We start from the raw sequence: 61,297 nt of genomic DNA, 5'->3' as shown, positions 1-61,297 counted from the left end.
TCATAGCTCTCACAGCTATCTGACAGTTCTCAGAATACTAAGGAAGAAGTGTGTGATATTGGATTTGGTATCCTTCCCACTCCTAAGTGATTGGGAGTCCCATATTGTGCCGCATAATTGGCCCAGCGTCGTCCAGGTTTGGCCATCATTGTAAATAAGAATTTGTTCTTAACTGACTTGTCTAGTGAAATAAAGGTTAAATAAAAATAAACTATTTAAGCTGTCTGCTATATTGCTGTGTAAATCCACACACTGCAGGGGAATGATGACACATGCTGTGCTAACACATCGTCACAGTAGTTGTCAGTTTTGTAACGTAAATAAAGAGTTTGTCAAATACTCTGTGAAATACAGTATGTATTATTTTCACACTGCACAGACTCATATGAGCAATAATGATCCACATCTTAATAAAATAGTTTTAAGGCAGGGGGTTGGAGCCTCAATTAGACCCATGTCAAACACTTACAATTACGTACAGTACAACCACATTCAGTACAATCACATACAGCACAACCACATAGTCACATTCAGTACAATCACATACAGCACAACCACATAGTCACATTCAGTACAATCACATAGTCACATTCAGTACAACCCCATTCAGTACAACCACATAGTCACATTCAGTACAATCACATAGTCACATTCAGTACAACCCCATTCAGCACAACCACATAGTCACATTCAGTACAGTCACATACAGCACAACCACATAGTCACATTCAGTACAATCACATACAGCACAACCACATAGTCACATTCAGTACAATCACATACAGCACAACCACATAGTCACATTCAGTACAATCACATACAGCACAACCACATAGTCACATTCAGTACAGTCACATACAGCACAACCACATAGTCACATTCAGTCAACTGAATGATTCTAGAATAATAATAATTCCATTCACATTTGGCTACTACAAATAGCCAGTGAAATATGATACATTTTTTGTTACTTGAGAGGAATGACTGAGAATCCACTGCCTGCCGTTGTAAACTTTCTGCACACAAATCAAACACAGTACTGACTATATCTATAAGCCTCATCCAAAGGAACGAAATTCTAAGTCGTCCGCATTGTTTCAGGCATCATCCGTTCCAAAGTCTCATCTTGTTCACTGTTAAAAAATAAAAACTCAAATAAGAGTTCCTTTTTGGACAATTCCAGGTTGTCCCTCCTTGTTTCAGTGTGTTTAATCTGCCTAATGACCAGGATCCTGGTGTCTACCCAATGTGCTGAGCACTCCTCCTGGACAGAGTCCGCGCTACATTCAGCTGCTGCAACCATGGTCTCTGTGTGAAGGCACTGTTAGAGAGTCAATCAACCAGAACAAGGTTAGGAGACCAAATCTGTGTCCTAGCATTGTGAAATACTGTATATGTAATGGCTTCAATACATTAATGAAGCGCCCTTACATTCTATCCTCTCCCCATACTGAAACAACTTGTTAGGGTGAACCAATAAGACTGACACTATATACCTTCTAAGCATGATGGTTGGCTCATGATTTGTTTCAGGACTTGTTAGGGTAAACCTATAACAGCTTCTAACCCCAAGTCATAAGACTGCTGAACAATTAATCAAATGGCCACTGGACAAGTTCAACTGTTTTATTATTTGTTACTTTAGTTTATTGGGTAAATATTCTCTTAACTCTTCTTGAACTGCACTGTTTGTTAAGGGCTTGTAAAGTAAACATTTCACGGAAAGATCTACACTTGTTGTATTCAGTGCATGTGACAAATAAAGTTTGATTTGATTTGACTATGTACCTTCTAAGCATGATGGTTGGCTCATGATTTGTTTGTACTGAAATCTATTCAGGGAGGATAAGGGTATATCATAGGCAGTGATGTAGTGGTAAAACCATTGACTGGTAAATGCTGATTGCCGTTCAGGATTAAAGAAGTAACGCTCCCTCTACTTTCAATGCATCTTCCACAAAAGGTGGGTAAATGCTTGAACAAAATAAAATAAAAAGTGTGTAAACAGCTTTTACATGTGTCCCCCCCCCCCACCACCACTGATTATAGGAGGCTTCTTCTGACAGTATTCACACCTTTCATAAGAAACCTCCAGAGAAATATTCATATTCACCGTAGCTGTCATTTAAACTTTGACTAACCTGGCCAAGGCCAAACAGTATATGGCGTTTTCTCTGGGTGTGAGGTCGCAGTGGAGAGAAAAGGCCTCCAGTGAGGTGGTGAGGATCTGGGCGGAGTTTGGTGAGGCAAACACAGGTCTGAGATTGGTGTCTCTGGAAATGGGCGGGAGCGGGACTCTGCTCCTCCATTGGTTGCTGTTCTGATCCCCACTCTCATCCTCCTCACATCCCTTCCCTCCACATCCCCTCTTCTTCTCTCTTTCATCCCTCGTGGCCACAGGGTGTTGCTTCGGTAGTTGAAGAGGTTTATCCTGGGATGCCAGGGCGCGGAGCGGGCAGGTTACATGAGATGGGCAGTTGATGGAGGTCAAACGTCGAGAGGCTGTGGACATCACCCTGATACCTGCCTTGGCCTCACTCCTCCTGGGCTTGGAGGACATCTTGGGGAGGGTGAAGCCGTCCACCAGGACCGTGTCGCCCACCCTGGTCCTGAACGGAGCCCTGTTGAGGCCCATGCAGTGCCTGGATGCTGCCCTCCTCTGCTCCAGCCTCACCCAGCCCTTTATCTGGAGGTATGTCCGCATGGGCAGGGCCATACCTGGGAGGACCACCACAGAGCACAGCTTGGTGGCCAGGTGACTCACACGCTCCCTGTGGCCGTACTGAAGGGCGATCCTCAGGGGGTCATGACCCTGGGGATCCTGACAGGCAAGGGTCAGAACGCTGCTGGCGATACAGAGTTTGAGGATGGTGAGCTGGCCTCGCTCGATGGAGGCGACAGCGGGACACTTGGCGACGTCGGGGTGGGCCGTCTGGTGGCACCACTCACGGTAAGGGTGAACCCCCACCGGCTCAATGACACGGACCCCCCTCTCCAGCAGCCAGCCGGCCAGGTCCAGGTGGCCCAGAGAAGCAGCGATGTAGAGTGCCACCCGGAGCTGGAACCTGGAATAATACAGAATCAATGTATTTATAACACGTTTCAAGTTTTTTTTGTCAAGTTCACAAGATACAGTGGGTTATAAAACAGTACAGTAAAATGCTTACTTGCAAGCTCTTTCCCACAATGCAGTATTAAATATCAGGGTAAGAGAACAAACATATGAAGGAAAAAAACAAGAGAATATAAGCTATATACTGGGTCAGTACTATCATTATAAGCTATATACAGGGTCAGTACTATCATTGTAAGCTATCATACTATCATTGTAAGCTAAATACAGGGTCAGTACCATTATTGTAAGCTATATACAGGGTCAGTACTATCATTATAAGCTATCATACTATCATTGTAAGCTAAATACAGGGTCAGTACCATTATTGTAAGCTATATACAGGGTCAGTACTATCATTGTAAGCTATATACAGGGTCAGTACTATCATTGTAAGCTATATACAGGGTCAGTACTATCATTGTAAGCTATATAAAGGTTCAGTACCATCACTGTTGATAGTAAGTCTATCATACAGTTCAGTGTGTAGATGTGTATTCTGACCTCATCACAGGTCTCTCCCTAGACAGGTGTCGTTGGACGGTCAGTCTGTGTCCCAGGAAGCAGCCTCTGAGGAACTCCGCCACCCATCCCAGGTGTCCAACCGTAGAGTAGCCCCTGGGAGACAGAGACACATGCAGGTTGTCCTCCTGGTTTCCATGAACCAAGAATGTGTTCCATACAGTCCATTTGTCTCTATGTTACATCCATAAGGTGTTGAGCCAGAGGACCATTGATCTACTGCACAAGGAAGGCCATACCCAGGTGAATGGCGTAGTCGTGCAGCCGGTTGCAGTCGTAGAGTTGCAGGCCGGTGGGAGAGCTCAGTCTGAAGGAGCTGACGGGAAGCCCACACTGCTGGGACACCAGGGTCATGAGCCTGGCCACAGACGTACTCAGGAGAAACACAGTGCCCAAGACTGAGAGGGTCTCCCCCGTCACGGCACTGAACACACGCACCACCAGCTCCCGCTGAAGTATAAGACCATGGACATACAGTAAATTCACTTGTTTTACATAAATACTTATGTTGTGTTTATACACCGAGTAAACAAAACATTATGAACACCTGTTCTTTCCATGACAAAGACTGACCAGGTGAATCCAGGTGAAAGCTATGATCCCTTAATGATGTCACTTGTTAAATCCACTTCAGTGTAGATGAAGGGGAGCAGACAGGTTAAAGAAGGATTTTTAAGCCTTGAGACAATTGAGGCATAGATTGTGTATGTGTGCCATTCAGAGGGTGAATGGGCAAGACAAAATATTTAAGTGCCTTTGAACGGGGTAGTAGTTGCCAGGTGCACCGGTTTGTGTCAAGACCTGCAATGCTGCTGGGGTTTTTCACACTCAACAGTTTCCTGTGTGTATCATGAATGGTCCACCACCCAAAGAACATCCAGCCAACTTGGCACAACTGTTGGAAGCATTGGAGTCAACATGGGCCAGCATCCCTGGGGAACGCTTTCAAACACCTTGTAGAGTCCATGCCCCAACAAATTGAGGCTGTTCTGATGGCAAAAGGTGGGGTGCAACTCAATATTAGGAAGGTGTTTCTAATGTTTGGTACACTCAGTATATATAAGTTAGGAGTCATATAATTACAGGGGTAAGATGAAGTGGCTCCTTTGCACTAATCTTAGGTCTGGTTTGTGTTTTTACTGCTAATGGTAAAGGTTAGGATTTGGTGAGAGTAAACTGATCCTAGATCTGTGCCCAAGGGCAATTTCTATCCAGAGACAAATCAAAGGTCCATGCTATTTAAACTTATAATATACCACCATCTCGTGGCACAAATTTGTAACAACATTTTCTAATTCATGTGCTGTACTGAGTTTTGTTCTATCACATTGAACACTAATCTGGGTGCAGATTAAATTGAACACTAATCTGGGTGAAAATTAAATTGAAGACTAATCTGGGTGCAGATTAAATTGAAGACTAATCTGGGTGCAGATTAAATTGAAGACTAATCTGGGTGCAGATTAAATTGTTAACTGAAATATTATGAATATCAAATCAAATCAAATCAAATGTATTTATATAGCCCTTCGTACATCAGCTGATATCTCAAAGTGCTGTACAGAAACCCAGCCTAAAACCCCAAACAGCAAGCAATGCAGGTGTAGAAGCACGGTGGCTAGGAAAAACTCCCTAGAAAGGCCAAAACCTAGGAAGAAACCTAGAGAGGAACCAGGCTATGTGGGGTGGCCAGTCCTCTTCTGGCTGTGCCGGGTGGAGATTATAACAAAACATGGTCAAGATGTTCAAATGTTCATAAATGACCAGCATGGTCGAATAATAATAAGGCAGAATAGTTGAAACTGGAGCAGCAGCACAGTCAGGTGGACTGGGGACAGCAAGGAGTCATCATGTCAGGTATTCCTGGGGCATGGTCCTAGGGCTCAGGTCCTCCGAGAGAGAGAAAGAAAGAGAGAATTAGAGAGAGCATATGTGGGATGGCCAGTCCTCTTCTGGCTGTGCCGGGTGGAGATTATAACAGAACATGGCCAAGATGTTCAAATGTTCATAAATGACCAGCATGGTCGAATAATAATAAGGCAGAATAGTTGAAACTGGAGCAGCAGCACAGCCAGGTGGACTGGGGACAGCAAGGAGTCATCATGTCAGGTAGTCCTGGGGCATGGTCCTAGGGCTCAGGTCCTCCGAGAGAGAGAAAGAGAGAAGGAGAGAATTAGAGAACGCACACTTAGATTCACACAGGACACCGAATAGGACAGGAGAAGTACTCCAGATATAACAAACTGACCCTAGCCCCCCGACACATAAACTACTGCAGCATAAATACTGGAGGCTGAGACAGGAGGGGTCAGGAGACACTGTGGCCCATTCCGAGGACACCCCCGGACAGGGCCAAACAGGAAGGATATAACCCCACCCACTTTGCCAAAGCACAGCCCCCACACCACTAGAGGGATATCTTCAACCACCAACTTACCATCCTGAGACAAGGCTGAGTATAGCCCACAAAGACCTCCGCCACGGCACAACCCAAGGGGTCAGTGACTCAACCCACTCAGGTGACGCACCCCCTCCAGGGACGGCATGAGAGAGCCCCAGTTAAGCCAGTGACTCAGCCCCTGTAATAGGGTTAGAGGCAGAGAATCCCAGTGGAAAGAGGGGAACCGGCCAGGCAGAGACAGCAAGGGCGGTTCGTTGCTCCAGAGCCTTTCCGTTCACCCTCCCACTCCTGGGCCAGACTACACTCAATCATATGACCCACTGAAGAGATGAGTCTTCAGTAGAGACTTAAAGGTTGAGACCGAGTTTGCGTCTCTGACATGGGTAGGCAGACCGTTCCATAAAAATGGAGCTCTATAGGAGAAAGCCCTGCCTCCAGCTGTTTGCTTAAAAATTCTAGGGACAATTAGGAGGCCTGCGTCTTGTGACCGTAGCGTACGTGTAGGTATGTACGGCAGGACCAAATCAGAGAGATAGGTAGGAGCAAGCCCATGTAATGCTTTGTAGGTTAGCAGTAAAACCTTGAAATCAGCCCTTGCTTTGACAGGAAGCCAGTGTAGAGAGGCTAGCACTGGAGTAATATGATCACATTTTTATTTTTTTTTGGTTCTAGTCAGGATTCTAGCAGCCGTATTTAGCACTAACTGAAGTTTATTTAGTGCTTTATCCGGGTAGCCGGAAAGTAGAGCATTGCAGTAGTCTAACCTAGAAGTGACAAAAGCATGGATTAATTTTTCTGCATCATTTTTGGACAGAAAGTTTCTGATTTTTGCAATGTTACGTAGATGGAAAAAAGCTGTCCTTGAAATGGTCTTGATATGTTCTTCAAAAGAGAGATCAGGGTCCAGAGTAACGCCGAGGTCCTTCACAGTTTTATTTGAGACGACTGTACAACCATTAAGATTAATTGTCAGATTCAACAGAAGATCTCTTTGTCTCTTGGGACCTAGAACAAGCATCTCTGTTTTGTCCGAGTTTAAAAGTAGAAAGTTTGCAGCCATCCACTTCCTTATGTCTGAAACACATTCTTCTAGCAAGGGCAATTTTGGGGCTTCACCATGTTTAATTGAAATGTACAGCTGTGTGTCATCTGCATAGCAGTGAAAGTTAACATTATGTTTTCGAATAACATCCCCAAGAGGTAAAATATATAGTGAAAACAATAGTGGTCCTAAAACGGAACCTTGATGAACACCGAAATGTACAGTTGATTTGTCAGAGGACAAACCATTCACAGAGACAAACTGATATCTTTCCAACAGATAAGATCTAAACCAGGCCAGAACTTGTCCGTGTAGACCAATTTGGGTTTCCAATCTCTCCAAAAGAATGTGGTGATCGATGGTATCAAAAGCAGCACTAAGGTCTAGGAGCACGAGGACAGATGCAGAGCCTCGGTCCGATGCCATTAAAATGTCATTTACCACCTTCACAAGTGCCGTCTCAGTGCTATGATGGGGTCTAAAACCAGACTGAAGCATTTCGTATACATTGTTTGTCTTCAGGAAGGCAGTGAGTTGTTGCGCAACAGACTTTTCTAAAATGTTTGAGAGGAATGGAAGATTCGATATAGGCCGATAGTTTTTTATATTTTCTGGGTCAAGAATATATAAATATATGAATATGTATTTCAATGAACCCAAAGGGCCTCTTCTTCTCCTACTATACGGCCTGCTGTGCTCTACTGTACTCTGCTGTACTCTGCTGTACTCTACTGTACTCTGCTGTGCTCTGTCTGCTGAACTCTGCTGTGCTCTACTCTACTCTACTGCACTCTGTCTGCTGTACTCTGCTGTGCTCTACTGTACTCTACTGTACTCTGTCTGCTGTACTCTGCTGTGCTCTACTGTACTCTGCTGTACTCTGTCTGCTGTACTCTGCTGTACTCTGCTGTGCTCTACTGTACTCTACTGTACTCTGCTGTGCTCTACTGTACTTTACTGTAGTCTGCTGTGCTCTACTGTACTATACACCACTGGGTATACAGACTCTTCAGATACTGTTAGCGAACACCAGACTGAGGTCGAGGCGATTACATGGGGAAAAGGTTTATGACTGTAAGGGTGTTTGGTACAAAGGCAACACTACATCGGGCCACATTTCAGCTCTATCCCAGGTCAACCATACAATACTATAGATTTCCACTCTAGTCAACCAGCAAGAAGGAGAGACAGACAGAAGGTCTGGCTTTGACTATGTCAATGATGGGATGTGTAAGTAAGGAGTAAGGAACACAAATAAACATTATTCTGATGGTTAAATTTGTACTTAGATACATAACCACTCTCCTCTGTTAGCAAATCTTCCACAGAACTTTGTGGAACAGAGTGAGTTCTGTCCCTGTCTGGCTCTGGACATGTACCCAGGGACCTCTGTACAACAACACTTCACACTCACGAAGCAGTGTTCTTACTAATCAATCACTCTACCATAACCATGGTCTCGGTATAAAGCAGTGTCCTTACTAACCAAATACTCTACCATAACCATGGTCTTGGTTGAGCAAGGGCAATATTACTTTAAGTCTCAAGCAGGGTGACCTCAACATACTATATATCGCCATACTATATACCACCACACTATACAGTGGGGCAAAAAAGTATTTAGTCAGCCACCAATTGTGCAAGTTCTCCCACTTAAAAAGATGAGAGAGGCCTGTAATTTTCATCATAGGTACACTTCAACTATGACAGACAAAATGAGAAAGAAAAAAAATCCAGAAAAATCACATTGTAGGATTTTTAATGAATTTATTTGCAAATTATGGTGGAAAATAAGTATTTGGTCACCTACAAACAAGCAACATTTCTGGCTCTCACAGACCTGTAACTTCTTCTTTAAGAGGCTCCTCTGTCCTCCACTCGTTACCTGTATTAATGGCACCTGTTTGAATGAACTAAATCACCTAATCATACCTAATCATACTATATAATCATACTATATAATCATACTATATAACCATACTATATATTACCACACTCTATATCACCATAATATATATAATCATACTATATAACCATACTATTTAACCATACTATATAACCAATACTATATATTACCACACTATATCTGAAACACTTTATGCTAATGATAGTATGAAGCTGTTTCAAGCAATAGCCAGCTCACTTTGATATGCATTTTCAAGATCGGGTAGAAACAGCTAGGTGTTCGGCTGGTACCTTCAGCAGGCAGCAGATGGCACTGCTAGGGGTGATGCCAACGTCTGTCAGGACCCAGCTGTCCCGAAGGATGGCACCAGCATAGCTCAGCTCCAGGAAGTACCTCACCTGCTTGTCGTCTGACAGTTGCACGTGGAAGTAATCCTGCCAGAGGAAGAAGATTGGAAACACAAGGAGCCGTAATTGAGTGTCCCATACAATCAGAGTGAGAGGGCTCAGCACTGATGGAGCCGTAATGGAGGGTGTCCCACACAGACACCCATTATGGAGGGTGTTCCACCCAGGCAGATGTCAATGTTTACCATACAATAATTGTAAAAGTGTCCAAATGTGTACAATTAAGAAATAAGGCCCAAGGAGGTGTGGTATATGGCCAATATACCACGGCCAAGGGCTGTTCTTAGGCACAACGCAACGTGGAGGTATATTGGCCATACCACAAACCCCCAAGGTGACTTCTTTTTTTTTCTTCTCCAATTTAGTGGTATCCAATTGGTAGTTACAGTCTTGGGAGAGGCGAGAGCCAAGAGCCGTGCGTCCTCCGAAACACAACCCAGCCAAGCCACACTGCTTCATGACACCATGCCCGCTTAACCTGGAAGCCAGCCGTGTCGACCGTGTCAGCGTGCACTGCTGCGTGCACTGCGCCTGGCCCGCCACAGGAGTCACTAGTGCGTGATGGGACAATGTTGACAAAGCACTGCTGGCGTGGCTGTCTCCTACTGTAAGTACTATCGCCCTATCACATGTCTCCTACTGTAAGTACTATCGCCCCATCACATGTCTCCTACTGTAAGTACTATCGCCCCATCACATAACCATGTCTCCTACTGTAAGTACTATCACCCCATCACATGTCTCCTACTGTAAGTACTATCGCCCCATCACATGTCTCCTACTGTAAGTACTATCGCCCCATCACATGTCTCCTACTGTAAGTACTATCGCCCCATCACATGTCTCCTACTGTAAGTACTATCGCCCCATCACATGTCTCCTACTGTAAGTACTATCGCCCCATCACATAACCATATCTCCTACTGTAGGTACTATCACCCCATCACATAACCATGTCTCCTACTGTAAGTACTATCGCCCCATCACATGTCTCCTACTGTAAGTACCATCGCCCCATCACGTCTCCTACTGTAAGTACGATCGCCCCATCACATGTCTCCTACTGTAAGTACTATCACCCCATCACATAACCATGTCTCCTATTGTAAGTACTATCACCCCATCACATAACCATGTCTCCTATTGTAAGTACTAGTCACATACTTTACTTGACACCAGCCAAATGAACAAATTGCTTCTTAGAATCATCTTCCTTTCCCATGGAGCTGTTGGCCGAGGTTGGAGAAGCCAGGAGGAAGGCATGGCCAGCCGTTGAGAAATGCTTGTTGAAGTTTTTGGTTATCATGGATTTATCTGTGGTGACTGTGTTACCTAGCCTCAATGCAGTGGGCAGCTGGGAGGGATGCAAACAGGCTCACATGAAACCCTTCATGAAGACAAGTAGCCTAGTGGTTAGAGTGTTGGACTGGTAACCGAAAGGTTGCAAGTTCAAATCCCTGAACTGAGAAGGTACAAATCTGTCATTCTGCCCCTGAACAGGCAGTTAACCCACTGTTCCTAGGCCTTTAATGAAAATAAGAATTTGTTTTTAACTGACTTGCCTTGTAAAATAAAAATTTGAAGCAGAGCTTAATTTGTAAGTTGGGAGGTGCCAGAGGGGGGCTCTGTGGTACCAGAACTCATGAGAAAAAAGATCACCTATTATAATAGAGCATTGAACGCATATCATCACATTTGGGTAGAGCAGTAGAGTAGAGCCATTTACAGTAGGTGAACACATGGGGAACATTTTTAGTAGCCTAGGGTCCGGGAAAGTGTTGGCCTTTTTAAAACCGCATTTCGTGCAATTCTACATCCTTTTACATGACTGGAGACTTTGGCATTATCTTTTTTTAATCCGCACAAATGATCGAAATGGCAGGCTACTTTGACACTGACAAACTTAGTATCTGAGATCAATAAAAACGACCTTGTCTTGAATCCATCAATAGCCTATAGGCCTAGGTTTGTGGAGAAACATATAGTAGGCTACAATATGAGGAGGAAATTAGTCCTAAAAATGCTTTCCAGTTTCACTGACTCACCCAATGATGCGCAGCTCACTCGCTGGAGATTGTCGATGCGCTCGTGTCAAAAGCCTATCTCTCCCTCTCTCTGTTTTGTAAAACAATGTTTGGGAGTTGATCAAATATTTTGGTAGTCTACAGCATAGTCTTATCTTTTCAGCAAGAGTCATTGCTTTTCAATCTGTGTTTTCCCTCGATTGTATTTGAAATATTGCAAAAGGCCTGTTTTGTCTGCCTGCTGTTTTTTCACTGACAGATTTGCCTCGCGTTCCCGACTGTAGGCTATTCTTTGTTATTGGGCTACAATCCGCAGCTAGGCTATTTAAAAAAATAAGAAGCTATTGGTCCTATGTAGCTAAATTATAGGGTTTATCATTACGTATTAGGCTATTCTGAATGATTTCATTTATTTCTGAACAGACATCAGTAATTCCGTAACTTTAGAAAATTCCTCCAGAACCCTTCATGCAGCTATGATTCTATAAGGAAACAAATGATGAAGTGCAACTCTGGAGAGATGAGGGGGCAGGATAATTGACGAAGAGGTGTAACAGTACTCTTCTTGCGTTGTGTACAATCAGTCATCGACACGGAACTCCAACATGTAGCACCAGTCATGTAGATTTATTCTGATAGGAACTGCACAAAATTGCACGTCATGCAATGCACGTCTCACCATCCAACTCTGCACTCACGCACGCTGGTTTGGTTGTTCACTGGGGGTAGTTACCAAAATAATACAATTACAATATACAATATAATATATTTAACAATGTACCTGATAGGAACGGCACAAAATTGCACGTCATGCAATGCACGTCTCACCATCCAACTCTGCACTCACGCACTGTACAAAATATATGACCCCCCCACCAGACACAGTAAGTTGCTAGCTAGTACTGGCGGGAATTCTCTACAACAAAATGTACAACAAATATTCTCCAAAAACCACTGCATCTTATGTGTGATTTTCGAATAACATTTACAAACTATTTTATATAAATTGAACATTTAAAACATCACTTGAGAGTATAAAAATCACTTTTGATGTACAGTGCTTTGCAACCAATAATTTACCGCTGGTTTGGTGCTTGTTCACTGAGACAATTTTAACTGGAACATCCCCCCTCGTAAGCAGCTACGCAACCCAGCCAATAGATTCAGTGGGCTTGTCATTCACAGTACTGATGAAAAATCAAGTACAGTTGATCTAAATGTGGATATACGAGGCCATCTAGTGGTCACCGGATTTATTTAAAAATTCATGCAAGCTATCTTTTCACTAGCATGCGATGCCATATATTTGACGAAGGTATTTATTATTCAACATGTATTGTCATTGACTGGAACAAAATATAATTGTATGAGCTATGCCTCTGTGTCCCGGCGTTGTTGTACCCCTCTACTATCTGGCTTGGTGGGGCGATCTCGTTCTGCATGCCTGCTTCACTGAGATACAATGTGTCGTCATGCATTTGTGCATGCACGCTGTTAACGGTCATATCCGTCTTGCTAGCTAATTTAGCTAGCTCATCAACCAGTATTTTATTCGCGTTTTCTGCACGATAGCACTTATTAAAGCCTTGAAACTCATGGGGACCTCACTGTTACCACGGGTCATCGAGCTAGCCCTTATTTGGCTGCAGGGTTGCATCGGTTTCCATTGGATTTGACAGCTTGTTAGGCTGGCTAGCTAGGTAGCTAATTCGCTAACGCAAACTGTTTATCACGTAGCAGCCTATGCTGACTAGCATCGCTAGCAACTAGCTAACATGGATAAAGTCTAGTCGTGGGTCCACAAAATCAAACAAATGGTACTGAACTGATGACAAAATCATGTTTCGAAATTGTTGTAGCTATTTATGTTTTTTTTGTTGTTATCGTTGCTTAATGACATTGCGAAATCATATTTTTTGTCATTTAACTACCGGGATGTATTTAATGCGGTTTCGGCATGAGAAAGGTATTAATCGCAAATTCCAGCACAAAACGGATACCGGGAAATAGAAATAAGAGAACCGGTCACGAATGCGGAGCCACGCCCTAAAATAACATGTGACCACAAGGCGTTTGTGACGCATTCATGCGTTCCAATTTTGTCATAATTGTCTGTAGGTTCTAAATTGCTTATGAGCTTGGCTGCCCTTCAGAAAGTAGCTGATTATTGTACTCTACAGCTGTATTTTCCTACAGTTACTAATAATACTAGCAACAAAACAGATTTCATTCCTTAAAATGATATTGCCAGATGGAAGAAAATTATAAGGTAGGCCTAAACTGTAATAAGATATACCTTAAAGACTGCTTGTGTTTAATCCTGAATCCAGTTGCCCCTCTTGTACTGGGATAAAACAATAGGCAAGCCATGAACCTTATGGAGGAGTGCATGTGTTTTGTAGACACACCTGGGTTCTAGACTGGCTGAGGTAAACATTTTAGGAAAGCCTGGGTTTTTAATATCGAAGTCATTCTAAGGGGTAGGTTTGACAAAGCAAATGAGTGAGTGAGTGTTTGACATGAAGACAGTGGTTAGGTTCTGCCATTGGGACTGCTCTGATGTTTCCATTCTCTCCTGGTTATGACCATAGAGCCTTGTCCCAGTCTCTAGACCTGCCTGTCTGTGTGATGGATGACCACCTGACCTCTGAAGCTGTCAATGAGATGGTAAGTTGACCTTGTCATTTCATTTTACAACATTAATCCAATAAAATGTTATAGTGATGCTATCATTGGCAATGTTGACGTACCACAACCATCTCTGTTGTGTTGCAGTTGTTTAATTGGCCCAACGTTGCCAATGCTCCTCCACTCTTTAACAGTTAATAATTATTTCAGTATGATATTTGTTGTTTATTAAGTTTGATTATTTGCAATATAATTACATTTCTACCAGGAGCAGAGCAATTCTACCAGGAGCAGAGCAACCTCAGTGATGGAAACCACAGAAGAGGGGAAGCTCAACAATGTGGAACATCTGACACTTATGGACTTCCTTCAAAACCTAACTGAGAAGTATGTTCTGTTTTCTTTGGTACTATCACACCTTCAAGGAAATAGGATCAAATTAGAAACTGATCAATCTGAAAAAAATGTTCAGTGCTAGAAAAATTGTCACATTGCAATTTTGCCAAAACAACTGACACAAAGCAAGTATAACTTCACGATCAGGCAAATAATTAAATAAAAACAATTCTGTCACGCATCCTGATATGACAACATTTATAACAATATTGTTTTCAGGCAATGGAAGGGGATTCGTGAGGGCATGTTTGACCCGGTAAGATCATGTTACTGACAATTTAATCAGATTACCATGAAAACTCTGCCTAATGTTTAACCTTGTTCATAAGCTTTTGAAAGACGCACTATGCAACATTTTAAAACACTTCTTCCGTTTCTGTAATACAGCTGACAAAACAACAGCTTGCCGGCTTGTGTCTGAGAATTGTCCAGTTTTTATCGGACAAGCTGATGCAGATCATCATCCCAGGTCTTTACGAACTACTGGGCATCCAAGATACTGCCTCCTCTCCATTGTCACAGAGATCTCTCACAGCGTCACTCACCAGTCTGTTAGACGATAAGGTTAACACCAAGTCCCGCGTGAGATTTACTGAGGCTGGTGTACCTAAGAGGCCAGGCAGTCGAAAGTCTTACAATAGCTTTCGCATCCCGACTCCCTACCCTTCCTCCAACTGTATGGAGCAGGAAGAGGAAGAAGAACAGGAATCACAACTTAAGTTCAAGGAGATTTACCTGACTAAGGGCAGTCTGGGCAGTGGAAGCTACCTGCCCAAGGGGGCCATGAGGTATGTTCTTAAAGGGAAATTTAACAACTTCATATTCATCTCCAGCATCACCATATGTGAAAATTACACATTTCCATGCTTTGTAGTAAAAAAAATATAGAGGGACGTAACTGTTTCCAATAGTGCTGAGAAATTAGTGCTTTTTGAGGTTGGTTTGGTTTCCATTCAAATATTTAAAAAATAATCACGGTTTTGGATTTCAATACTTTTTTTAGACATTGAATGCACTATGGATTATGTGTGTTGAATGCTGTAACAACACATAATAAAACAATGAATAAAAGTCCCATGATGGTAGTGACTGTCCATTACTGTTTATGACTTATCAGCCATCATTTACTTTCTCATATAAAATATTTATTTGATGACTTTATTATTTCATTCCAAGTCATCAACTCATCTCTATAGAGCTGCTGCTTATCCTGTCTGACAAAATCACAATTTTAGTAGTTCTTCTAAGTAAATAAGACCTACTTTTATGACCGCTGAACACCAACTGTCAATCACTTAGATCATGTATTTCCAGGTAGAGGATCCTCGCAACGCAACTGCTTTTTATCTCTCTCATGCATTCTCTCGTCTCTCCGTCTCAGTCAATGAGGTTTCCGTATCTGCTCCACACAGAGTGGACAAGCAAGTGGGCGTGCAATGGATTATGGGAATTAATTGCCGTATTTTCTGTGCTAAACTATGTAGAATATTGGCCTGTTGGAAACTACAACTCCCTACTACATTGCATAGTTCGTGCTTGATCTGATTTATCTCTACAGAAACTGAGCATCGAGCTCACAGAAGAAGAAAAAAATTAACTATATGGAATTCAAATAATTGAGCCGACGTCGGTCAATTAGTTGTTTAAAAAACGAAAAATAACAAAAATGTTGGTTAAATGCTCAGCTCTAGATTCTAATGACATCATCAGTGTGCATCATGTGATTTTAACCAATTATGAGTAGGCATTGCCTGCTAATTGGTTGATGATGTCATAGAAAACACTTATCTTCCTCTTTCTTTTTTACTACAAAACATAGAAATGACCGTTTTTCACATATGCTGATGTTGGGGTGGTGCTGGAGATGATGAATATGAAGTTGAAACATTTAGAAATTTCCCTTTAACATTCTTCAAACTGCCTTGTATTTATGATTGTCCTTGAAGTTATTAGAAGTTACAGTATTTGAAGTTTATAGCAATTTGGATTTTTGTAGAGGATAGATATTGCCAGGATAGATAGATATCTACAGGCCAGTTTCAATACAAATGACTTGTACAAAATACATTTTATTGGGCTTTAGAAATTAAGCAGTTAGGCTGACATCACACTAAGGTTTTTTCTCAGAGAAACAGCAGCGTTTTCCTCATTGTTTTCAATGGTGCAGATGTATTTGACACACTGAATGTGCATCACAGCCTTACATATTATTTGTTTGACTTTGATGATTTCTGCGTTTTTTTTCCCAAGGACTCTAACCTCTCTGTCTGATGTGCAGAAGAAAACAACCAACTCTGAGACGCTACAAGTCCTCTTAGGTGTCTCAGAGGACACCCTTGTCACCTGTGTGCAGGACAGCCTGCAAGGTTCTCTATCCAAACTTGCATGCATGTCCAATTCTCCATCTGGAAGTGCAGGCTCTATGATGCTAACCCCTGCTGTAATGTCAGAGTTGGCTAAAGATGTCAAGTCGGCCTTATCAGTGGTCGTTAAGAGTGCCTCCGCTAGCCAAACCTCTGTAGTGACACCGGTAAGGGGAGACTCACAGACCAAGGTGACTGAGAGCATGGTGAGCGAGCTGGCTGCTAAACTTGAAAAAGTTGACCAAGAGAGCAAGAGTCTAACAGGGCAAGTCATGACCATGATCTCTGACACAATGGTGGCTTTTGTTGACGAGAACGAACAGAATTTGCTGGAAGATCTGAAGGACAAGATCACGTTTTTGGCATCGCATGTTGGCTTCATTGACGATCTTGATGCCCTGATAAGGAAATACGAGAGCAGCTACAATATTGGTGAATCTGGTTCCTCCTGCACGCTCACATCTAAGAGCATCCAAAAACTCTCCAGCCGGGAGTTTCAAACATCAGCAATACAAGCAGTGAGTGGAGTTCTTGCCAAAAAAGTCAGTAGTTTGAGATTTCCTAGTTCAGTCGTTCAGTCTGAGTTAACAGGTGCTGTATCAGGTCAAACATTGTCTGGCATTGTAAAGACGGAGTCAATTCACCCAGTGGGCTCAGCAGCGTCAGTAGTTGTTAAGACTTTCGTGTCAGATATGAAGTCCTTGGCTGAATCTGAAGAGAGTCCCCAACAGAAGAGTGCCTGGTCTGCTGCTGTTCACATTTACCACAGCATCCAAAACAACTTGAAAGATTATTTCGGCAAGCTTCAGAGATTTGCCCTAAAGAGCATTGTCACATCTGATGACAACATCACAAATGCTGAGTTTAAGGAGGCAGTTCCACTTCCTTGCTTAGACATGAAATATAGGCCCAGTAAGAGTGAGCCTCAGTTGCCAGAGTCCACTGGTGAAGTTACTTTACAAAGAGGCCTAAGTGAGAGCTCAAAACTTCTTTGGGCACAAACTGAGTCAGAAGAAAGCAAGCTCCTTCTGACAACTTGCACCAAAGAAGTCATCTCAGAGCTTCTGGTCTTGTACAAGACTGAGATGTCAAAGGAGGACCCCCCTGTACACTGTTGGAGAAAAAGGATCAGACTTCTCTATTGAGAGACAACAATTTGTAGAGGGCGTTCTGGCTCAGCTTGGGGATATCTCCCATTCCAGGGCCTCATCACCAATAGTATATGAGTTCCCCTGTCAAATTGAGGACAGCAGAAGTAAGGCCACAGCTTCTTTGACCAGTCTGTTAGATTGCATGAAACAACTCTCAAGTGAGGAATTCAAGAGAGACACCACTCAAGCAGTGAGTGAGTTCCTAGTTAAAAAGTCCAACAGTAGCTTACCGAGTGCACAGCCTGCTTATTCTGTAGCATCCAGGTCTTGTTCCATTCAAAACCAGAGAACCTTGTCAAAGGATATTTGTGCGGATTCTGCTGCCTTTGGCATCATTGACACATTTGTGGAAGACCTGCAGAGCTCGGCGCAACCTGCAGAAGTAGAGGAGAGAGAACCTGACCTCCAGGAAAATGCACAAAAGCGAAAGAGCAGGATCTGGTCTGCTACTACTAGTTTATGTAACAATATTAAGAAGACATTAAAGGACTTCATCATTCACCAGCGGAGGTCAGACGTGCAGAGAAGAATGTCTAGCCATACACCCACAGAGGACTCTGGACATCTTGGGACTAAGGAGTACCTTGGTTTGGCAAGCCAGAACTTGACGCAAGCTAGTAAGAGTGTGCCTCACTTGCCCAGTTTGAACCAGGAAGTGACTCTACACATGGGTGTCAGCGAGAGTTCAAAACTTCTCTGGACTGAAACAGACGAGGGTCTAATGAACAATAGTACCAAACAGGTCATTTCAACAATCTTGACCTCATGCGAGGATCAGACATCAAATGCACCTTGCTTCTCCACAGTAGGAAAGAAAATATCTGATATGTCCCTTGAGGTCAACATATTGGTAGGTGGTGTTCTGTCTCAGCTGAATGACATCTCCTTGTCAAGGTCCCCAACACCATGTGAAGACATGTTTGAACGTCTCCAAGGTTCTCCTGAGCGAACCTCTCCAGTAAGTCTAGATTGCAGCACGGCTGCCTCCAAAGGCATTGCATCTTCCCACAGTCTTTCAACAAAGAGCCTCCAAAAACTTTCTAGTCATGAGTTCCAAACCAAAGCTGAGAAAGGAGTGAGTGAGGTCCTCTCTAGATCATTTAACATTGTGGAGGAAGGTACAACAGATAAGTACCTCCAGTCTGTATCTACATCCACCACATCTACTGATATTATACAAACCATAGTGAAAGATCTGCAGGAGCTCACCCAGACCACCCAGTCATCTGACATGGTATCTGGAACCTCCCTGCTCACCACTGGACAGGTTTCTGAGAAAAGGATCTGGTCTGTTGCTCGTAACATCTACTACAGTCTGCAAAGTAAGATTACGGAGTTTCTCAGAAAAGATCTTCAAATGTCAGACACAACACTTGGTTCAATCCCAATATTTACATATCAAAGCAGTCCTGCTTCACAAAGAGCAAGTCTCTGCCATCTTGAGGTCAACCAGAGCAGTGTTACACCTTGTGGAAACGATGCCTGTGTGGACATTCCGCACAAATTACTACCTAAAACCACTGAGCTCTCAGGATCCATGCTGGAGGATATTGGCACGATCCGTTGTAGGAGTGCTGACAGCCAAAATACAAGAAATACCTCTTCTTCATGCTCCTCCATCTCTCTAACACCTACTTCAAAATTAAAGCAGTCAGAATGGGACTTCACCTTGCCCGGTACTCCCATCCCCACTGAATTATCTGCTCAGAGTGACTTTCCCATTGTAAGAAACATGATCATTCAGGACTTGTTTCACACAGAGAACTTACTTCCCCCATCCTTTGTGGACAAAGTAAGGCAAGCTGCTGGGGTGGTAGTGGACGAAATGGTGGAAAGTGTTGAGAACACACAGGAAGATGGACAGGGTGCTTTTCATCCTGACAACCTCCGATCTGCTGTTAGGAAATTGAGAAAAATAATTTCCACTGGGACCATCCACATGTTCAGTCATGAATTTGTGGATAAAGTGATAGCCCTTCAGGACAGCCACAGCACTCCACAGGTCTTAACATTGGCAGCAGCCAGAAGTGCTTCAGACTCCATTCTTTCAAGGCTGAAATGGGGAAAGGAACAATGTGCCATATCCAGGAAGCTCTCCTCTCAGCTTCTCCAGATATTTGCCGAAGAGACAGTGAAGGGCTTCCTAAAACAGTGGTTAGATGAGTCTGAAAATATCAACATTGATGTTTCAGTCCAGAATGAACCAAGCACCTCTACTTGCATGGTCTTTCCTATCCAGCTCAATCCGAGCAAGCCAGAGGATAGTGACACAATGAATCAGCTCACGAAAGTCATGGTCAACCAAATGATGGATGCCTTATCAGTTGGCTCAAGTCATCAAATGATCACCAAAGCCAATGCCAAATGTTCTTTTGAGTCCGGTACCAGCATGGCCACCAGAGACATTGTAGAAGGGATGTTGGATTTGGTAAGGGATAGCACCAGCAGTACTGGAGAGCAGATCCCCATCTTCAAGTCCAAGAAAAGCAAGAAAACCATGTTCAGCAAGATATGCTTTAACATAAAGGTATAGTACAAGTACAGATTTTTCATGAATAACACTGCTTTTGAATGTATGAGATATTATTTGTTTATATAATTCAGTATTTTAGCATTGTATTGCCTTTTTCCAGTTGATATACTGTACTTTAAGATATATAACAGTTTGTTTTAATGTGCCTTTTCCCAACAACCAGGGTTCCAAGAAAGTTAGAAAGGACCACTGTCCTCAAAAGTCTCTGGAGTACCAGCCTCAGAACACTTCCCCTACTGTGTACTTTACAGGTAAGCCCTGCTGCTGCTCATTCAAGACTAAGATATTATTACTTTAGCGTTCAACTAATTCATTTGGAAAGACATTGCACTCTGCTCTGAATTGTTACCCATGACATACTGGATGGTCTTTCTTTGCAGAGTCGAGGACAAATTCTCATGGCTCCTTTGCTCCAGAGGGAAATGACTTCGCATATTCCTTCCCACCTGAAGAGAAGAGTCGCAAACCCTCCCTTTTCACCAGAATGCATAGAGCCATCACTAGAAGCTTCTCCAACCCAAGATAATTTTCCTCATTAAATGAGATTGCATTCATTTGTTGTCATATGTTGACTGTTTTGCTAGCACAGACTGTAATATGTTCTGCGATTCATCCACATGCATTGAGGAGTATACCACCTCAGTCACAGGCTACATCAATAAGTGGATCGACAACGTCGTGTCCACAGTGACCGTATGTACATATCCCCGACAGAAGCCATGGATTACAGGCAACATCCACACCACGCTAAAGGCTAGAGCTGCTTCTTTCAAGGAGCGGGACACTAATCCAGACACTTATATGAAATCCTGCTATGCCCTCAGACTAACCATCAAACAGACAATACTATATCTATAAGCCTCATCAAAAGGAACGGAATTCTAAGTCGTCCGCATTGTTTCAGGCATCATCCGTTCCAAAGTCTCACCACCACAGAGCACAGCTTGGTGGCCAGGTGACTCACACACTCCCTGTGGCCGTACTGAAGGGCGATCCTCAGGGGGTCACGACCCTGGGGATCCCGACAGGCAAGGGTCAGAACGCTGCTGGCGATAAAGAGTTTGAGGGTGGTGAGCTGGCCGCGCTCGATGTAGGCGACAGCGGGAGACTTGGCGACGTCGGGGTGGGCCGTCTGGTGGCACCACTCACGGTAAGGGTGAACCCCCACCGGCTCAATGACACGCACCCCCCTCTCCAGCAGCCAGCCGGCCAGGTCCAGGTGGCCCAGAGAAGCAGCGATGTAGAGTGCCACCCGGAGCTGGAAACTGGAATAATACAGAATCAATGTATTTATAACACGTTTCAAGTTGTTTTTGTCAAGTTCACAAGATACAGTGGGTTATAAAACAGTACAGTAAAATGGCACTTGCAAGCTCTTTCCCACAATGCAGTATTAAATATCAGGGTAAGAGAAAAACGTATGAAGGAAAAAAACACGAGAATATAAGCTATATACAGGGTCAGTACTATCATTGTAAGCTATATACAGGGTCAGTACCATCATTGTAAGCTATATACAGGGTCAGTACTATCATTGTGAGCTATATACAGGGTCAGTACTATCATTGTAAGCTATATACAGGGTCAGTACTATCATTGTAAGCTATATACAGGGTCAGTACTATCATTGTAAGCTATATACAGGGTCAGTACTATCATTGTAAGCTATATACAGGGTCAGTACTATCATTGTAAGCTATATACAGGGTCAGTACTATCATTGTAAGCTATATACAGGGTCAGTACTATCATTGTAAGATATATACAGGGTCAGTACCATCATTGTAAGCTATATAAAGGTTCAGTACCATCACTGTTGATAGTAAGTCTATCATACAGTTCAGTGTGTAGATGTGTATTCTGACCTCCTCACAGGTCTCTCCCTAGACAGGTGTCGTTGGACTGTCAGTCTGTGTCCCAGGAAGCAGCCTCTGAGGAACTCCGCCCACCCATCCCAGGTGTCCAACCGTAGAGTAGCCCCTGGGAGACAGAGACACATGCAGGTTGTCCTCCTGGTTGCCATGAACCAAGAATGTGTTCCATACAGTCCATTTGTCTCTGTGTTAGATCCATAAGGTGTTGAGCCAGAGGACCATTGATCTACTGCACAAGGAAGGCCATACCCAGGTCAATGGCGTAGTCGTGCAGCCGGTTGCAGTCGTAGAGTTGCAGGCCGGTGGGAGAGCTCAGTCTGAAGGAGCTGACGGGAAGCCCACACTGCTGGGACACCAGGGTCATGAGCCTGGCCACAGACGTACTCAGGAGAAACACAGTGCCCAAGACTGAGAGGGTCTCCTCCGTCACGGCACTGAACACACGCACCACCGGCTCCCGTTGAAGTATAAGACCATGGACATACAGTAAATTCACTTGTTTTACATAAATACCTTATGTTGTGTTTATACACTGAGTAAACAAAACATTATGAACACCTGTTCTTTCCATGATAAAGACTGACCAGGTGAATCCAGGTGAAAGCTATGATCCCTTAATGATGTCACTTGTTAAATCCACTTCAGTGTAGATGAAGGGGAGCGGACAGGTTAAAGAAGGATTTTTAAGCCTTGAGACAATTGAGGCATAGATTGTGTATGTGTGCCATTCAGAGGGTGAATGGGCAAGACAAAATATTTAAGTGCCTTTGAACGGGGTAGTAGGTGCCAGGTGCACCGGTTTGTGTCAAGAACTGCAATGCTGCTGGGGTTTTTCACACTCAACAGTTTCCTGTGTGTATCATGAATGGTCCACCACCCAAAGAACATCCAGCCAACTTGGCACAACTGTTGGAAGCATTGGAGTCAACATGGGCCAGCATCCCTGGGGAACGCTTTCAAACACCTTGTAGAGTCCATGCCCCAACGAATTGAGGCTGTTCTGATGGCAAAAGGCGGGGTGCAACTCAATATTAGGAAGGTGTTTCTAATGTTTGGTACACTCAGTATATATAAGTTAGGAGTCATATAATTACAGGGGTAAGATGAAGTGGCTCCTTTGCACTGATCTTAGGTCTGGTTTGTGTTTTTACTGCTAATGGTAAAGGTTAGGATTTGGTGAGAGTAAACTGATCTGTGCCCAAGGGCAATTTCTATCCAGAGACAAATCAAAGGTCCATGCTATTTAAATTTGTAATCTACCACCATGTCGTGGCTCAAACTTGTAACAACATTTTCTAATTCATGTGCTGTACTGAGTTTTGTTCTATCACATTGAACACTAATCTGGGTGCAGATTAAATTGAACACTAATCTGGGTGCAGATTAAATTGAAGACTAATCTGGGTGTAAATTAAATTGAAGACTAATCTGGGTGCAGATTAAATTGAACACTAATCTGGGTGAAAATTAAATTGAAGACTAATCTGGGTGCAGATTAAATTGAACACTAATCTGGGTGAAAATTAAATTGAACACTAATCTGGGTGAAAATTAAATTGAAGACTAATCTGGGTGAAAATTAAATTGTTAACAGAAATATTATGAATATGTATTTCAATGAACCCAAAGGGCCTCTTCTTCTCCTACTATACGGCCTGCTGTGCTCTACTGTACTCTACTGTACTCTGTCTGCTGTACTCTGCTGTACTCTGTCTGCTGTACTCTACTGTACTCTGTCTGCTGTACTCTGCTGTACTCTGTCTGCTGTACTCTGCTGTACTTTGTCTGCTGTACTCTGCTGTACTCTGCTGTGCTCTACTGTGCTCTGTCTGCTGTACTCTGCTGTACTCTGTCTGCTGTACTCTACTGTAGTCTGCTGTAGTCTGCTGTACTCTGTCTGCTGTACTTTACTGTACTCTGCTGTGCTCTACTGTACTATACACCACTGGGTATACAGACTCTTCAGATACTGTTAGCGAACACCAGACTGAGGTCGAGGCGATTACATGGGGAAAAGGTTTATGACTGTAAGGGTGTTTGGTACAAAGGCAACACTACATCGGGCCACATTTCAGCTCTATCCCAGGTCAACCATACAATACTATAGATTTCCACTCTAGTCAACCAGCAAGAAGGAGAGACAGACAGAAGGTCTGGCTTTGACTATGTCAATGATGGGATGTGTAAGTAAGGAGTAAGGAACACAAATAAACATTATTCTGATGGTTACATTTGTACTTAGATACATAACCACTCTCCTCTGTTAGCAAATCTTCCACAGAACTTTGTGGGACAGAGTGAGGCCTGTAATTTTCATCATAGGTACACTTCAACTATGACAGACAAAATGAGAAAAAAAATCCAGAAAAATCACATTGTAGGATTTTTAATGAATTGATTTGCAAATTATGGTGGAAAATAAGTATTTGGTCACCTACAAACAAGCAAGATGTCTGGCTCTCACAGACCTGTAACTTCTTCTTTAAGAGGCTCCTCTGTCCTCCACTCGTTACCTGTATTAATGGCACCTGTTTGAATTAACTAAATCACCTAATCATACCTAATCATACTATATAATCATACTATATAATCATACTATATAACCATACTATATAATCATACTATATAACCATACTATATCACCATACTATATATTACCACACTCTATTTCACCATAATATATATAATCATACTATATAACCATACTATATAATCATACTATATAACCATACTATATAATCATACTATTTAACCATACTATATCACCATACTATATATTACCACACTCTATTTCACCATAATATATATAATCATACTATATAACCATACTATATAATCATACTATATAACCATACTATATAATCATACTATATAACCATACTATATCACCATACTATATATTACCACACTCTATATCACCATAATATATATAATCATACTATATCACCATACTATATATCACCATACTATATATTCATACTTTATCACCATACTATATATTACCATACTATATAATCATACTATATAATCATACTGTATAATCATACTATATAACCATACTATATATTACCACACTATATATTATCATACTATATAACCATACTATATAATCATACTATATAACCACACTATATATTACCACACTCTATATCACCATAATATATATAATCATACTATTTAATAATACTATATAACCATACTATTTATCACCATACTATTTAATAATACTATATAACCATACTATTTAATAATACTATATAACCATACTATTTAATAATACTATATAACCATACTATTTAATAATACTATATAATCATACTATATAACCATACTATATCACCATACTATATAACCATACTATATCACCATACTATATACTACCACACTCTATATCACCACACTCTATATCACCATACTATATATCACCATACTATATATCACCATAATATATATAATCATACTATATCACCACACTATATATTATCATACTATATAACCATACTATATAATCATACTATATAACCACACTATATATTACCACACTCTATATCACCATAATATATATAATCATACTATATAATAATACTATATAACCATACTATATAACCATACTATATCACCGTACTATATATTACCACACTCTATATCACCACACTCTATATCACCATACTATATATCACCATACTATATATCACCATACTATATATCACCATAATATATATAATCATACTATATAACCACACTATATATCAACATACTATATATCACCATACTATATATCACCATAATATATATAATCATACTATATAACCACACTATATATCACCATACTATATATCACCATACTATATATCACCATAATATATATAATCATACTATATAACCACACTATATATCAACATACTATATATCACCATACTATATATCACCATAATATATATAACCATACTATATATAACCATAATATATATATAATCATAATATATATCACCATACTATATATAACCATGCTATATATAGCCATAATATATATATAACCATACTATATATCACCATACTATATATAACCATACTATATATAACCATAATATATATATAACCATACTATATATCACCATACTATATATAACCATACTATATCACCATACTATATATCACCATACTATATATCACCATACTATATCACCACACTATATATCACCATACTATATATCACCATACTATATATAACCATACTATATATAACCATACTATATATAACCATAATATATATATAACCATACTATATATCACCATACTATATATAACCATACTATATCACCATACTATATATCACCATACTATATATCACCATACTATATATTACCACACTCTATATCACCATAATATATATATAATCATACTATATAACCATACTATATAACCATACTATTTAATCATACTATATATCACCACACTATATATCACCATACTATATATTACCACACTCTATATCACCATAATATATATATAATCATACTATATAACCATACTATATAACCATACTATATATCACCACACTCTATATCACCATAATATATATATAATCATACTATATAACCATACTATATAACCATACTATATATCACCATACTATATATCACCATACTATATATCACCATACTATATATCACCATACTATATCACCACACTATATATCACCATACTATATATTACCACACTCTATATCACCATAATATATATATAATCATACTATATAACCATACTATATAACCATACTATTTAATCATACTATATATCACCACACTATATATCACCATACTATATATTACCACACTCTATATCACCATAATATATATATAATCATACTATATAATCATACTATATAACCATACTATATAACCATACTATTTAACCATACTATATAACCATACTATATATCACCACACTATATCTGAAACACTTTATGTTAATGTTGGTATGAAGCTGTTTCAAGCAATAGCCAGCTCACTTTGATATGCATTTTCAAGCACGGGTAGAAACAGCTAGGTGTTCGGCTGGTACCTTCAGCAGGCAGCAGATGGCACTGCTAGGGGTGATGCCAACGTCTGTCAGGACCCAGCTGTCCCGAAGGATGGCACCAGCATAGCTCAGCTCCAGGAAGTACCTCACCTGCTTGTCGTCTGACAGTTGCACGTGGAAGTAATCCTGCCAGAGGAAGAAGATTGGAAACACAAGGAGCCGTAATTGAGTGTCCCATACAATCAGAGTGAGAGGGCTCAGCACTGATGGAGCCGTAATGGAGGGTGTCCCACACAGACACCCATTATGGAGGGTGTTCCACCCAGGCAGATGTCAATGTTTACCATACAATAATTGTAAAAGTGTCCAATTGTGTACAATTAAGAAATAAGGCCCAAGGAGGTGTGGTATATGGCCAATATACCACGGCCAAGGGCTGTTCTTAGGCATAGCGCAACGCGGAGGTATATTGGCCATATACCACAAACCCCCAAGGTGACTTCTTTTTTTTTCTTCTCCAATTTAGTGGTATCCAATTGGTAGTTACAGTCTTGTCCCATTGCTACAACTCCCATATGGACTTGGGAGAGGCGAGAGCCAAGAGCCGTGCGTCCTCCGAAACACAAACCAGCCAAGCCACACTGCTTCATGACACCATGCCTGCTTAACCTGGAAGCCAGCCGTGTCGACCGTGTCAGCGTGCACTGCGCCTGGCCCGCCACAGGAGTCACTAGTGCGTGATGGGACAATGGTGACAAAGCACTGCTGGCGAGCTGTGTCCTACTGTAAGTACTATCGCCCTATCACATGTCTCCTACTGTAAGTACTATCGCCCTATCACATGTCTCCTACTGTAAGTACTATCGCCCCATCACATGTCTCCTACTGTAAGTACTATTGCCCCATCACATGTCTCCTATTGTAGGTACTAGTCACATACTTTACTTGACACCAGCCAAATAAACAAATTGCTTCTTAGATTCATCTTCCTTTCCCATGGAGCTGTTGGCCGAGGTTGGAGTAGCCAGGAGGAAGGCATGGCCAGCCGTTGAGAAATGCTTGTTGAAGTTTTTGGTTATCATGGATTTATCTGTGGTGACTGTGTTACCTAGCCTCAATGCAGTGGGCAGCTGAGAGGGATGCAACCAGGCTCACATGAAATTCTTCATGAAGACAAGTAGCCTAGTGGTTAGAGTGTTGGACTAGTAACCGAAAGGTTGCAAGTTCAAATCCTTAAACTGAGAAGGTACAAATCTGTTGTTCTGCCCCTGAACAGGCAGTTAACCCACTATTCCTAGGCCTTTAATGAAAATAAGAATTTGTTTTTAACTGACTTGCCTTGTAAAATAAAAATTTGAAGCAGAGCTTAATTTGTAAATTGGGAGGTGCCAGAGGGGGGCTCTGTGGTACCAGAACTCATGAGAAAAAAGATCACCTATTATAATAGAGCATTGAACGCATATCATCACATTTGGGTAGAGCCACTTATAGAAGGTGCACACATGGGGAACATTTTTAGTAGCCTAGGGTCCGGGAAAGTGTTGGCCTTTTTAAAACCGCATTTCGTGCAATTCTACATAATTTTACATGACTGGAGACTTTGGCATTATCTTTTTTTAATCCGCACAAATGATCGAAATGGCAGGCTACTTTGACACTGACAAACATAGTATCTGAGATCAATAAAAACGACCTTGTCTTGAATCCATCAATAGCCTATAGGCCTAGGTTTGTGGAGAAACATATAGTAGGCTACAATATGAGGAGGAAATTAGTCCTAAAAATGCTTTACAGTTTCACTGACTCACCCAATGATGCGCAGCTCACTCGCTGGAGATTGTCGATGCGCTCGTGTCAAAAGCCTATCTCTCCCTCTCTCTGTTTTGTAAAACAATGTTTGGGAGTTGATCAAATATTTTGGTAGTCTACAGCATAGTCTTATCTTTTCAGCAAGAGTCATTGCTTTTCAATCTGTGTTTTCCCTCGATTGTATTTGAAATATTGCAAAAGGCCTGTTTTGTCTGCGTGCTGTTTTTTCACTGACAGATTTGCCTCGCGTTCCCGACTGTAGGCTATTCTTTGTTATTGGGCTACAAACCGCAGCTAGGCTATTTAAAAAATAAGCTATTGGTCCTCTGTAGCTAAATTATAGTGCTTCTCATGACGTATTAGGCTATTCTGAATGATTTAATTTATTTCTGAACAGACAGCAGTAATTCCGTAACTTTAGAAAATTCCTCCAGAACCCTTCATGCAGCTATGATTCTATAAGGAAACACATGATGAAGTGCATCTGGAGAGATGAGGGGGCAGGATAATTGACGAAGAGGCAACTCGAATGAACTTTGATCGCTTTTATTATAATTGTTACATAGCAAAAAGTGAACATTATTTTTCATGGCACGAGAGGTACCGGATTCGGCCAAGTAGGTTCCGGAACAAAACAGTCCAGAACGGAACGGTGCCGGATCCTGTTCTGGCATGATCCTGCTCAAATTAAGCACTGAAGCATTGAAGTACCTATGCCTCTACCTGAGTATAAAGATTATTAAACTAGATTCAGTGGGCTTGTCATTCACAGTACTGATGAAAAATCAAGTACAGTTGATCTAAATGTGGATATACGAGGCCATCTAGTGGTCACCGGATTTATTTTAAAATTCATTCAAGCTATCTTTGCACTAGCATGCGATGCCATATATTTGACGCAGGTATTTATTTTTCAACATGTATTGTCATTGACTGGAACAAAATATAATTGTATGAGCTATGCCTCTGTGTCCCGGCGTTGTTGTACCCCTCTACTATCTGGCTTGGTGGGGCGATCTCGTTCTGCATGCCTGCTTCACTGAGATACAATGTGTCGTCATGCATTTGTGCATGCACGCTGTTAACGGTCATACCCGTCTTGCTAGCTAACTTAGCTAGCTCATCAACCAGTATTTTATTATCTTTCTGCACGATAGCACTTATTAAAGCCTTGAAACTCATGGGGACCCCACTGTTACCACGGGTCATCGAGCTAGCCCTTATTTGGCTGCAGGGTTGCATCGGTTCCCACTGGATTTGACAGCTTGTTAGGCTGGCTAGCTAGGTAGCTAATTCGCTAACGCGAACTGTTTATCACGTAGCAGCCTATGCTGACTAGCATCGCTAGCAACTAGCTAACATGGATAAAGTCTAGTCGTGGGTCCACAAAATCAAACAAATGGTACTGTAGTAGCTATTTATGTTGTTGTTGTTTAATGACATTGCGAATATAATCATTTTTGACATTTAACTACCGGTTTCGGCATGAGAAAAGTATTAATCGCAAATTCCAGCACTAACGGATACCGGGGAAACAGAAATAAGACACCCGGTCACGAATGCGGAGCCACGCCCTAAAATAACATGTGACCACAAGGCGTTTGTGACGCATTCATGCGTTCCAATTTTGTCATAATTGTCTGTAGGTTCTAAATTGCTTATGAGCTTGGCTGCCCTTCAGAAAGTAGCTGATTCTTGTACTCTACAGCTGTATTTTCCTACAGTTACTAATAATACTAGCAACAAAACAGATTTCATTCCTTAAAATGATTTTGCCAGATGGAAGAAAATAATAAGGTAGGCTAAACTGTAATAAGATATACCTTAAAGACTGCATGTGTGTAATCCTGAATCCAGTTGCCCCTCTTGTACTGGGATAAAACAATAGGGAACCCATGAACCTTATGGAGGAGTACATGTGTTTTGTAGACACACCTGGGTTCTAAACTGGCTGAGGTAAACATTTTCGGAAAGCCTTGGTTTTTAAATCCCGGTGAAAGCAGATATGTCAAAGTTTGTCAATGTCATGTTGCCCTTCTATTTAGATGAAACTAGCGAAAAGGATCATTTTTCTTCTCTTAATCCACATTTTCTAGCAAAAAAACATGTTCATGCTTTAGGGCTGGTGGGCTGCATATATATTGGTAAAATATAAAGTGTGTGTGTGTGGGGGGGAGGGGAGGGGCGTAGTGGATATAATGGGGTATAGGCCTAACTGTTGTTTTAAGGGTGAAATTTCAACCACAGGATGATGTCATCATTGTAAACTAAATTCAGCATAGCCAAACCTTGTATAAAATAGGTTGAATTTGTACCTTTGAAACCATGTCAGATTTTCAACATTATATACACTTTCAGAAAAAAACTATAGGCAGCACCTCAGCCCGGGATCGAACCCCATCCAGGGTTTTAACTACACCCAGCCCTGCTTAGCTTTAATATGTCACTGACTACTACCAATATGCTATTGTGAGAATTATTATTGAGAGATCTCTTAATAACAAAATATATTCAGTGTTAATATCGAAGTCATTCTAAGGGGTAGGTTTGACAAAGCAAATGAGTGAGTGAGTCTTTGACATGAAGACAGTGGTTAGATTCTGCCATTGGGACTGCTCTGATGTTGTTTCCATTCTCTCCTGGTTATGACCATAGAGCCTTGTCCCAGTCTCTAGACCTGCCTGTCTGTGTGATGGATGACCACCTGACCTCTGAAGCTGTCCATGAGATGGTAAATTGACCTTGTCATTTCATATTACAACATTAATCCAATAAAATGTTATAGTGATGCTATCATTGGCAATGTTGACGTACCACAACCATCTCTGTTGTGTTTCAGTTGTTTAAATTTGTCCAACGTTGCCAATGCTCCTCCACTCTCTAACGGTTCATAAGTTCTTTCAGTATGATATTTGTTGTATATGTTAAGTTTGACTCTGTTGGTGCCATTATTTGAGACTCATAATGTTTATTTCTACCAGAAGCAAAGCAGCACTGTGGAAACCACAGAAGAAGAGAGCCTCAACAGTGCGAAAAATCTTGAGTCTTTTTCACTGATTATCAACTTCCTGCAGAACCTAACTGAGGAGTATGTTCTATTTTCTTTGGTACAGTACTACTATCAAACCTGTAAAGGATTGTATGAAAGCAGATTCATCAACTACATTTCCATTGCGGAAAAAGTTACATCACACCACAATGTTGTCAAAACAATTGCTACAAAGCATGTGTAAAATACTGTTTAATCTGATGACTCTACTGACCGACATTTCTGACAATATTAATACTATTAATATGAATAATTCATATGAATCATTTTCAGGCAATGGAGTAGGATTCGTAATGGCATTTCTGACCCGGTAAGATCTGAAAGCTTCTTTAGAATACAATGATCACTGAATGTTTAGCCTTGTTCATAAGCTTTTGAAAGACGCACTATGCAACATTTTAAAACACTTCTTCTGTTTCTGGAATACAGCTGACAAAACAACAGCTTGCCGGCTTGTGTCTGAGGATTGTCCAGTTTTTATCGGACAAGCTGATGCAGATCATCATCCCAGGTCTTTACGAACTACTTGGCATCCAAGATGCTGCCTCCTCTCCATTGTCACAGAGATCTCTCACAGCGTCACTCACCAGTCTGTTAGACGATAAGGTTAACACCAAGCCCCGCGTGAGATTTACTGAGGCTGGTGTACCTAAGAGGCCAGGCAGTCGAAAGTCTTACAATAGCTTTCGCATCCCGACTCCCTACCCTTCCTCCAACTGTATGGATCAGGAAGAGGAAGAAGAGCAGGAATCACAACAACTTAAGTTCAAGGAGATGTACCTGACTAAGGAGATGGGCAGTCTGGGCAGTGGAAGCTACTGCCCAAAACCATTGCCCAAGCCAGCCATGAGGTATGTCTGTAACCATTCTTCAATACTGCCTTTTATTTATGATTGTCCTTAAACAGTATTTGATGTTTATAGCAATTTCCCTTTTTTTTAGAGTATAGATATGGCCATATAAAGTTGAATTCTGAGTTTACATACACCTTAGCCAAGTACATTTAAACTCAGTTTTTCACAATTCCTGACATTTAATCCTAATAAAAATTCCCTGTTTTAGGTCAGTTAAAATCACCACTTTATTTTAAGAATGTGAAATGTCAGAATAATAGAAGAAGAAAGAATCATTTATTTCAGCTTTTATTTCTTTCTTCACATTCCCAGTGGGTCAGAAGTTTACATACACTCAAATAGTATTTGGTTGCATTGCCTTTAAATTGTTTAACTTGGGTCAACTGTTTTGGGTAGCCTTCCACAAGCTTCCCACAATAAGTTGGGAGAATTTTGGCCCATTCCTCCTGACAGAGCTGGTATGACTGAGTCAGGTTTGTAGGCCTCCTTGCTCGCACAAGCTTTTTCAGTTCTGCCCACAAATGTTCTATAGGATTGAGGTCAGGGCTTTGTGATTGCCACTCCAATACCTTGACTTTGTTGTTCTTAAGTCATTTTGCCACAACTTTGGAAGTATGCTTGGGGTCATGTCCATTTGGAAGACCCATTTGCGACCAAGCTTTAACTTCCTGACTGAAGTCTTGAGATGTTGCTTCAATATATCCACATAATTTTCCAGCCTCATGATGCTATCTATTTTGTGAAGTGCACTAGACCCTCCTGCTGCAAAGCACCCCCACAACATGATTCTGCTACCCCGTGCTTCACGGTTGGGATGGTGTTCTTTGGCTTGCAATCCTCACCCACCCACGGCTGTGTGGTCCCATGGTGTTTATACTTGCGTACTATTGTTTGTACAGATGAACGTGGTACCTTCAGCCATTTGGAAATTGCTCCCAAGGATGAACCAATTATTTTTCTGAGGTCTTGGCTGATTTCTTTTGATTTTCTCATGATGTCAAGCGAAGAGGCACTGAGTTTGAAGGTTGGCCTTGAAATACATCCACAGACTCAAATGATGTCAATTAGCCTAACATAAGCTTCTAAAGCCATGACATCATTTTCTGGAATTTTCCAAGCTGTTTAAAGGCACAGTCAACTTAGTGCATGTAAACTTCTGACCCACTGGAATTAAGATACAGTGAATTATAAGTTAACTAATCTGTCTGTAAACAATTGTTGGAAAAATTACTTGTGTCATGCACAAAGTAGATGTCCTAACCGACTTGCCAAAACTAGAGTTTGTTAACAAGGAATTTGTGGAGTGGTTGAAAAACGACTTTTAATGACTCCAACCTAAGTGTACGTAAACTTCCGACTTACAAATACAAATTACTTATACAAAAAAAGTACTCTAATGTATCATATTATTTGACTTTAAAACAGAATAATTTAGTCTTTTTTTTTCTTCTCCAAACCGACAGAAGCTTTTCTCTTATCTTTCTGTAATGAAAAGAACTATAGAAGTTGAATAAATTATTATTTTTTATTATTAGATGTGGTTGACACACCTCCACCACACTAAGGTGTTTTCCCAGAGCAAAAGCAACGATTCCCCCACTATTTTCAATGGTGCAGATGTGTTTGACACTCCTCCACCAGAGCAACGTTCCTCACAGCCGTACATATTATCTGTTTGACTGTGATGATTTCTGTTTTTTTTTCAAGAACCTCTCTGTCTGATGTGCAGAAGAAGACAACCAACTCTGACTCGCTACAAGTCCTCTTAGGTATCTCAGAGGACACCCTCGTCACCTGTGTGCAGGACAGCCTGCAAGGTTCTCTCTCCAAACTTGCATGCATGTCCAATTCTCCATCTGGAAGTGCAGGCTCTCCGAAGATGACCCCTGCTGTAATGGCAAAAGTGATTAAAGATGTCAAGTCGGCCGTATCAGTGGTCGTTAAGAGTGCCTCCGCTAGCCAAACCTCTCAAGTGACACCGGTAAGGGGAGACTCACAGACCAAGGTGACTGAGAGCATGGTGAGAGAGCTGGCTGCTAAACTTGAAAAAGTTGACCAAGAGAGCAAGAGTCTAACAGGGCAAGTCATGACCATGATCTCTGACACAATGGTGGCTTTTGTTGACGAGAACGAACAGAATTTGCTGGAAGATCTGAAGGACAAGATCACGTTTTTGGCATCGCATGTTGGCTTCATTGAGGATCTTGATGCCCTGATAAGGAAATACGAGAGCAGCTACAATATTGGTGAATCTGGTTCCTCCTGCACGCTCACATCTAAGAGCATCCAAAAACTCTCCAGCCGGGAGTTTCAAACATCAGCAATACAAGCAGTGAGTGGAGTTCTTGCCAAAAAAGTCAGTAGTTTGAGATTTCCTAGTTCAGTCGTTCAGTCTGAGTTAACAGGTGCTGTATCAGGTCAAACATTGTCTGGCATTGTAAAGACGGAGTCAATTCACCCAGTGGGCTCAGCAGCGTCAGTAGTTGTTAAGACTTTCGTGTCAGATATGAAGTCCTTGGCTGAATCTGAAGAGAGTCCCCAACAGAAGAGTGCCTGGTCTGCTGCTGTTCACATTTACCACAGCATCCAAAACAACTTGAAAGATTATTTCGGCAAGCTTCAGAGATTTGCCCTAAAGAGCATTGTCACATCTGATGACAACATCACAAATGCTGAGTTTAAGGAGGCAGTTCCACTTCCTTGCTTAGACATGAAATATAGGCCCAGTAAGAGTGAGCCTCAGTTGCCAGAGTCCACTGGTGAAGTTACTTTACAAAGAGGCCTAAGTGAGAGCTCAAAACTTCTTTGGGCACAAACTGAGTCAGAAGAAAGCAAGCTCCTTCTGACAACTTGCACCAAAGAAGTCATCTCAGAGCTTCTGGTCTTGTACAAGACTGAGATGTCAAAGGAGGACCCCCTGTACACTGTTGGAGAAAAAGGATCAGACTTCTCTATTGAGAGACAACAATTTGTAGAGGGCGTTCTGGCTCAGCTTGGGGATATCTCCCATTCCAGGGCCTCATCACCAATAGTATATGAGTTCCCCTGTCAAATTGAGGACAGCAGAAGTAAGGCCACAGCTTCTTTGACCAGTCTGTTAGATTGCATGAAACAACTCTCAAGTGAGGAATTCAAGAGAGACACCACTCAAGCAGTGAGTGAGTTCCTAGTTAAAAAGTCCAACAGTAGCTTACCGAGTGCACAGCCTGCTTATTCTGTAGCATCCAGGTCTTGTTCCATTCAAAACCAGAGAACCTTGTCAAAGGATATTTGTGCGGATTCTGCTGCCTTTGGCATCATTGACACATTTGTGGAAGACCTGCAGAGCTTGGCGCAACCTGCAGAAGTAGAGGAGAGAGAACCTGACCTCCAGGAAAATGCACAAAAGCGAAAGAGCAGGATCTGGTCTGCTACCACTAGTTTATATAACAATATTAAGAAGACATTAAAGGACTTCATCATTCACCAGCGGAGGTCAGACGTGCAGAGAAGAATGTCTAGCCATACACCCACAGAGGACTCTGGACATCTTGTGACTAAGGAGTACCTTGGTTTGGCAAGCCAGAACTTGACGCAAGCTAGTAAGAGTGTGCCTCACTTGCCCAGTTTGAACCAGGAAGTGACTCTACACATGGGTGTCAGCAAGAGTTCAAAACTTCTCTGGACTGAAACAGACGAGGGTCTAATGAACAATAGTACCAAACAGGTCATTTCAACAATCTTGACCTCATGCGAGGATCAGACATCAAATGCACCTTGCTTCTCCACAGTAGGAAAGAAAATATCTGATATGTCCCTTGAGGTCAACATATTGGTAGGTGGTGTTCTGTCTCAGCTGAATGACATCTCCTTGTCAAGGTCCCCAACACCATGTGAAGACATGTTTGAACGTCTCCAAGGTTCTCCTGAGCGAACCTCTCCAGTAAGTCTAGATTGCAGCACGGCTGCCTCCAAAGGCATTGCATCTTCCCACAGTCTTTCAACAAAGAGCCTCCAAAAACTTTCTAGTCATGAGTTCCAAACCAAAGCTGAGAAAGGAGTGAGTGAGGTCCTCTCTAGATCATTTAACATTGTGGAGGAAGGTACAACAGATAAGTACCTCCAGTCTGTATCTACATCCACCACATCTACTGATATTATACAAACCATAGTGAAAGATCTGCAGGAGCTCACCCAGACCACCCAGTCATCTGACATGGTATCTGGAACCTCCCTGCTCACCACTGGACAGGTTTCTGAGAAAAGGATCTGGTCTGTTGCTCGTAACATCTACTACAGTCTGCAAAGTAAGATTACGGAGTTTCTCAGAAAAGATCTTCAAATGTCAGACACAACACTTGGTTCAATCCCAATATTTACATATCAAAGCAGTCCTGCTTCACAAAGAGCAAGTCTCTGCCATCTTGAGGTCAACCAGAGCAGTGTTACACCTTGTGGAAACGATGCCTGTGTGGACATTCCGCACAAATTACTACCTAAAACCACTGAGCTCTCAGGATCCATGCTGGAGGATATTGGCACGATCCGTTGTAGGAGTGCTGACAGCCAAAATACAAGAAATACCTCTTCTTCATGCTCCTCCATCTCTCTAACACCTACTTCAAAATTAAAGCAGTCAGAATGGGACTTCACCTTGCCCGGTACTCCCATCCCCACTGAATTATCTGCTCAGAGTGACTTTCCCATTGTAAGAAACATGATCATTCAGGACTTGTTTCACACAGAGAACTTACTTCCCCCATCCTTTGTGGACAAAGTCAGGCAAGCTGCTGGGGTGGTAGTGGACGAAATGGTGGAAAGTGTTGAGAACACACAGGAAGATGGACAGGGTGCTTTTCATCCTGACAACCTCCGATCTGCTGTTAGGAAATTGAGAAAAATAATTTCCACTGGGACCATCCACATGTTCAGTCATGAATTTGTGGATAAAGTGATAGCCCTTCAGGACAGCCACAGCACTCCACAGGTCTTAACATTGGCAGCAGCCAGAAGTGCTTCAGACTCCATTCTTTCAAGGCTGAAATGGGGAAAGGAACAATGTGCCATATCCAGGAAGCTCTCCTCTCAGCTTCTCCAGATATTTGCCGAAGAGACAGTGAAGGGCTTCCTAAAACAGTGGTTAGATGAGTCTGAAAATATCAACATTGATGTTTCAGTCCAGAATGAACCAAGCACCTCTACTTGCATGGTCTTTCCTATCCAGCTCAATCCGAGCAAGCCAGAGGATAGTGACACAATGAATCAGCTCACGAAAGTCATGGTCAACCAAATGATGGATGCCTTATCAGTTGGCTCAAGTCATCAAATGATCACCAAAGCCAATGCCAAATGTTCTTTTGAGTCCGGTACCAGCATGGCCACCAGAGACATTGTAGAAGGGATGTTGGATTTGGTAAGGGATAGCACCAGCAGTACTGGAGAGCAGATCCCCATCTTCAAGTCCAAGAAAAGCAAGAAAACCATGTTCAGCAAGATATGCTTTAACATAAAGGTATAGTACAAGTGCAGATTGTTCATGAATAACACTGCTTTTGAATGTATGAGATATTATTTGTTTATATAATTCAGTATTTTAGCATTGTATTGCCTTTTTCCAGTTGATATACTGTACTTTAAGATATATAACAGTTTGTTTTAATGTGCCTTTTCCCACCAACCAGGGTTCCAAGAAAGTTAGAAAGGACCACTGTCCTCAAAAGTCTATGGAGTACCAGCCTCAGAACACTTCCCCTACTGTGTACTTTACAGGTAAGCCCTGCTGCTGCTCATTCAAGACTAAGATATTATTACTTTAGCGTTCAACTAATTCATTTGGAAAGACATTGCACTCTGCTCTGAATTGTTACCCATGACATACTGGATGGTCTTTCTTTGCAGATTCGAGGACAAATTCTCATGGCTCCTTTGCTCCAGAGGGAAATGACATCGCATATTTCTTCCCACCTGAAGAGAAGAGTCGCAAACCCTCCCTTTTCACCAGAATGTATAGAGCCATCACTAGAAGCCTCTCCAACCCAAGATAATTTTCCTCATTAAATGAGATTGCATTCATTTGTTGTCATATGTTGACTGTTTTGCTAGCACAGACTGTAATATGTTCTGCGATTCATCCACATGCATTGAGGAGTATACCACCTCAGTCACAGGCTACATCAATAAGTGGATCGACAACGTCGTGTCCACAGTGACCGTATGTACATATCCCCGACAGAAGCCATGGATTACAGGCAACATCCACACCGCGCTAAAGGCTAGAGCTGCTTCTTTCAAAGAGCGGGACACTAATCCAGACACTTATATGAAATCCTGCTATGCCCTCAGACTAACCATCAAACAGGCAAAGTGTCACGCCCTGACCGTAGAGATCTTTTTAATTCTCTATTTGGTTAGGTCAGGGTGTGACTAGGGTGGGCAATCTAGGTGATGATAAGCCAGTGATATAGAGACATTAGAAAAGGTTTGTTTTCAGTGGTGCAAAGTACTTAAGTAAAAATGATTTAAACCGTTTTGGGGGTATCTGTACTTTAACTATTTATATTTTTGACAACTTCAGTACATTCATAAAGGACAAAAATGTACTTTTGACTCCATCCACTTTCCCTGATACCCAAAAGTACATTTTGAATGCTTTGTATGACAGGAAAATGGTCCAATTCACACACTTATCAAGAGAACATCCCCTACCTCTGATCTGGCAGACTCAATAAACACAAATGCTTAGTTTATAAATTATGTCTAAGTGTTGGTGTGTGCCCCTGGCTATTCTTACATTCAAAAAAAGCAATACAATTGTGTTGTCTGCTTTGCTTAATTTTTAAAATTATTTTTACTTTTGATACTTGAGAATATTTCAAACCAAATACTTCCCAAGTAGTATTTTACTGGGCAACTTTCACATTTACTTGAGTCATACTGTTTACAACTGACTGAGGACTTTTTCCACCACTGTTTGTTTTGGACATTTATTTTTTATCAAATGTATTTGACAGGGACAATCTACTGTATTTCTGTAAATGTGCCAGATTTAGCCAGCTGGCTTTGTGATGTAACAAAGGTAGCTGATGATGTAATGAAAACAGACAGTTAAATATGTGTGTGTAGAACTGTTGCACATTTGCTCTGGAAATGAGGACCAAACCTACTCGTCAAAAGGAGTGAATTGCACCTCCAATTGAAGTCAATAATAAGGTATGGAATCATGCCAATACAGTCATTATTTATATAGCTCTGTAGCTTGCAGTATTTTGAAGGAGATAAGCAAGGGAAAATGATGCTTTGGTTAATATTTCTCACGTGAAAGGTAACATGACCATGCTAACTGAAAAATGGATACATGAATATTGGTCAAATGTACCTACATCTTCTGAAGCTGTGTTGGGCCTACTTGATAATTTAAAAAAAAGTCACATAGACGATGTCCATAAATTAGACAACAATACTGAACAGTTGTAGCCCGTTGGTAGTGGTAGGCTTCTGGCTGTGATCTCTGACCACTGTAACAGTGAATAGTGTCGCGGTGTATAGGCTTGTTTACTAGGCTAACTAGTGCATTGGGGTGGGCTATGTGCAGCATGGGCATACAGGAAACCACTCTAGCCACTTAACTCACCTTGGCCACGAGCTCTATAGTTTACAGCTATTGCATCACCTACAAAGCATCAACTGAATGTTGAATGTCAGGTATTTTAATTGTCTGTATTGTCTACTTGTTAAATGTTTGTAAAGTCTTCATTTGTAATTGTTTGTAATGTCTTATCAATTGGTGTTGGACCACAGGAAGATTAGCTAACGTTATAGCGTTAGCTAATGGGGACTCTAGTAAAGATTCACAAGACTGTTCACAGATTCACATTGATCACAGAATCGGACTGATAATCTTAATTCGAAGTTTTTTACTGGACAACCAACACATGACAGATGGGCTAATCCATAGAAAGAAAATGTGATCTTGGATCTTGGATCTTGAACTCCCCTAGCTACATTTCGACTTAATGTTCAATATTACTAGTGGCACTCTGTCCTTACGAACAGTAAATCATTGGGTCTGACTCTTTTGATTTAATGCAATTTCATCATCGATAGTGAAACAACCACCACATAATCGTCAACTCCCCCCTACAAAACATGAATTTATTTGTGGTTTATCCTCTTTAGCTATTTGGTATTAGGTGTGATCCTGACTTGGAATGGCCACGAAGTTACACATTGTTTTAGGAAACATGAATTTATTTGTGGTTTATCCTCTTTAGCTATTTGGTATTAGGTGTGATCCTGACTTGGAATGGCCACGAAGTTACACATTGTTTTAAGTCCAGTTAGTTTGGAAGTTGTGGTAAATGGGGGAGTGTGAGCGCGTGTCATGAGATGCTGCAGGTGTTGATATGGGGATGGATAGGCTACCACTGCCTTTAATTACTACGCTCTGCCTGCACCTACCTCAACTGGTACTCTGCTGCCTCGCTGTGGTGAGAGCACTAACACACTGAACATGATGGACAAGGATGCTCCATATAGCCATCCATCACTGTCCAGGCACAGTGGATGTAATACAGAATGACAAGATATGGTTTGATATCTCTTCTGAAACTGGGGTGGGGTTATTGAGTTCAGGGTTGTGTAATGGTTGCTTCCATGTCAGTCCTCAAAGATGAAATTGCATAGAATTGAATGAATCACATCCAATGATTTCCCGCTTTGGACATTGTTTTGAAAATGATGCTCCATAGCTGCCATACCTTTGATGTCATAACCTGTTACAGAATTCCCCTTCCTTATTATAAACTCTGATTAAAACTATGGAGTTCATTGGCCTACAACACGTGTGTGTATTTGCCCTTAAAATGATATTGCTAGATGGAAGAAAATAATAAGGTAGGCCTAAACTGTAATAAGATGTACTTGAAAGATACTATAAATAGCAGGAGACATACCTGGGTTCTAGACTGGTATTTAGGGCAAGCATTTTAGGAATATACATATGGTTAGTGTCAACTTCTACTTACACGTTAAAGCTCAGCCATGTTGCTACATGTTTACTCATTGACTTCAAGTAGAGCATTGTTTGTGAATCTGAATAAAAGCCTAATAAAAGTGTATCGCCCCCAGCTTGGGCAGCACTGCTACACTGCTTTTTTGGGCTAAAGGTGTTTGTGACACGTGCATGTGTTCCAATGATGTCATAATTGTCTGTAGGTTCTATGTTGCCTATCAACTTGGCTGTCCTTCAGAAAGTAGATAATACTTGTATTTTCAAACAATTAATAAAAATACTAGCAACAAAACAAACTAAATAGATTTAATCCATTAATATGATATTGCCAGATGGAAGTAAATAACAAGGTAGGCCTAAACTGTAATAAGATATATCTTATAGACTGCTTCAGTGCATTTGGAAAGTATTCAGACCCCTTGACTTTTTACACATTTCATTTTTTACGTTATAGCCTTATTCTAAAATGGATTACATACAACATTTTCCTCATCAATCTACACACAATATCCTATAATGACAAAGCAAAAACAGTTTTTTAGACATTTTTGCAATTTAAAACGGAAAAAAACAGAAATACCTTATTTACATAAGCATTCAAACCCTTAGCTATGAGACTCGAAATTGAGCACCGGTGCATCCTGTTTCCCTTGATCATCCTTGAGGTATTTCTACAACATGATTGGAGTCCACCTGTGGTAAATTCAATTGATTGGACATGATTTGGAAAGGCACATACCTAAGGTCCCACAGTTGACAGTGCAAAAATCTATTTTAATTCCAGGTTATAAGGCAACAAAATAGGGAAAATGCCAAGGGGGGTGAATACTTTCGCAAGCCACTGTATATGGTTCAGTTCACATAAACAGTCATTATTTTCAGTTTGAGAGATCATCCCGGGCTTTGCCCCGTCTGCTGTAGCTGAGATGTCCCTGGAGGACATAGAACAACAAGACTATGATGTTTCTGACACTGAGACAGTCAGGTATTGCCACTTACACTCTGTCCAGTTAGATATTTGTGTGGAGATTAAGAGAGAGAGACTAATAAGAAATAACTTGTTATGGGGCAGGTCAGGCGTCATTCATGGAGTCATTTGTAGGGTCAAGTCCCCAGCCGATCTATTTGAACCGCTCATTATTTGTGGCCATGTATTAACTACTAAGTGAGTCTTTGACATGAAGACAGTGGTTAGATTCTGCCATTGGGACTGCTCTGATGTTTCCATTCTCTCCTGGTTATGACCATAGAGCCTTGTCCCAGTCTCTAGACCTGCCTGTCTGTGTGATGGATGACCACCTGACCTCTGAAGCTGTCAATGAGATGGTAAGTTGACCTTGTCATTTCATATTACAACATTAATCCAATAAAATGTTGTAGTGATGCTATCATTGGCAATGTTGACGTACCACAACCATCTCTGTTGTGTTTCAGTTGTTTAAATTTGTCCAACGTTGCCAATGCTCCTCCACTCTCTAACGGTTCATAAGTTCTTTCAGTATGATATTTGTTGTATATGTTAAGTTTGACTCTGTTGGTGCCATTATTTGAGACTCATAATGTTTATTTCTACCAGAAGCAAAGCAGCACTGTGGAAACCACAGAAGAAGAGAGCCTCAACAGTGCGAAAAATCTTGAGTCTTTTTCACTGATTATCAACTTCCTGCAGAACCTAACTGAGGAGTATGTTCTATTTTCTTTGGTACAGTACTACTATCAAACCTGTAAAGGATTGTATGAAAGCAGATTCATCAACTACATTTCCATTGCGGAAAAAGTTACATCACACCACAATGTTGTCAAAACAATTGCTACAAAGCATGTGTAAAATACTGTTTAATCTGATGACTCTACTGACCGACATTTCTGACAATATTAATACTATTAATATGAATGATTCATATGCATAATTTTCAGGCAATGGAGTAGGATTCGTAATGGCATTTCTGACCCGGTAAGATCTGAAAGCTTCTTTAGAATACAATGATCACTGAATGTTTAGCCTTGTTCATAAGCTTTTGAAAGACGCACTATGCAACATTTTAAAACACTTCTTCTGTTTCTGGAATACAGCTGACAAAACAACAGCTTGCCGGCTTGTGTCTGAGGATTGTCCAGTTTTTATCGGACAAGCTGATGCAGATCATCATCCCAGGTCTTTACGAACTACTGGGCATCCAAGATGCTGCCTCCTCTCCATTGTCACAGAGATCTCTCACAGCGTCACTCACCAGTCTGTTAGACGATAAGGTTAACACCAAGTCCCACGTGAGATTTACTGAGGCTGGTGTATCTAAGAGGCCAGGCAGTCGAAAGTCTTACAATAGCTTTCGCATCCCGACTCCCTACCCTTCCTCCAACTGTATGGATCAGGAAGAGGAAGAAGAGCAGGAATCACAACAACTTAAGTTCAAGGAGATTTACCTGACTAAGGAGATGGGCAGTCTGGGCAGTGGAAGCTACTGCCCAAAACCATTGCCCAAGCCAGCCATGAGGTATGTCTGTAACCATTCTTCAATACTGCCTTTTATTTATGATTGTCCTTAAACAGTATTTGATGTTTATAGCAATTTCACATTTTTTTTAGAGTATAGATATGGCCATATAAAGTTGAATTCGGAGTTTACATACACCTTAGCCAAGTACATTTAAACTCAGTTTTTCACAATTCCTGACATTTAATCCTAGTAAAATTTCCCTGTTTTAGGTCAGTTAAAATCAGCACTTTATTTTAAGAATGTGAAATGTCAGAATAATAGAAGAAGAAATAATAATTTATTTCAGCTTTTATTTCTTTCTTCACATTCCCAGTGGGTCAGAAGTTTACATACACTCAAATAGTATTTGGTAGCATTGCCTTTAAATTGTTTAACTTGGGTCAAATGTTTTGGGTAGCCTTCCACAAGCTTCCCACAATAAGTTGGGAGAATTTTGGCCCATTCCTCCTGACAGAGCTGGTATGACTGAGTCAGGTTTGTAGGCCTCCTTCCTCGCACAAGCTTTTTCAGTTCTGCCCACAAATGTTCTATAGGATTGAGGTCAGGGCTTTGTGATGGTCACTCCAATACCTTGACTTTGTTGTTCTTAAGTCATTTTGCCACAACTTTGGAAGTATGCTTGGGGTCATGTCCATTTGGAAGACCCATTTGCGACCAAGCTTTAACTTCCTGACTGAAGTCTTGAGATGTTGCTTCAATATATCCACATTATTTTCCATCCTCATTATGCTATCTATTTTGTGAAGTGCACTAGACCCTCCTGCAGCAAAGCACCCCCACAACATGATTCTGCTACCCCCGTGCTTCACGGTTGGGATGGTGTTCTTTGGCTTGCAAGCCTCACCCTTTTCCTCCAAACATAATGATGGTCATTATGCCCAAACAGTTCTATTTTGGTTTCATCAGACCAGAGGACATTTCTCCAAAAAGTACGATCTTTGTCCCCATGTGCAGTTGCAAACCGTAGTCTGGGTTTTTTATGGCGGCTTCCGGAGCAGTGGCTTCTTCCCTGCTGAGCGGCCTTTCAGGTAATGTCGATATAGGACTCGTTTTACTGTGGATATAGATACTTTTGTACCTGTTTCCTCCAGCATCTTCACACGGTCCATTGCTGTTGTTCTGGGTTTGATTTGCACTTTTCGCACCCAAGTACGTTCATCTCTAGGAGACAGAACGCGTCTCCTTCCTGAGTGTATGACGGCTGCGTGGTATTGTTTGTACAGATGAACGTGGTACCTTCAGACATTTGGAAATTGCTCCCAAGGATGAACCAATTATTTTTCTGAGGTCTTGGCTGATTTCTTTTGATTTTCTCATGATGTCAAGCGAAGAGGCACTGAGTTTGAAGGTTGGCCTTGAAATACATCCACAGACTCAAATAATGTCAATTAGCCTAACATAAGCTTCTAAAGCCATGACATCGTTTTCTGGAATTTTCCAAGCTGTTTAAAGGCTTTAAAGGCTTTTCTCATTTATCTTTCTGTAATGAAAAGAACTATAGAAGTTGAATAAATTATTATTTTTTATCATTAGATGTGGTTGACACACCTCCACCAGAGCAACGTTCCTCACAGCATTACATATTATTTGTTTGACTGTGATGATTTCTGTTTTTTTTTTTCAAGAACCTCTCTGTCTGATGTGCAGAAGAAGACAACCAACTCTGACTCGCTACAAGTCCTCTTAGGTGTCTCAGAGGACACCCTCGTCACCTGTGTGCAGGACAGCCTGCAAGGTTCTCTCTCCAAACTTGCATGCATGTCCAATTCTCCATCTGGAAGTGCAGGCTCTCCGAAGATGACCCCTGCTGTAATGGCAGAAGTGATTAAAGATGTCAAGTCGGCCTTATCAGTGGTCGTTAAGAGTGCCTCCGCTAGCCAAACCTCTCAAGTGACACCGGTAAGGGGAGACTCACAGACCAAGGTGACTGAGAGCATGGTGAGAGAGCTGGCTGCTAAACTTGAAAAAGTTGACCAAGAGAGCAAGAGTCTAACAGGGCAAGTCATGACCATGATCTCTGACACAATGGTGGCTTTTGTTGACGAGAACCAACATAATTTGCTGAAAGATCTGAAGGACAAGATCACGTTTTTGGCATCGCATGTTGGCTTCATTGACGATCTTGATGCCCTGATAAGGAAATACGAGAGCAGCTACAATATTGGTGAATCTGGTTCCTCCTGCACGCTCACATCTAAGAGCATCCAAAAACTCTCCAGCCGGGAGTTTCAAACATCAGCAATACAAGCAGTGAGTGGAGTTCTTGCCAAAAAAGTCAGTAGTTTGAGCTTTCCTAGTTCAGTCGTTCAGTCTGAGTTAACAGCTGCTGTATCAGGTCAAACATTGTCTGGCATTGTAAAGACAGAGGCAATTCACCCAGTGGGCTCAGCAGCGTCAGTAGTTGTTAAGACTTTCGTGTCAGATATGAAGTCCTTGGCTGAATCTGAAGAGAGTCCCCAACAGAAGAGTGCCTGGTCTGCTGCTGTTCACATTTACCACAGCATCCAAAACAACTTGAAAGATTATTTCGGCAAGCTTCAGAGATTTGCCCTAAAGAGCATTGTCACATCTGATGACAACATCACAAATTCTGAGTTTAAGGAGACAGTTCCACTTCCTTGCTTAGACATGAAATATAGGCCCAGTAAGAGTGAGCCTCAGTTGCCAGAGTCCACTGGTGAAGTTACTTTACAAAGAGGCCTAAGTGAGTGCTCAAAACTTCTTTGGGCACAAACTGAGTCAGAAGAAAGCAAGCTCCTTCTGACAACTTGCACCAAAGAAGTCGTCTCAGAGCTTCTGGTCTTGTACAACACTGAGATGTCAAAGGAGGACCCCCTGTACACTGTTGGAGAAAAAGGATCAGACTTCTCTATTGAGAGACAACAATTTGTAGAGGGCGTTCTGGCTCAGCTTGGGGATATCTCCCATTCCAGGGCCTCATCACCAATAGTATATGAGTTCCCCTGTCAAATTGAGGAGAGCAGAAGTAAGGCCACAGCTTTGACCAGTCTATTAGATTGCATGAAAAAACTCTCAAGTGAGGAATTCAAGAGAGACACCACTCAAGCAGTGAGTGAGTTCCTAGTTAAAAAGTCCGCCAGTAGCTTAACTAGTGCACAGCCTGCTTATTCTGTAGCATCCAAGTCTTGTTCCGTTCAAAACCAGAGAACCTTGTCAAAGGATATTTGTGCGGATTCTGCTGCCTTTGGCATCATTGACACATTTGTGGAAGACCTGCAGAGCTTGGCGCAACCTGCAGAAGTAGAGGAGAGAGAACCTGACCTCCAGGAAAATGGACAAAAGCGAAAGAACAGGATCTGGTCTGCTACCACTAGTTTATATAAAAATATTAAGAAGACATTAAAGGGCTTCACCATTCACCGGCGGAGGTCAGACGTGCAGAGAAGAATGTCTAGCCGTACACCCACAGAGGACTCTGGACATCTTGGGACTAAGGAGTACCTTGGTTTGGCAAGCCAGAACTTGACGCAAGCTAGTAAGAGTGTGCCTCACTTGCCCAGTTTGAACCAGGAAGTGACTCTACACATGGGTGTCAGCGAGAGTTCAAAACTTCTCTGGACTGAAACAGACGAGGGTCTAATGAACAATAGTACCAAACAGGTCATTTCAACAATCTTGACCTCATGCGAGGATCAGACATCAAATGCACCTTGCTTCTCCACAGTAGGAAAGAAAATATCTGATATGTCCCTTGAGGTCAACATGTTGGTAGGTGGTGTTCTGTCTCAGCTGAAGGACATCTCCTTGTCAAGGTCCCCAACACCATGTGAAGACATGTTTGAACGTCTCCAAGGTTCTCCTGAGCGAACCTCTCCAGTAAGTCTAGATTGCAGCACGGCTGCCTCCAAAGGCATTGCATCTTCCCACAGTCTTTCAACAAAGAGCCTCCAAAAACTCTCTAGTCATGAGTTCCAAACCAAAGCTGAGAAAGGAGTGAGTGAGGTCCTCTCTAGATCATTTAACATTGTGGAGGAAGGTACAACAGATAAGTACCTCCAGTCTGTATCTACATCCACCACATCTACTGATATTATACAAACCATAGTGAAAGATCTGCAGGAGCTCACCCAGACCACCCAATCATCTGACATGGTATCTGGAACCTCCCTGCTCACCACTGGACAGGTTTCTGAGAAAAGAATCTGGTCTGTTGCTCGTAACATCTACTACAGTCTGCAAAGTAAGATTACGGAGTTTCTCAGAAAAGATCTTCAAATGTCAGACACAACACTTGGTTCAATCCAAATATTTACATATCAAAGCAGTCCTGCTTCACAAAGAGCAAGTCTCTGCCATCTTGAGGTCAACCAGAGCAGTGTTACACCTGGTGGAAACAATGCCTGTGTGGACATTCCGCACAAATTACTACCTAAAACCACTAAGCTCTCAGGATCCATGCTGGAGGATATTGACACGATCCGTTGTAGGAGTGCTGACAGCCAAAATACAAGAAATACCTCTTCTTCACGCTCCTCCATCTCTCTAACACCTACTTCAAAATCAAAGCAGTCAGAATGGGACTTCACCTTGCCCGGTACTCCCACCCCCACTGAATTATCTGCTCAGAGTGACTTTCCCATTGTAAGAAACATGATCATTCAGGACTTGTTTCACACAGAGAACTTACTTCCCCCATCCTTTGTGGACAAAGTCAGGCAAGCTGCTGGGGTGGTAGTGGACGAAATGGTGGAAAGTGTTGAGAACACACAGGAAGATGGACAGGGTGCTTCTCATCCTGACAACCTCCGATCTGCTGTTAGGAAATTGAGAAAAATAATTTCCACTGGGACCATCCACCTTTTCAGTCATGAATTTGTGGATAAAGTGATAGCCCTTCAGGACAGCCACAGCACTCCACAGGTCTTAACATTGGCAGCAGCCAGAAGTGCTTCAGACTCCATTCTTTCAAGGCTGAAATGGGGAAAGGAACAATGTGCCATATCCAGGAAGCTCTCCTCTCAGTTTCTCCAGATATTTGCTGAAGAGACAGTGAAGGGCTTCCTAAAACAGTGGTTAGATGAGTCTGAAAATATCAACATTGATGTTTCAGTCCAGAATGAACCAAGCACCTCTACTTGCATGGTCTTTCCTATTCAGCTCAATCAGAGCAAGCCAGATGATAGTGACACAATGAATCAGCTCACGAAGGTCATGGTCAACAAAATTATGGATGCCTTATCAGTTGGCTCAAGTCATCAAATGATCACCAAAGCCAATGCCAAATGTTATTTTGAGTCCGGTACCAGCATGGCCACCAGTGACATTGTAGAAGGGATGTTGGATTTGGTAAGGGATAGCACCAGCAGTACTGGAGAGCAGATCCCCATCTTCAAGTCCAAGAAAAGCAAGAAAACCATGTTCAGCAAGATATGCTTTAACATAAAGGTATAGTACAAGTACAGATTTTTCATGAATAACACTGCTTTTGAATGTATGAGATATTATTTGTTTATATAATTCAGTATTTTAGCATTGTATTGCCTTTTTCCAGTTGATATACTGTACTTTAAGATATATAACAGTTTGTTTTAATGTGCCTTTTCCCACCAACCAGGGTTCCAAGAAAGTTAGAAAGGACCACTGTCCTCAAAAGTCTCTGGAGTACCAGCCTCAGAACACTTCCCCTACTGTGTACTTTACAGGTAAGCCCTGCTGCTGCTCATTCAAGCCTAAGATATTATTACTTTAGCGTTCAACTAATTCATTTGGAAAGACATTGCACTCTGCTCTGAATTGTTACCCATGACATACTGGATGGTCTTTCTTTGCAGAGTCGAGGACAAATTCTCATGGCTCCTTTGCTCCAGAGGGAAATGACATCGCATATTTCTTCCCACCTGAAGAGAAGAGTCGCAAACCCTCCCTTTTCACCAGAATGTATAGAGCCATCACTAGAAGCTTCTCCAACCCAAGATAATTTTCCTCATTAAATGAGATTGCATTCATTTGTTGTCATATGTTGACTGTTTTGCTAGCACAGACTGTAATATGTTCTGCGATTCATCCACATGCATTGAGGAGTATACCACCTCAGTTACAGGCTACATCAATAAGTGGATCGACAATGTCGTGTCCACAGTGACCGTATGTACATATCCCCGACAGAAGCCATGGATTACAGGCAACATCCACACCGCGCTAAAGGCTAGAGCTGCTTCTTTCAAGGAGCGGGACACTAATCCAGACACTTATATGAAATCCTGCTATGCCCTCAGACTAACCATCAAACAGGCAAAGTGTCACGCCCTGACCGTAGAGATCTTTTTAATTCTCTATTTGGTTAGGTCAGGGTGTGACTAGGGTGGGCAATCTAGGTGATGATAAGCCAGTGATATAGAGACATTAGAAAAGGTTTGTTTTCAGTGGTGCAAAGTACTTAAGTAAAAATGATTTAAACCGTTTTGGGGGTATCTGTACTTTAACTATTTATATTTTTGACAACTTCAGTACATTCATAAAGGACAAAAATGTACTTTTGACTCCATCCACTTTCCCTGATACCCAAAAGTACATTTTGAATGCTTTGTATGACAGGAAAATGGTCCAATTCACACACTTATCAAGAGAACATCCCCTACCTCTGATCTGGCAGACTCAATAAACACAAATGCTTAGTTTATAAATTATATCTAAGTGTTGGAGTGTGCCCCTGGCTATTCTTACATTCAAAAAAAAGCAATACAATTGTGTTGTCTGCTTTGCTTAATTTTCACACAACTTTCACATTTACTTGAGTCATACTGTTTACAACTGACTGATTGAGGACTTTTTCCACCACTGTTTGTTTTGGACATTTATTTTTTATCAAATGTATTTGACAGGGACAATCTACTGTATTTCTGTAAATGTGCCAGATTTAGCCAGCTGGCTTTGTGATGTAACAAAGGTAGCTGATGATGTAATGAAAACAGACAGTTAAATATGTGTGTGTAGAACTGTTGCACATTTGCTCTGGAAATGAGGACCAAACCTACTCGTCAAAAGGAGTGAATTGCACCTCCAATTGAAGTCAATAATAAGGTATGGAATCATGCCAATACAGTCATTATTTATATAGCTCTGTAGCTTGCAGTATTTTGAAGGAGATAAGCAAGGGAAAATGATGCTTTGGTTAATATTTCTCACGTGAAAGGTAACATGACCATGCTAACTGAAAAATGGATACATGAATATTGGTCAAATGTACCTACATCTTCTGAAGCTGTGTTGGGCCTACTTGATAATTTAAAAAAAAGTCACATAGACGATGTCCATAAATTAGACAACAATACTGAACAGTTGTAGCCCGTTGGTAGTGGTAGGCTTCTGGCTGTGATCTCTGACCACTGTAACAGTGAATAGTGTCGCGGTGTATAGGCTTGTTTACTAGGCTAACTAGTGCATTGGGGTGGGCTATGTGCAGCATGGGCATACAGGAAACCACTCTAGCCACTTAACTCACCTTGGCCACGAGCTCTATAGTTTACAGCTATTGCATCACCTACAAAGCATCAACTGAATGTTGAATGTCAGGTATTTTAATTGTCTGTATTGTCTACTTGTTAAATGTTTGTAAAGTCTTCATTTGTAATTGTTTGTAATGTCTTATCAATTGGTGTTGGACCACAGGAAGATTAGCAAACGTTATAGCGTTAGCTAATGGGGACTCTAGTAAAGATTCACAAGACTGTTCACAGATTCACATTGATCACAGAATCGGACTGATAATCTTAATTCGAAGTTTGAGTTTTTTACTGGACAACCAACACTTGACAGATGGGCTAATCCATAGAAAGAAAATGTGATCTTGGATCTTGAACTCCCCTAGCTACATTTCGACTTAATGTTCAATATTACTAGTCACTCTGTCCTTACGAACAGTAAATCATTGGGTCTGACTCTTTTGATTTAATGCAATTTCATCATCGATAGTGAAACAACCACCACATAATCGTCAACTCCCCCCTACAAAACATGAATTTATTTGTGGTTTATCCTCTTTAGCTATTTGGTATTAGGTGTGATCCTGACTTGGAATGGCCACGAAGTTACACATTGTTTTAGGAAACATGAATTTATTTGTGGTTTATCCTCTTTAGCTATTTGGTATTAGGTGTGATCCTGACTTGGAATGGCCACGAAGTTACACATTGTTTTAAGTCCAGTTAGTTTGGAAGTTGTGGTAAATGGGGGAGTGTGAGCGCGTGTCATGAGATGCTGCAGGTGTTGATATGGGGATGGATAGGCTACCACTGCCTTTAATTACTACGCTCTGCCTGCACCTACCTCAACTGGTACTCTGCTGCCTCGCTGTGGTGAGAGCACTAACACACTGAACATGATGGACAAGGATGCTCCATATAGCCATCCATCACTGTCCAGGCACAGTGGATGTAATACAGAATGACAAGATATGGTTTGATATCTCTTCTAAAACTGGGGTGGGGTTATTGAGTTCAGGGTTGTGTAATGGTTGCTTCCATGTCAGTCCTCAAACATGAAATTGCATAGAATCGAATGAATCACATCCAATGATTTCCCGCTTTGGACATTGTTTTGAAAATGATTCTCCATAGCTGCCATACCTTTACTGTTACAGAATTCCCCTTCCTTATTATAAACTCTGATTAAAACTATGGAGTTCATTGGCCTACAACACGTGTGTGTATTTGCCCTTAAAATGATATTGCTAGATGGAAGAAAATAATAAGATAGGCCTAAACTGTAATAAGATGTACTTGAAAGATACTATAAATAGCAGGAGACATACCTGGGTTCTAGACTGGTATTTAGGGCAAGCATTTTAGGATTATACATATGGTTAGTGTCAACTTCTACTTACACGTTAAAGCTCAGCCATGTTGCTAAATGTTTACTCATTGACTTCAAGTAGAGCATTGTTTGTGAATCTGAATAAAAGCCTAATAAAAGTGTATCGCCCCCAGCTTGGGCAGCACTGCTACACTGCTTTTTTGGGCTAAAGGTGTTTGTGACACGTGCATGTGTTCCAATGATGTCATAATTGTCTGTAGGTTCTATGTTGCCTATCAACTTGGCTGTCCTTCAGAAAGTAGATAATACTTGTATTTTCAAACAATTAATAAAAATACTAGCAACAAAACAAACTAAATAGATTTAATCCATTAATATGATATTGCCAGATGGAATAAAATAACAAGGTAGGCCTAAACTGTAATAAGATATATCTTATAGACTGCTTCAGTGCATTTGGAAAGTATTCAGACCCCTTGACTTTTTACACATTTCATTTTTTACATTACAGCCTTATTCTAAAATGGATTACATACAACATTTTCCTCATCAATCTACACACAATATCCTATAATGACAAAGCAAAAACAGTTTTTTAGACATTTTTGCAATTTAAAACGGAAAAAAACAGAAATACCTTATTTACATAAGTATTCAAACCCTTTGCTATGAGACTCGAAATTGAGCTCCGGTGCATCCTGTTTCCCTTGATCATCCTTGAGGTATTTCTACAACATGATTGGAGTCCACCTGTGGTAAATTCAATTGATTGGACATGATTTGGAAAGGCACATACCTAAGGTCCCACAGTTGACAGTGCAAAAATCATTATAAGGCAACAAAATAGGGAAAATGCCAAGGGGGGTGAATACTTTCGCAAGCCACTGTAAATGGTTCAGTTCACATAAACAGTCATTATTTTCAGTTTGAGAGATCATCCCGGGCTTTGCCCCGTCTGCTGTAGCTGAGATGTCCCTGGATGACATAGAGCAACAAGACTATGATGTTTCTGACACTGAGAGAGTCAGGTAAGGCCACTTACACTCTGTCCAGTTAGATATTTGTGTGGAGATTAAGAGAGAGAGACTACTAAGAAAGAACTTGTTATGGGGCAGGTCAGGCGTCATTCATGGAGTCATTTGTAGGGTCAAGTCCCCAGCCGATCTATTTGAACCCCTCATTATTTGTGGCCATGTATTAACTACTAAGTGAGTCTTTGACATGAAGACAGTGGTTAGATTCTGCCATTGGGACTGCTCTGATGTTTCCATTCTCTCCTGGTTATGACCATAGAGCCTTGTCCCAGTCTCTAGACCTGCCTGTCTGTGTGATGGATGACCACCTGACCTCTGAAGCTGTCAATGAGATGGTAAATTGACCTTGTCATTTCATATTACAACATTAATCCAATAAAATGTTATAGTGATGCTATCATTGGCAATGTTGACGTACCACAACCATCTCTGTTGTGTTTCAGTTGTTTAAATTTGTCCAACGTTGCCAATGCTCCTCCACTCTAACGGTTCATAAGTTCTTTCAGTATGATATTTGTTGTATATGTTAAGTTTGACTCTGTTGGTGCCATTATTTGAGACTCATAATGTTTATTTCTACCAGAAGCAAAGCAGCACTGTGGAAACCACAGAAGAAGAGAGCCTCAACAGTGCGAAAAATCTTGAGTCTTTTTCACTGATTATCAACTTCCTGCAGAACCTAACTGAGGAGTATGTTCTATTTTCTTTGGTACAGTACTACTATCAAACCTGTAAAGGATTGTATGAAAGCAGATTCATCAACTACATTTCCATTGCGGAAAAAGTTACATCACACCACAATGTTGTCAAAACAATTGCTACAAAGCATGTGTAAAATACTGTTTAATCTGATGACTCTACTGACCGACATTTCTGACAATATTAATACTATTAATATGAATAATTTTCAGGCAATGGAGTAGGATTCGTTATGGCATTTCTGACCCGGTAAGATCTGAAAGCTTATTTAGAATACAATGATCACTGAATGTTTAGCCTTGTTCATAAGCTTTTGAAAGACGCACTATGCAACATTTTAAAACACTTCTTCTGTTTCTGGAATACAGCTGACAAAACAACAGCTTGCCGGCTTGTGTCTGAGGATTGTCCAGTTTTTATCGGACAAGCTGATGCAGATCATCATCCCAGGTCTTTACGAACTACTGGGCATCCAAGATGCTGCCTCCTCTCCATTGTCACAGAGATCTCTCACAGTGCCACTCACCAGTCTGTTAGACGATAAGGTTAACACCAAGTCCCGCGTGAGATTTACTGAGGCTGGTGTACCTAAGAGGCCAGGCAGTCGAAAGTCTTACAATAGCTTTCGCATCCCGACTCCCTACCCTTCCTCCAACTGTATGGATCAGGAAGAGGAAGAAGAGCAGGAATCACAACAACCTAAGTTCAAGGAGATGTACCTGACTAAGGAGATGGGCAGTCTGGGCAGTGGAAGCTACTGCCCAAAACCATTGCCCAAGCCAGCCATGAGGTATGTCTGTAACCATTCTTCAATACTGCCTTTTATTTATGATTGTCCTTCAACAGTATTTGATGTTTATAGCAATTTCACATTTTTTTTTTAGAGGATAGATATGGCCATATAAAGTTGAATTCTGAGTTTACATACACCTTAGCCAAGTACATTTAAACTCAGTTTTTCACAATTCCTGACATTTAATCCTAGTAAAAATTCCCTGTTTTAGGTCAGTTAGGATCACCACTTTATTTTAAGAATGTGAAATGTCAGAATAATAGAAGAAGAAAGAATCATTTATTTCAGCTTTTATTTCTTTCTTCACATTCCCAGTGGGTCAGAAGTTTACATACACTCAAATAGTATTTGGTAGCATTGCCTTTAAATTGTTTAACTTGGGTGAAATGTTTTGGGTAGCCTTCCACAAGCTTCCCACAAGCTCCTGACAGAGCTGGTATGACTGAGTCAGGTTTGTAGGCCTCCTTGCTCGCACAAGCTTTTTCAGTTCTGCCCACAAATGTTCTATAGGATTGAGGTCAGGGCTTTGTGATGGCCACTCCAATACCTTGACTTTGTTGTTCTTAAGTCATTTTGCCACAACTTTGGAAGTATGCTTGGGGTCATGTCCATTTGGAAGACCCATTTGCGACCAAGCTTTAACTTTAGCTTTAACTGAAGTCTTGAGATGTTGCTTCAATATATCCACATAATTGTCCATCCTCATGATGCTATCTATTTTGTGAAGCGCACTAGACCCTCCTGCAGCAAAGCACCCCCCACAACATGATTCTGCTAACCCCGTGCTTCACGGTTTGGATGGTGTTCTTTGGCTTGCAAGCCTCACCCTTTTTCCTCCAAACATAATGATGGTCATTATGCCCAAATAGTTCTATTTTTGTTTCATCAGACCAGAGGACATTTCTCCAAAAATTACGATATTTGTCCCCATGTGCAGTTGCAAACCATAGTCTGGGTTTTTTATGGCGGCTTCCGGAGCAGTGGCTTCTTCCCTGCTGAGCGGCCTTTCAGGTTATGTCGATATAGGACTCGTTTTACTGTGGATATAGATACTTTTGTACCTGTTTCCTCCAGCATCTTCACACGGTCCATTGCTGTTGTTCTGGGATTGATTTGCACTTTTCGCACCCAAGTACGTTCATCTCTAGGAGACAGAACGCGTCTCCTTCCTGAGTGGTATGCCGGCTGCGTGGTCCCATGGTGTTTATACTTGCGTACTATTGTTTGTACAGATGAACGTGGTACCTTCAGCCATTTGGAAATTGCTCCCAAGGATGAATCAATTATTTTTCTGAGGTCTTGGCTGATTTCTTTTGATTTTCTCATGATGTCAAGCGAAGAGGCACTGAGTTTGAAGGTTGGCCTTGAAATACATCCACAGACCCAAATGATGTCAATTAGTCTAACATAAGCTTCTAAAGCCATGACATCCTTTTCTGGAATTTTCCAAGCTGTTTAAAGGCACAGTCAACTTAGTGCATGTAAACTTCTGACCCACTGGAATTGAGATACAGTGAATTATAAGTTAACTAATCTGTCTGTAAACAATTGTTGGAAAAATTACTTGTGTCATGCACAAAGTAGATGTCCTAACCGACTTGCCAAAACTAGAGTTTGTTAACAAGGAATTTGTGGAGTGGTTGAAAAACGACTTTTAATGACTCCAACCTAAGTGTATGTAAACTTCCGACTTCAACTGTACAAGCCAGTTTCAATACAAATTACTTACAAAAAAATACAAAAAAAGTACTCTAATTTATCATATTATTTGACTTTAAAACAGAATAATTTAGTCTTTTTTTTTCTTCTCCAAACCGGCAGAAGCTTTTCTCTTATCTTTCTGTAATGAAAAGAACTATAGAAGTTGAATAAATTATTATTTTTTATCATTAGATGTGGTTGACACACCTCCACCACACTAAGGTGTTTTCCCAGAGAAAAAGCAACGATTCCCCCACTATTTTCAATGGTGCAGATGTGTTTGACACTCCTCCTCCACCAGAGCAACGTTCCTCACAGCATTACATATTATCTGTTTGACTGTGATGATTTCTGTTTTTTTTTTCAAGAACCTCTCTGTCTGATGTGCAGAAGAAGACAACCAACTCTGACTCGCTACAAGTCCTCTTAGGTGTCTCAGAGGACACCCTCGTCACCTGTGTGCAGGACAGCCTGCAAGGTTCTCTCTCCAAACTTGCATGCATGTCCAATTCTCCATCTGGAAGTGCAGGCTCTCCGAAGATGACCCCTGCTGTAATGGCAGAAGTGATTAAAGATGTCAAGTCGGCCGTATCAGTAGTCGTTAAGAGTGCCTCCGCTAGCCAAACCTCTCAAGTGACACCGGTAAGGGGAGACTCACAGACCAAGGTGACTGAGAGCATGGTGAGAGAGCTGGCTGCTAAACTTGAAAAAGTTGACCAAGAGAGCAAGAGTCTAACAGGGCAAGTCATGACCATGATCTCTGACACAATGGTGGCTTTTGTTGACGAGAACGAACATAATTTGCTGAAAGATCTGAAGGACAAGATCACGTTTTTGGCATCGCATGTTGGCTTCATTGAGGATCTTGATGCCCTGATAAGGAAATACGAGAGCAGCTACAATATTAGTGAATCTGGTTCCTCCTGCACGCTCACATCTAAGAGCATCCAAAAACTCTCCAGCCGGGAGTTTCAAACATCAGCAATACAAGCAGTGAGTGGAGTTCTTGCCAAAAAAGTCAGTAGTTTGAGCTTTCCTAGTTCAGTCGTTCAGTCTGAGTTAACAGGTGCTGTATCAGGTCAAACATTGTCTGGCATTGTAAAGACAGAGTCAATTTACCCAGTGGGCTCAGCAGCGTCAGTAGTTGTTAAGACTTTCGTGTCAGATATGAAGTCCTTGGCTGAATCTGAAGAGAGTCCCCAACAGAAGAGTGCCTGGTCTGCTGCTGTTCACATTTACCACAGCATCCAAAACAACTTGAAAGATTATTTCGGCAAGCTTCAGAGATTTGCCCTAAAGAGCATTGTCACATCTGATGACAACATCACAACTTGCACCAAAGAAGTCATCTCAGAGCTTCTGGTCTTGAACAAGACTGAGATGTCAAAGGAGGACCCCCTGTACACTGTTGGAGAAAAAGGATCAGACTTCTCTATTGAGAGACAACAATTTGTAGAGGGCGTTCTGGCTCAGCTTGGGGATATCTCCCATTCCAGGGCCTCATCACCAATAGTATATGAGTTCCCCTGTCAAATTGAGGACAGCAGAAGTAAGGCCACAGCTTCTTTGACCAGTCTGTTAGATTGCATGAAACAACTATCAAGTGAGGAATTCAAGAGAGACACCACTCAAGCAGTGAGTGAGTTCCTAGTTAAAAAGTCCAACAGTAGCTTAACTAGTGCAAAGCCTGCTTATTCTGTAGCATCCAGGTCTTGTTCCGTTCAAAACCAGAGAACCTTGTCAAAGGATATTTGTGCGGATTCTGCTGCCTTTGGCATCATTGACACATTTGTGGAAGACCTGCAGAGCTTGGCGCAACCTGCAGAAGTAGAGGAGAGAGAACCTGACCTCCAGGAAAATGCACAAAAGCGAAAGAGCAGGATCTGGTCTGCTACTACTAGTTTATATAAAAATATTAAGAAGACATTAAAGGGCTTCACCATTCACCGGCGGAGGTCAGACGTGCAGAGAAGAATGTCTAGCCATACACCCACAGAAGACTCTGGACATCTTGGGACTAAGGAGTACCTTGGTTTGGCAAGCCAGAACTTGACGCAAGCTAGTAAGAGTGTGCCTCACTTGCTCAGTTTGAACCAGGAAGTGACTCTACACATGGGTGTCAGCGAGAGTTCAAAACTTCTCTGGACTGAAACAGACGAGGGTCTAATGAACAATAGTACCAAACAGGTCATTTCAACAATCTTGACCTCATGCGAGGATCAGACATCAAATGCACCTTGCTTCTCCACAGTAGGAAAGAAAATATCTGATATGTCCCTTGAGGTCAACATATTGGTAGGTGGTGTTCTGTCTCAGCTGAAGGACATCTCCTTGTCAAGGTCCTCAACACCATGTGAAGACATGTTTGAACGTCTCCAAGGTTCTCCTGAGCGAACCTCTCCAGTAAGTCTAGATTGCAGCACGGCTGCCTCCAAAGGCATTGCATCTTCCCACAGTCTTTCAACAAAGAGCCTCCAAAAACTTTCTAGTCATGAGTTCCAAACCAAAGCTGAGAAAGGAGTGAGTGAGGTCCTCTCTAGATCATTTAACATTGTGGAGGAAGGTACAACAGATAAGTACCTCCAGTCTGTATCTACATCCACCACATCTACTGATATTTTACAAACCATGGTGAAAGACCAGCAGGAGCTCACCCAGACCACCCAATCATCTGACATGGTATCTGGAACCTCCCTGCTCACCACTGGACAGGTTTCTGAGAAAAGAATCTGGTCTGTTGCTCGTAACATCTACTACAGTCTGCAAAGTAAGATTACGGAGTTTCTCAGAAAAGATCTTCAAATGTCAGACACAACACTTGGTTCAATCCAAATATTTACATATCAAAGCAGTCCTGCTTCACAAAGAGCAAGTCTCTGCCATCTTGAGGTCAACCAGAGCAGTGTTACACCTGGTGGAAACAATGCCTGTGTGGACATTCCGCACAAATTACTACCTAAAACCACTAAGCTCTCAGGATCCATGCTGGAGGATATTGACACGATCCGTTGTAGGAGTGCTGACAGCCAAAATACAAGAAATACCTCTTCTTCACGCTCCTCCATCTCTCTAACACCTACTTCAAAATCAAAGCAGTCAGAATGGGACTTCACCTTGCCCGGTACTCCCATCCCCACTGAATTATGTGCTCAGAGTGACTTTCCCATTGTAAGAAACATGATCATTCAGGACTTGTTTCACACAGATAACTTACTTCCCCCATCCTTTGTGGACAAAGTCAGGCAAGCTGCTGGGGTGGTAGTGGACGAAATGGTGGAAAGTGTTGAGAACACACAGGAAGATGGACAGGGTGCTTCTCATCCTGACAACCTCCGATCTGCTGTTAGGAAATTGAGAAAAATAATTTCCACTGGGACCATCCACATGTTCAGTCATGAATTTGTGGATAAAGTGATAGCCCTTCAGGACAGCCACAGCACTCCACAGGTCTTAACATTGGCAGCAGCCAGAAGTGCTTCAGACTCCATTCTTTCAAAGCTGAAATGGGGAAAGGAACAATGTGCCATATCCAGGAAGCTCTCCTCTCAGCTTCTCCAGATATTTGCTGAAGAGACAGTGAAGGGCTTCCTAAAACAGTGGTTAGATGAGTATAAAAATATCAACATTGATGTTTCAGTCCAGAATGAACCAAGCACCTCTACTTGCATGGTATTTCCTATCCAGCTCAATCAGAGCAAGCCAGAGGATAGTGACACAA

General features: G+C 41.5%; 6 protein-coding genes and 1 long non-coding RNA gene across 7 annotated transcripts in view; 4 read left to right on the top strand and 3 right to left on the bottom strand.

The window, feature by feature from the left end:
- Positions 1-1,206: 1,206 nt before the first annotated feature.
- Positions 1,207-4,896, bottom strand: LOC149985360 (protein ANKUB1-like). Its single transcript, XM_090182565.1, has 5 exons — positions 4,891-4,896; positions 3,855-4,084; positions 3,617-3,730; positions 2,142-3,065; positions 1,207-1,321 (listed from the first exon to the last, which is right to left on the bottom strand). The coding sequence occupies exons 1-5, from the start codon at positions 4,894-4,896 to the stop codon at positions 1,240-1,242; spliced, it is 1,356 nt and encodes a 451-aa protein (XP_090038691.1). The 3' UTR covers positions 1,207-1,239.
- Positions 4,897-5,018: 122 nt separating this feature from the next.
- On the bottom strand, positions 5,019-12,521 carry LOC149985359 (uncharacterized). The gene is made up of 3 exons (XR_016496470.1): positions 12,495-12,521; positions 9,274-9,417; positions 5,019-5,776 (listed from the first exon to the last, which is right to left on the bottom strand). It is a non-coding gene; the product is annotated as an uncharacterized LOC149985359 (long non-coding RNA).
- A 2,250-nt stretch (positions 12,522-14,771) lies between these two features.
- On the top strand, positions 14,772-21,011 carry LOC149985358 (uncharacterized). Its single transcript, XM_090182562.1, has 5 exons — positions 14,772-15,226; positions 16,689-17,007; positions 20,192-20,479; positions 20,649-20,736; positions 20,866-21,011. The coding sequence occupies exons 1-5, from the start codon at positions 14,889-14,891 to the stop codon at positions 21,009-21,011; spliced, it is 1,179 nt and encodes a 392-aa protein (XP_090038688.1). The 5' UTR covers positions 14,772-14,888.
- A 381-nt stretch (positions 21,012-21,392) lies between these two features.
- Positions 21,393-30,255, bottom strand: LOC110532690 (protein ANKUB1-like). Its single transcript, XM_090182558.1, has 5 exons — positions 30,187-30,255; positions 27,424-27,567; positions 22,609-22,813; positions 22,351-22,465; positions 21,393-21,750 (listed from the first exon to the last, which is right to left on the bottom strand). Exons 1-5 carry the CDS (start codon positions 30,253-30,255, stop codon positions 21,393-21,395), a joined length of 891 nt encoding a protein of 296 aa, XP_090038684.1.
- A 1,627-nt stretch (positions 30,256-31,882) lies between these two features.
- LOC110510917 (uncharacterized) lies at positions 31,883-39,116 on the top strand. Its single transcript, XM_090182554.1, has 8 exons — positions 31,883-31,921; positions 32,172-32,278; positions 32,513-32,549; positions 32,669-33,090; positions 34,801-38,059; positions 38,297-38,584; positions 38,754-38,841; positions 38,971-39,116. Exons 1-8 carry the CDS (start codon positions 31,883-31,885, stop codon positions 39,114-39,116), a joined length of 4,386 nt encoding a protein of 1,461 aa, XP_090038680.1.
- Positions 39,117-44,155: 5,039 nt separating this feature from the next.
- Positions 44,156-50,546, top strand: LOC118948922 (uncharacterized). Its single transcript, XM_090236722.1, has 5 exons — positions 44,156-44,581; positions 45,576-45,577; positions 46,206-49,958; positions 50,173-50,243; positions 50,373-50,546. Exons 1-5 carry the CDS (start codon positions 44,219-44,221, stop codon positions 50,516-50,518), a joined length of 4,335 nt encoding a protein of 1,444 aa, XP_090092848.1. The 5' UTR covers positions 44,156-44,218; the 3' UTR covers positions 50,519-50,546.
- A 7,801-nt stretch (positions 50,547-58,347) lies between these two features.
- LOC149985357 (uncharacterized) overlaps positions 58,348-61,297 on the top strand; it is a 4,039-nt gene continuing 1,089 nt past the window's right edge. The window contains exon 1 of the mRNA XM_090182548.1: positions 58,348-61,297. This exon is cut by the window's right edge and continues 254 nt beyond it. Coding sequence (XP_090038674.1) covers positions 58,348-61,297 — 2,950 coding nt within the window.

This window comes from Oncorhynchus mykiss, chromosome 1 (genome assembly GCF_057628025.1).
Source record: "Oncorhynchus mykiss isolate SJ-2025 chromosome 1, ASM5762802v1, whole genome shotgun sequence".
NCBI classification, from domain to species: Eukaryota; Metazoa; Chordata; class Actinopteri; order Salmoniformes; family Salmonidae; genus Oncorhynchus; species Oncorhynchus mykiss.
Note: the sequence above shows the minus strand (reverse complement) of the source record. Positions and strands in the feature narration are given on the sequence as shown.

Bases quoted from the DNA above. Each gene is read 5' to 3' on its own strand.
- LOC149985360 (XM_090182565.1), bottom strand. The intron at 3,731-3,854 runs GTAGATCAATGG...TCTGTCTCCCAG, and splicing joins GGTATGGCCTTCCTTGTGCA to GGGCTACTCTACGGTTGGAC. The intron at 3,066-3,616 runs GTCAGAATACAC...GTATTATTCCAG, and splicing joins AGGGAGAGACCTGTGATGAG to GTTCCAGCTCCGGGTGGCAC.
- LOC149985358 (XM_090182562.1), top strand. From the start codon at position 14,889: ATGCAGATCATCATCCCAGGTCTTTACGAACTACTGGGCATCCAAGAT. The intron at 15,227-16,688 runs GTATGTTCTTAA...TTTTTTCCCAAG, and splicing joins CTGCCCAAGGGGGCCATGAG to GACTCTAACCTCTCTGTCTG. The intron at 17,008-20,191 runs GTGAGCGAGCTG...TTTCCTATCCAG, and splicing joins CCAAGGTGACTGAGAGCATG to CTCAATCCGAGCAAGCCAGA.
- LOC110532690 (XM_090182558.1), bottom strand. From the start codon at position 30,255: ATGCATGACGACACATTGTATCTCAGTGAAGCAGGCATGCAGAACGAG. The intron at 22,814-27,423 runs GTACCAGCCGAA...CTTCAACGGGAG, and splicing joins CCATCTGCTGCCTGCTGAAG to CCGGTGGTGCGTGTGTTCAG. The intron at 21,751-22,350 runs GTCAGAATACAC...GTATTATTCCAG, and splicing joins AGGGAGAGACCTGTGAGGAG to TTTCCAGCTCCGGGTGGCAC.
- LOC110510917 (XM_090182554.1), top strand. From the start codon at position 31,883: ATGGATGACCACCTGACCTCTGAAGCTGTCCATGAGATG. The intron at 38,585-38,753 runs GTATAGTACAAG...CCCACCAACCAG, and splicing joins AGATATGCTTTAACATAAAG to GGTTCCAAGAAAGTTAGAAA. The intron at 38,842-38,970 runs GTAAGCCCTGCT...CTTTCTTTGCAG, and splicing joins CCCTACTGTGTACTTTACAG to ATTCGAGGACAAATTCTCAT.
- LOC118948922 (XM_090236722.1), top strand. From the start codon at position 44,219: ATGCAGATCATCATCCCAGGTCTTTACGAACTACTGGGCATCCAAGAT. The intron at 49,959-50,172 runs GTTCAGCAAGAT...CAAGAAAGTTAG, and splicing joins AAGAAAAGCAAGAAAACCAT to AAAGGACCACTGTCCTCAAA. The intron at 50,244-50,372 runs GTAAGCCCTGCT...CTTTCTTTGCAG, and splicing joins CCCTACTGTGTACTTTACAG to AGTCGAGGACAAATTCTCAT.